The 72,089-nt window shown below is 44.5% G+C and overlaps 1 protein-coding gene and 1 long non-coding RNA gene across 3 annotated transcripts; one reads left to right on the top strand and one right to left on the bottom strand.

Annotated features, from left to right (window-relative positions):
* Positions 1-28,859: 28,859 nt before the first annotated feature.
* RAB12 (RAB12, member RAS oncogene family) lies at positions 28,860-54,234 on the bottom strand. Its single transcript, XM_082699332.1, has 6 exons — positions 53,696-54,234; positions 39,756-39,816; positions 32,861-32,999; positions 31,798-31,887; positions 31,060-31,164; positions 28,860-30,082 (listed from the first exon to the last, which is right to left on the bottom strand). The coding sequence occupies exons 1-6, from the start codon at positions 54,213-54,215 to the stop codon at positions 29,969-29,971; spliced, it is 1,029 nt and encodes a 342-aa protein (XP_082555458.1). The 5' UTR covers positions 54,216-54,234; the 3' UTR covers positions 28,860-29,968.
* On the top strand, positions 31,171-47,968 carry LOC309848139. 2 transcript variants are annotated; one of them, XR_014302851.1, is made up of 3 exons: positions 31,171-31,345; positions 38,020-38,165; positions 44,540-47,968. It is a non-coding gene; the product is annotated as an uncharacterized lncRNA (long non-coding RNA). The 2 variants fall into 2 exon arrangements; XR_014302852.1 differs by lacking the exon at positions 31,171-31,345 and adding an exon at positions 31,832-31,920.
* Positions 54,235-72,089: the final 17,855 nt, after the last annotated feature.

Raw genomic sequence — 72,089 nt, 5'->3', positions numbered from 1 at the left:
GTTCTACATTGGGCTACCTGCTTGTTCTGCCTGCTTCCCCCTCTGCCTGTGCTTTCTCTCTCTCTGACTTACAAATAAGTAAATAAAATCTTTTTTAAAAAGTTTTCAAAACAAGGAACAGATAACCAAAAATGGCTTTATTAGTCTGATTAGACCAAAAACCAATCATAATTTATTTTTAAATTTAAAATCGAGAACAAGGGGCACCTGGGTGGCTCAGTGGGTTAAGGCCTCTGCCTTCGGCTCAGGTCATGATCTCAGGGTCCTGGGATCGAGCCCCGCATTGGGCTCTCTGCTCAGCCCGTTTCCTCCTCTCTCTCTGCCTGCCTCTCTGTCTACTTGTGATCTCTATCAAATAAATAAATAAATAAATAAATAAATAAATAAATAAATAATAAAATAAAATAGAGAACAAAAATTCTCTACAGAGATTTGCTCACATTTCAAGATAATGACAAAAAAGGCTCTTTCTCTGGAAAGGTCAAGGGTTCTTCTGCTGTGAAGTGGTGCCCTGTGTGTTCTGCCTCACTTAGCCCCATGCTTAGCTCTCACGGGACTTGGAAGATAAGAGAACGGTTCCAACAAGAAGCTCAGGCTCTGTGCTGTGCCTGGAAAAATACGCTGTCTAAATCCATGAAACGGTTGCCTGCCTTTTGGCCAGGACCACGAAAGGGTGACAAGTGTCCATGCTCCTGCATCCCACTGTTTCTCGGAAATCCATGCCTGCTCATCATCCGTCCTGAAATCCCTCTTTTATTTATTTTGCCAACTTTCTGCATTTTCTGTTTGTTGCAATTCTTTCCATACAGTGCATGCAAGACCTCTGTCGTCTAAACGTTACGCCCTACGGTTGTATTTGCAGATATAGAAGCAGAAATATTTTTTTTTTAGAGTATAGTATTTAGAGATAAAAGCACACAAATCATAAGTGGACATCTTGACGAATTATCACGGAGTGAATACACCCAACGACCATCCGGGAACTAGACGGATCCTAGCAGCCCAGAAGCCACTCCAGCACGTGCTACACACAGCTGGCCCCTCGCCAGACTCCCAATGCCAGAGTTCAGTGGACCTATTTCGAATTTTACAGACATGGAGCCCTTTGGTGTGTTTCCTTTTGTATCCTGTTTCTTTTGTTCTTGTTAATGTTTACGAGTTAATGTTAATGAAATATATATAAATGAGTTTATGAGTCTGTATTCCATAGAATACCTCGTTCTATGAAACTCTATTTCATTCTCTTTCCTTGCTCCATAGAATTCCATTTTAGGACATCCACGATCTATTTATTTATTCTGCTATTTGCAGTCACTTCAATGGTTTATGTTTGGGACTATTAAGAACAACACTGTTAGGAACATTCTTTGTTGCGCATGTGTCATGCAGTTTTGCTGGCTGTTATTTTAGGAGATTGTGCAGAATTGGTTCTGCAACGGCCAAACCGAATCATACTCCCACCAAATGGTACGAGTGTTTCTGCCCCTCCGGCCCATGGCATTGTTCTGGCTATTTAAATTTTAAAAAGCAACCTGAGTTCCAATAAGCACCCACAGGTCCGCACAGCATTCACATAGCACTTAAAGTTGGCTTTGAACTTACTGCTCTCTTCTTTCCCTCTCTGTAGGGCCAATAGAACCAGGACATGTTTTAAAAAGATGTTTAGGGTTAGGATGTTGGGAGATGGAGAGAAGGGAGTTGGGGGAAATCGGAGGGGGAGACAAACCATGAGAGACTGTGGACTCAGAAACAAACTGAGGGTTTTGGAGGGGAGGCGGGTGGAAGGTTGGGTGAGCCTGGTGGTGGGTATTTAGGAGGGCACGTATTGCATGGAGCACTGGGTAGGATGCATAAACAATGAATCTTGGAACACTGAAAAAAATTTTTTTAATTTAAAAAATAACAGAAAGATATTTAGGGGCGCCTGGGTGGCTCAGTGGTTAAGCCTCTGCCTTCGGCTCAGGTCATGATCCCAGGGTCCTAGGAACTAGCCCCGCATTGGGCTCCCTGCTCAGTGGGGAGCCTCTTTCTCCTTCTCCCTCTCTGGTTCTCTCTCTCTGTCAAATAAATAAAATCTTAAAAAAAAAAAAAAAAAGAGAGAGAGAGAGAGATTTGAATTCCTAGGTTTGGAAGGACAGATGTCATTGAAATGTGCTATTCTGTAGGGTCGTTGTTTTAAATTATGAGGTCATGGACTCCTTTGAGAATAAAACCTAAGTCCTTCCCCTCTCTAAAATGCATTTATGCACAAATGCCCAGAAAATTCTGCCTGACCTTCTGAGGAGACTCACAACTGCCGGCAGCCCTTTCGTCCCTGACTTCCAGATCAAGGCCTCCCTCACACAGCGCTGACTTGAGCGGAGTAACTGTTCGCACGAGATCTTCCAGTTCTTATTCCAGCCTTGTCGTTCTCTCCCCGCCCCTCCCTTATTTCCTGCAGAGAAAAGTTCCAACTTCCTACTTTGAAGAAGTCCCACCTTGATTCAAAGAGACCAGGGCCTGTCCCCTGCGTGCACACTTGCCTCGGGAAAGCTGCGTTTCTTCTCCCTCGTGGGCAATCTCTTCATCACCCTGCTGCCCGAGCTCTTTCAGACTGTGGGGCCCATGATGCCAACTCACACACACACACACTTTGTGCCCCAGCCTGACTCCCCGCACCTTCCACCAAGCCGCCGGCTCTCTCTCTCTCCTCCTCACCTCCAGTTTCCAAGATGGAAACATTATTCCTTCATATCCACATTTCCGGGAGAAAAACATGGCAAAAATGCCACATAGTCCTGAGACCCCAGCATTCCTGCTTCCTGAGAATCATCCAGATATATATATTTATATATATATATATATATATATAGATAGATAGATAGATATAGATATCTTTATATATATGTATCTTTATGTGAGGTATATATATATATTTTTATTGAACTCTAATTCACATATGAAGAATTTGTCCATGTAAAGTATACAATTCAGTGTCTTTGAGTGTATCATAGAATTGTGCAACCATCACCATAACCTTACGTTTAGAACACTTTCATCACCACCCAGGGAAATCTCATACAGCCAGCAGTCATTCCCTATCCTCCACCCTCAATCCCAGCCTCTGGCAACTACGGATCTACTTTCTGTCTCTATGGATTTGCCTAATGTGGACATTTCATATGAATGGGATAACATAGTATGTAGATCTTTGGGGGCTGGCTTCTTTCACTTAGTGTAATGTTTTCTAGGCTTATCCATGTTGCTGCATATATTTCTTTTATGGTTGATAATGTTCTTTTTTTTTTTAAGATTTTATTTATTTATTTGTCAGAGAGAGAGAGAGAGAGAGAGACAGTGAGAGAGTGAATACAAGCACGGGGAGTGAGAGAGGGAGAAGCAGGCTTCCTTCTCAGCAGGAGCAGAGAGCCTGATGCAGAGCTCCGTCCCAGGATCCTGGGATCATGAACTGAGCCACCCAGGTGCGCCTGTTGATTATGCTTTTGCTGCCATATCTGAAGCCATTACTACCAAAGGTCATGAAGATTTACTCCTAAGTCGTATTTTAAGAGTTTTGTAGTTTCAGTTCTTAGATTTAGGTCTGTGGTCCATTTTAAGTTCATTTTTGTGCCTGGTGTGAGGTAAGGGGTCCCAAACCTTCTGGATATTCCGTCTTAATCAAGAATTGAAGTTTCTGGGCTCCTGGGTGGCTCAGTGGGTTGGGCCGCTGCCTTCGGCTCAGGTCATGATCTCGGGGTCCTGGGATCGAGTCCCGCGTCGGGCTCTCTGCTCGGCGGGGAGCCTGCTTCCTCCTCTCTCTCTCTGCCTGCCTCTCTGCCTACTTGTGATCTCTCTCTGTCAAATAAATAAAATAAAATAAAAAAAGAATTGGAGTTTCTATTACCAAATGAAAAACGTTTTAGATTTTGGACTACCATACTTAGATTTCAGTGTGGCAACTTGGGCTCATTATCCTTGAGAGAAGTAACGAAAAATAACAAATGACTGCCTTTTGTGGCAAAGACAAAATAAAACGCTGATCTCTTAATTTGCTAAATGTTTGCTTCTCTTCCCATCTTTAGTTCTCTCTTTCAAAATCCTTACCTTTTGTTTATTCCCCTTTTCTCCCCCAGTCATTTGCTGTGTTGTAATATTACAAGTACATTCAAATATTAGGAAAAAAACCACACACACACACACACACACACCCCTTGTATAAAAGGGACTGTGTAAGATCAATCACAGATATGAGAATGATTTTGTAAGTTCAGTACAAATTCAAATACTGTACTCTCCAAATCACTCATATTTGATTTACCCCCCACCCCCACCCCCTTAGCAATGCCCAGCCCATGGGAACAGTGGATGAACACTCACTGTCCTCATAGTGGCTCCAGTTCAAGCAGCAACTGGGGTAGAGGAGACCCCTGATGGCTGGATGGGTGTGGGGAAGGTCCTGTCTCTGAGCTGGCACATGAGTGGGCATAGCAGGCTGACACAGATAAGGTCTTGACCTCTAGGAAGCACCGTTGTTTTCATCCACTGCTTTGTGTCCACAACGTTTATGCATAATCTCATCTCATCCATACCACACGCTGCGCTGCGCAGTAGGTCCTTCACCAGCCCAGTTGTCTTTCTGACTCTCCGGTGAACAAATGGGGCTACAAGGAAGGCGGATCCGTCTCCCAGGCTTTCGGGTCCTTGCGTGGCCATTCGCCTGCCCCTTGCCTCTGTCCTTTGCTGGCCCAGCTCCTCTGGGTTGTTCCTGCTCCAAAGTGCATCCCAGCACCTGTCCCCAGAGCTGGTCTCTCAGCAACCCCTCCTTTGCCATCAGTCCTTTTCCGATGAAGACCTTGGCTTTTCCTCATGCCTCTTGGTACCTCCTTGGTCTGCACACTGCTTTCGGAAGACCGGCCTGTGAGGCATGGACCCTCCACTGCCTCCACAGAGCCTCACCCACTCCCCACTTCCCAGCCCATATCTGGGCACTGGCAGGTGCTCACAGAAGTGCTGTTTAAGATCATTAACTAGTTAGTTGCTTTCTTGGGTATAAGACATACATATATAGAGCTATACATATATATAACTAACATTAACTAGTTAGTTGCTTTCCTGGTTATAAGACATACATATGTATAGCCTCTCTTTGGACAAGTATGAAGCAGCTTCTTCCTAGGATTCCAACTGTCCCTTAGGGAGCCTTGGGCATGGGTGTGGCCCCTGGTGTTGAAACCAGGCTGTGCTCAGGAGGGGACAATTCAGGACAAGGAGCCAAGGAACCACAGATGGGGAGGGCGTGGCAGTCCTTCATCCAGGAGACAGAGAGGGAACGGGTGTTGGGTAACAGCTAGCCTGGCAGACCTTAGTGTAGGCTCCTGAACCTCGCACTCCTGTCCACGTCTCAGACAGAACCTCTCACACCGCTGCAAGTGTGTGGGATTTGGGGGGCAGAGGGTCGAGGGTCTTGAAGCCAGATCATGTCCTAGCCCAGCCACCCCTGGCCCTGGGGCTGGACAAACCCCAAGATCTGTGTGTCCGTGGGTCCCCAGATCTAATCAGAATACGAAAGTGCCCATCTTGAAGGCTGTTGTAGGAATTAAGTCATTTCATACAAGCGATGTGCTTAGGATAGCACCTAGTAGCTTACCATGTCAGTGAAGTGTTAGTACACTAAGGGGAGCAGGAGGAAGGCGGGGGAGCCCAGTGACAGAGAATGCGTGCAGCTGCTGGGCTCTACTGTGCCTACCCTGGGACCCCGCGCTTTGCATACAGCTGGAGCACAGACTCTCCCGACATAAGTCCCTGAGCCAACTGGCACACCACTGGGGCGGAGAAAGGAGCCGCCGTCGCCAAACCCACAGAATGAAGATTTAGCCTGCTGACAGGAGCCCTGGGATTCCTTTTGTCCTGGCACACTCTCCCCCACTCCCTTTTAAATTAACATGACTAAACTGGGAATCCAAGGCCTTTGTCCTCTCAATCCGTCTCAAGTTCAATGCTCACCTGCAGGCTCTTTGGGAAGTTGGTGAAAAGAAAGGTGGTCAGAGCAAAGCAACCACCCAGCCTTGCAGAGGTACAATTCAGTTATTATTATTTTAAATCCTGTTCCAAACAAAAACATTTTGCAGCCTCCTGCTTAAGGAAAAGGTTGTGTTTAACAGCTTAAACAGGCTCCCAAGGGCTCAGTCCTCAGGATGTCAGGTGGGTGGTACGGGCCCGGCACCTTCATTCTCCCTCAACGGATTAGCTTTCCGTCCCCGGGGCAAGCTCACCCAGAGCCCAGCTGCAAATGCAAATTTATAATGAGAAAGGGTGCTGCCTTCAATCTCTCTCTGCCAGCGGGAGCCAGTTTCCTAGGTGACAGGCGGTGCTGTTTTCCTGGGTAAATTCACAGGGATGGGAAGGAGGTAAAAAATTAGTAAAAAAAATGAACCTGAGCAATGAACTAACCCTTTTCATTCATAAAGGCTGACCTCCAGCAATCACTGGGAATTGTGGACTGTATTTTAACACAGTCTACCTCCCTAATCCTTCTTTCCACCAATACCATCAATTGCAGGTTTGATTGTTCACTAATTTATTATTCAATTTGTAGTCATAGGTTAAAAAAAAAAAAAGCACAACTGCACTTTGTGTTTTCACAAATGAGTTACATTTGCTTTCTGTGTAACAATTAATGCTAAACTCTCAAGTTACGATAGGACAATGAGGCTTGCCTGAGCGTAAAGACTTCTCTTTCCTTGCCTTAGAATTACAGAGAATTCTTTCCTTCTCCTTCCTCTCTCCTTTTCTTGCCAGATATATTATTATCTACATACATTCTTCGAATGTTTGCTTTGGCTGAGACACTCATTTTACAAAGACTGACATGTCCCCTGCCTTCCTTCATCACCTAGTTGGGGACACAGGCACAAAAAGTAATTACAACCCCCATGTCAAGCAGTTTTCACCAGCCGGTGGAGTCAAGAAGGTCACCTTAAGGCTATCCCCAATTCCTGTCCTGGCCCCCCCCCCCCGCCCCACGCAGAGCCTGGCACCCCACGGCGTTTCCTCCTCTCCCCTGTGGCCGGAAGCTAAAGCGGGAGAAAAGAATATATCGCTGAGTGAATGAAAACATAAATGCGGTCCAATCAAGTATTCTTTTTTTAAAAAAGATTTTATGGGGTGCGTGGGTGGCTCAGTGGGTTAAAGCCTCTGCCTTTGGCTCAGGTCATGATCCCAGGGTCCTGTAATCGAGTCCCACATCAGGCTCTCTGCTCAGCAGGGAGCCTGCTTCCCTTTCTCTCTGCCTGCCTCTCTGCCTACTTGTGATCTCTGTCTGTCAAATAAATAAATAAAATCTTTGGAAAAAAATAAAAAAGATTTTATTTGACACAGAAAGAGAGCACAAGAAGGGGAGCAGCAGGCAAAGGGAGAGGGAGAAGCAGGCTCCCCGCTGAGCAGGGAGCCTGATGTGGGACTCTATCTTAGGACCCCAGGATCACGACTCAATCCAAGGCAGATGCTTAAAAACACCCAGGCGCCCCAGGTATGTCTTGATATAGGCATGAATGTGTTCCTGCAAACTGGTTCCATTTATTTTGAGAGTGCATGCTTGAAAATTCAGAGAGTGAGCTTTCTATTTAAAGGAGTCTACAATAAATAAATAAATAAATAAATAAATAAAGCAATCTGACAGTGACTCATTTGGCAAAGCAAGGAAATTACCAACATTTTGTAATGACCCTGATTAACCAACTTGATTTCATTTGCACTTTCACATCCAGATTTTTCTAGAGTGCACTGTTCTCAGGATAGCCCCGAAAATGCTCCAGGAAGCCGTGAGGATCTGACACAGTGGGAGCCCAAGGAGGCCCCGGGAATCTGCCCTGGCTGCTCCCTCCACAGGCTGGTATAGCCTGCACCCTGCAGAGGGTCAGGAGGAGCTCTTGGGAGCACTCACAGGTGGGAGAGCTTGAGGCTCTGGGTCTGGTTCCCACAAAATCACCCTTAGGCCTCCTTGGATGCTTTACAGTAATCTTTGACAAGCCTCCAAATAGCCCTTTAGAAATCCGTGGAAGCCAAGGGCCTGCTTCAGTTTCCCGGGGAGGAGAGGCTGCTGGGCCCCCGGAGGGTGGGACAGAAGCAGAGACGGGGTGGGGGGGGGAGCCACTGAGGTTTTGTGGGGGCTCTGGATTGGCAGGAATGGTACCAGCCTCCCTGCCGCTGGACCTGGCTTCCAGGTTCTCTGTGGCGCTAAATGGGCAAAATTGGTTTGGTTTTGTTTTTAAAGATTTTACTTATTTATTTGAGAGAGAGAGAGAATGAGAGCGAGCGAGCGAGCCCAGGAGAGGGGTGAGTCAGAGGGAGAAGCAGACTCCCCCACAGAGCAGGGAGCCCTGGCAGGACTCGATCCTGGGACATGACCTGAGCCAAAGGCAGTGGCTCAACTGACTGAGCCACCCAGTGCCGGAGATGGTGGGAAATGTGAACACGCCCAGCCAGCATCTGTCCCCGGAAGTCCACACAGAAGCTGTGTCCTCCTCATAATCTCATTTTCTCAATGGCTGGAGACAGAGGCTGGAGGAAGTTCAGGGTGTCTTCCAAACCCATGGTCAGGGAAGTGGGAAACTTAGAGCTAAAATCAAAATCCATTCAAACTCAGGAGGGTCCTTTCTGAGGGACAGTCAGTGGATGTTATGAGCTGAGCTGGCTTTTTGGTGTCCCCAGACAGGCGAGCTGCATCACCGCCAGCCACCCTGTCTCCAGTCGCAGCGGCTTTTATTTACAGGCTGTGAGGAAAGGGCCTCTGGGTCTGAACATGGCTATTAATATCAGCATCATTAGCAGCTCAGTCACAGGGGGCAAAGAAGAAGGTCTTTTTTACTTCATGATCTAGAAGTGCCCAGACAACCGTCAGATCAATAGCGATTTTTATCTTCAGGTCAGACTGGCGGCAGCTGAGGCCACGCAGGCCCAGCTCTGGGGCAGCTGCTCCCTCCCCAGCTCCCTCTCTGGGACTTGTCCTGGTGACATTGACATCTTTTGTTACAAAGTGGTTTATAAAGGATTGTGGAGCCCTCCCTGTCGTTTTCCAGCTACTTCGCAAAGAAGCACTGGAGAGAGAAAATTCCACGGGGCTCATGGGAACCCTTCCCTGGGAAGACGGAGCTCTTCGTGTCATTTGAGAGCAGCAAGATGCTGAAAAGACAATAAAAACTGCCCATGAGAGAACATCTGCATGGATTTCACCCCTCCCATTTCTTCTTCTGAAGATTTTCTTTATTTAACACAGAGAGAGATCACAAGTAGGCAGGGAGAAAGGGGAAAGCAGGATGCAGGGCTCGATCCCAAGGCCCTGAGATCATGACCTGAGCAGAAGGCAGAGCTTTAAAGGGCAAAGCCTTAACCCAATGAGCCACCCAGATGCCCCTACCCCTCCCGCTTCTTAGGAGTTCTTCTCTTCTCCCTGCTCCCAGCCAAATTCCGTCAGAGGACACGAAGACCAGGTGGAAACCATTCTTTCAGCTTAAGGCAGTCGGTCCGGGCTTTTGGATAAACCTCCTGGGAGGACAGAATGGGGGCTAATTTCCCCGTAAGGAAAAGAGCTAGAGCGGCCGCTGGCCCCTCACTGGTCGGGAGCTTCATCGCAGGAGCAATTGCCAAGACAAGCGAGCGCAGAGAGCCGACCGGATCCTGCTGGGACTTGTAGTGCGGAGGGAGGGTCTGCGGACCCCGCCCGCGCCCCAGGCCCCAGCGAAGCACGCCTGGAACTAGCTGACTCTGCAGGTGGCTCGTTACCATGGCAACTTGACCCCTTCCCCCGCCCCTGCCCGGGAGACGCGGGTGGTGTCCTGCAAGGAGGTGGGCCAGGCAGCTGCAGGGCTTGCGCGGCGGTAGGGGGAGGGTGGCGCGTTGGGCTGCGCTGTTCTGGAAAGAGCTTCGAGTATAGGTAGGACATAACAGCGTTTTTTCCTAATAGGAAAAATTATAAAACGTTGATGAAGAAAGTTACAGCAACGGCAGAGAAAAGCCCCAGAACGCCTGAAAGGGACCAGCTGCTGGGCATTCAAAGGGGAGACGTAGCAGAGTGAGAAAGCACGGGCACGGTGGAGATTAAAATCTACCCAAGGACAAAAGGCAGAGAAAATAGGGAGCAACCTAGATCTTTTGAACCGAGGGAGAAAGTCAATGAAACTGTCCGAGGCAGCTTCCCTCAGCCTGCAGCCTGGGGCGGTGAGTGACAGGGAGGGGCTGGGAGTGACCTTGGCAATGACAAAGCCCGGCTTGTGCTAGAAATGGAGTAGCGAAGTAGCAGCAGCCGCCCTCAGCCAGGAGCACACCCAGACTTTTCCATCAGGGCCGGCAGATGGCTGGAGAATGTGCACGGCCTTGAATTTTTAAATATTTCTTCCTAGGAAATCAGATCTTTCTTGTAATGTGAAATGGATTTAATTGAAGTGGCAGTTTCAAGTAGTCCTCACAATTGCTGCTAGGCACAAAAAAGCACCAGAGTCAGGACGGTTGTGAGCAGGCTTGCTTTATTCTTAGGTGAGGTCCAACCAGCAGGTGTTCCTGGTTTCTGTCAAATCTGTTCTCCGAATGACCAGTCTTATGCACCTGGTGAGATCCAAATGGTGAGCCATTTGAAGTGGGGGGTGGGGAGGAGTTGGGGTGAATGATTGGGTCTCAGTGTTGAAGAGAGAGGACTCAAGGGGCCACCTGCCAGGAGTAGCAGACCTGGGATTAAAACCCCAGTCAGGGTCACCACAGAGAAAGTCTCTGGCTTTCCTGACTGTCTCAATGGACCAACCTGAAAAGCCCCAACTCTTGAGCGACAGTGGCTAGTTTTTGCTTTATAAATTCATCTGAATGAACCTAAGTGTTACTGTTTCCAAAACAGGGAAACAATGCGACCACCCTGGTTAGTGCCCGGCTGGGGTCATAGTAAAGGGGGTCATTAGCCATAGATGAAACTTCCTTGCTTTGCCAGCACATCATGAGGACCACAGTTGGAAGGAATGGTTCATTCCAGAACTTGCTCTCAAACATTTGGTGACTTTCTTTGGAAGACGGGACAAAAAAGTTGTCCAGTAAAACACAAAGTTACCTATCCTTTAGATTGAGGTTGACTTATGCCCTTGTTTTGTGGAACTGATCCAAGCAAGGTTGTGTGGGCATCTGCTGCTCTCTGAACCATGATCCCGGGGAGCCTCCTGCTACCAAGTGAGGGCTCGCCATTTTGGATTTTCTCCCTGAGGCTGTTAGTTCAGAGACCTTGGGTCCTTCGTTGTCATGAGTCAGCATTCATATTAATGTAAGAATATTTTAGGGGAGTATCCAGTAAATATAAAGAGCTTCTACAAATCTATACATAAAATGCAGACAATGCAATAGGAAAAATGAACAAAAGAGGAGGGGAAAACATTAAAACCACAATGAAATACCATTATATACCCATCAGAATGGAGAAGATGAAAAAAATAGGCAATGTCAAGTTACTGAGAAGTTATATTAATATAATTAGTAGTTATATTTGATGATTTGAATAATTATAATATTTTATTATAAGATAATAAAATTGGTATTATTTTAGTAATATTAAATACCAGCAGCTTAATTGTAGAGCTGCTGATAAACACACGCACTGTAAATTGGTAGCAATACTGTGGGGAAATTCTTTGCCAGTATCAGTTAAAGCTGGACATACATACCCCGTGACCCAGTAATTCTACTCCCAGGTACACCCATCTGAAATGCATACCTGTGTTCACCAAAACAACAAACAGGAATATTCACATCAGCCCTATTTTTATTTTTTTAAGACTCTATTTATTTGTCAGAGAGAGAGCACGTGTGAACAAGCAGAGAGAGAAGCAGGCTTCCTGGCAAGCAAGAAGCCCAATGTGGGACTCGATCCCAGGACCCTGGGATCATGACCTGAGCTGAAGGCAGATGCTTAATTGGCTGAGCCACCCAGGTGTCCCCAGCCCTATTTTTCATAACTGCAAGCTATCCAAATGTCCATCTACACAGGGTAGATTAATCACAGTTGAGTCCTACAATGGATTACTGGACACGATGAGGATGGACACGCCATGACTTGCTGTACCAACACAGATAGATAAAGCTCACTCACATAATGTGGAGCAGAGGAAGTAGCATGAAAGAGCGATTGAATTATGAAGAATTCATTAACTGAAAGTTCAACACCCAGCAAACCAGTGTCTGGAGCGAGAAGTTGAGATCGTGTTTAAGAGGGTTCTTTGGAGGCCTTGCCATTAACCTTTCTTGCTCACTGCAAGAGGAGTCTACCAGCTATGCAACTCGTGATTTATGTACGTTATCCTGAAGTGAAGATCACAGAGACGGGGGCATCTGGGTGGTGCAGTCCGGTAAGCATCCAGCTCTTGGTTTCAGCTCAGGTCCTGTTCTCAGGGCCATGAGATCGAGCCCTGCGTGGGGCTCCTGGCTCAGCAGGGAGTCTGCTGAAGGCTCTCTTTCTCTCTCCACTCCTTCCCTCCTCACTCTCTCTCTATATAAGTAAATAAATCTTAAAAAAAAAAAAAAAAAGGATGATGAAGTCAGAATAGAGCCAAACTAAAACTAAAAGCCTCTGGGAGAGCCTGCTCCTGAGAAGTGTTGTTTGGTCTTCCAGAACAGAGCAGAAGTGTTCCCCGTCTCCCAGGACCATCATCCCCCTGGGAGCTACTAGTGGCCACCTTCTGATGACTCCCTAACTTCTGAGAGGCCCAGGGAGAACTACCTTTCTCTGCTCAACTCCTGTTTAACCTCACAACGGCCTCACCAAGAACTCTCTCTGCCTGACCCCTATTGCCAAGGAGAAACCAGGGGAAACTTAGTATCTTTTTCTTACATCCTAAACCTAATCATTACCTAAAGCCATCATGTAGCAAGAGAAATCGTGCTTTATTCCCAGGTGGTATAAGCTAGATCATAACTCTTCAAGGTACCGCTGCCAAGGTTCTTAGAATATTCATGATAGTATCCGCTCAGATCCTCCCTCTCTTTTTCTCCTTCTCAGAGGAGTGTGTATATTTCCAGTCCCCCTGTTCCTCACCCTGTACCTGACCTTGTGGTGTCCTCTCTAAAGTTCTTTCCCATCAGCAGAGGCTGTGCTACCCTGTGGAAACCAATCCTCTGGCTATCCCCTTCATGCTGCTTGAATTCCTTAACCATCACCCCCTGGCTGTGTCCCCTCCCTTTTTCTCACCTGCTCCTGCCACATATGCCCACAGCCAGGAGTCCCGATCTGGTCCGGGGCCACAATTTACGAAGCAAATTGCCAAATCAGTTTAGAGAATAAAATAGGTTTTTTCTTTGGGTGTTTTTTTTTTTTTTTTTTTTTTGGTCTTCCTTGAGTGACACCTAGATAAAAGCCAAACAATAGACTCTATGGAAAGAATTATCTTTAAAACTACCATTATACTTTGTCCACTTCTGACACTTCTTTATGCATAAAAATCTTCAGTTTTGGATTTAAGAAAATTCCCCTGAGTTCAAATTGAATTAGGTCTTCTCAAATTACAGCTAAAATGTAGGGCATAATCTTAAAATTTAACTTCCCTTTTCTAAGCTATACCATCTATTCAAATGATGCCTTTTATATGTGGTATAAAACATTAAAATAACTAAGACTCCAATTTAGAAATAATGGTGCTATTTGTAAATGTTGTTTTAACCTTCAGGGAGTGTTCTTTTGCTCTATCATTGGTGCTCTGGCTCCCCCTCATGGAAAATTTGCACTATTGCAAAAGCACTTCAGAGGTTTTTTATTCCAGGACCCTTAAGATATTTCATTGTTTATAGTCCAAGTAGTTTCCCTAGGGGTTTGAGGTGACTTAATTAATATACACACTATGATATAGTGGGGGGAAAAAGAAATTCAGGCTTTAGAATGTCTTCAACAACATCCCTTCACTAAAGGTAATAATGGATTCCACAAGAGGTTTCCTACGTTAGTTGAAGGCATGACTTCCAAGCACAGTGAAGACAATTGCAGGGGTCAAGACGATGAGTTTCTTTCCTTCTTTAAAAATATTTGTCTTATGGGCGCCTGGGTGGCTCAGTGGGTTAAGCCGCTGCCTTCGGCTCAGGTCATGATCTCAGAGTCCTGGGATCTAGTCCCGCATCGGGCTCACTGCTCAGCAGAGAGCCTGCTTCCCTCTCTCTCTCTCTCTGCCTGCCTCTCCATCTACTTGTGATTTCTCTCTGTCAAATAAATAAATAAAATCTTTAAAAAAAAATATTTGTCTTATTTATTTATTATATATATAGAGAGAGAGAGCATGAGAGGAGAGAGGTCAGCAAGAGAAGCAGACTCCCTGCTGCACAGGGTGCCCGGTGTGGGATTTGATCCCAGGACTCTAGGATCATGACCTGAGCTGAAGGCAGTTGCCCAAACAACTGGCACCCAAGACAATGAGTTTCTTTACCCAGCTCTCCTATGAGCTGTCTCGACCTGGGGAGTAATACAAAAGAAAGGAAGAGAGAGTCTGACTTTCGAACTCTGAGTCTCAGGATTTTTGATAGAGTCCAGCAGCAGATATTTGAAGCTTGTGCTCAATTTCAACAGCTTTGAGTGTGGGTAATTTGTGGAGCTGATTAAGAGCAATCCATATGTTTTTAAATCACTAGCAGATGGAAGGGCTGCCTTCATTTCTGGTGGAAAATAAAAAGCCTAATGAAAATACTAGACCGAATGGATACCATACACCATCATTCTTTGTATTCTATTTATGGACAATAACTAAATACTTTGACTGGCTCTTCTCATATAGGCTGTGGTAAGGTATTTTCAGATCCGTCATGGGGGAGAAGGAGAAGGAAGTGACTTTTCCTCTTCTGTTTTCTTCTAGAATATTTGTAGTTCCAAGTGTCACATTTAGGTCTGTGATCCTTTCCCCCCACCCCACCCTCTGTGATCCTTTTTGAGTTAGTTTTTGTGTAAGGTGAAAGGAATAGATTGAGGTTCATTTTTTGCATGGGGATATTTAATTGTTCCAGTACTATTAATTGGGAGCAAACCCCCTATCTTTTCTCCATTGAATTACCTCTTTCTACATTTGTTGAAAATCAATTCATCATATATGTGTTGGTCTATTTCTTGACTTAATTCTGTTCCACTGACCTATATGTTTTTTTCCACCATGTCTTGATGACTGTATAGTTAAGTCTTAAAATCAAGTAGTGTGAGCCTTCTAATTTCATTCTTCTTCTAAATTGCTTTGACAACTCCAGTTCATTTGTTTTTACATATGTTTAGAATACATAGTTTAGAATTAGCTTGTTGATTTCTACGAAAATTCCTTTAGGGATTTTTATTAGATTGGCATCAACTGTATAGATATGTCTAGGGAGAGTGGACATCTTAATAAGATTGAGACTTCTAATCCATAAAAACAGTAATCTCTCCATTTATTTAGATCTTTTTTCTTTGATTGAGAGTTATAATTTTTGCATACAGATCTCACATATATGTTTTTAGATTTGTATCTAAGAATTTCATGGCTTTTTGGGGGAGGGGTGCTATTTAAATAATATCATAAAATTCAATCTCAAAATCTTTATTGCTAGTAAATAAAAATACAGTTGATTTTTTAAAAAAATTTATTTATTTATTTGATAGAGAGGTCACAAGTAGGCAGACAGAGACAGAGAGGGGAAGAAGTCTCCCTGCTAAGCAGAGAGCCTGATGTGGGGTTCAATCCCAGGACCCTGAGATCATGACCTGAGTGGAAGGCAGAGGCTTTTTTTTTTTTTTAAGATTTTATTTATTTATTTGACAGACAGAGGTCACAAGTAGGCAGAGAGGCAGGCAAAGAGAGGGGAGGAAGCAGGCTCCCTGCTGAGCAGAGAGCCCAATGTGGGGCTCAATCCCAGGACCCTGGGATCATGACCTGAGCCAAAGGCAGAGGCTTTAACCCACTGAGCCACCCAGGCGCCCCGGAAGGCAGAGGCTTAACCCCCTGAGCTACCCAGGTGCCTATAGTTGATTTTTGTATATTGACTTTGTATCTTGTGACCTAGCTAAAGTCTATTATTAGTTCTAATAACTTTATTATAAATTCTCTGTGAATTTCTATGTCGACAATCATGCCATATGTGAATAGAGATAATTTTATTTGTATTTATTTCCTTTTATTCCTTTTCTTGCTTTATTTCAGGCTGGAACATATAGTATGATACTAATTGCAGAACAAACATCCTTGGCTTGTCCCTAATTTTAGAGAGAACACAATCAATATTTCACCATTGAGTATGAAATTCTATGTTGGTTTTTTATAGGTGAGCTATAGCAAGGTCACCTATAAATTTCTTTTGAATGAGTTTTTAAATTTAATTTAATTTAATTTTTTTAAGATTTTATTTATTTATTTGACAAAGAGAGATCACAAGTAGGCAGAGATGCAGGCAGAGAGAGAGAGGAGGAGGAAGCAGGCTCCCTGCTGAGCAGAGAGCCCGATGCGGGGCTCGATCCTGAGACCCTGAGATCATGACCTGAGCTGAAGGCAGAGGCTTTTACCCACTGAGCCACCCAGGTGCCCTTGAATGAGTTTTGAATTTCTTTCGAATGAGTTTTGGCAGTTTGTGTTTTCAAGAAATTCATTCCTTCTAATTTAACTTGTTTCATTTATAGGCATAGAATAGTTCACCGTGTTTCATTTTCATTCTTTTTTTTTTTTAAGATTTTATTTCTTTATTTGACAAGGAGAGATAAATCACAAGTAGGCAGAGAGGCAGCCAGAGAGAGGGGAAGCAGGCTTCCCGCCTATCGCCTTCGCCCCGCAAGGACGACAAGAACCCTGGTTCTGATGCATCTTCTCTCTCTTTATTTCCGCAAGTCTACACACTTATATACGCTTACATGACCAATCAGCGAGCAGGGTACAGGAGGGAGCGAATCAGGCTGTGCACCTAAACGAACAACTTCGCTAGCAACCAATGCTGTTTACTTCCTCTTTGGGCGTTCCGCTTAGTCTCACGAGGCAATCCTAACCTGGCAACTAGCCAGGCACCATCTTTTAATGGCAGAGGCCGCCCTGGCCAGGGGCCTGCCTCGGACACCCGCCAAGCAGAGAGCCCAATATGGGGCTCGATCCCAGGACCCTGAGATCATGACCTGAGCCGAAGGCAGCGGCTTAACCCACTGAGCCACCCAGGCGCCCTCATTTTTATTCTTTAAATATCTTTACTGTCTGTAATGACGTCTCCTCTTGCAGTACAGGTATGGATAACTCGTGTCTTTTCTCTCTATTTCTTGGTCAATTTGGCTAGAGGTTTATCAATTTGTTGATCTTTTCAAAAATAATTTATCCCCCCATTTCATTAAAATTTTTATTATGATAAAATATATAAAACATAAATTTACCATTTTAACTATTTTTTAAAAGATTTATTTATTTATTTTAGAGAGAGAACACGCAGGAGTGGGGAAGGGCAGAGGGACAGAGAGAGAATCCCAGGCAGACTCTGTGCTTAGCATGCACCCCATGGGAGAATCAGTCCCATGACCTTGAGATCGCCACCTGAGCCAAAATCAAGAGTCAGATGCTTAGCCAACTGAGTCCCCTGAGCGCCTCCCATTATAACTGTAAGGACCTATTTAGCCAGGGTGACTCCATCTTGGTTAAAAAGCTATTTTGTTGGGCGCCTGGGTGGCTCAGTGGTTAGGCCGCTGCCTTCGGCTCAGGTCATGATCTCGGGGTCCTGGGATCGAGTCCCGCATTGGGCTCTCTGCTCAGCGGGGAGCCTGCTTCCTCCTCTCTCTCTCTCTGCCTGCCTCTCTGCCTACTTGTGATTTCTCTCTGTCAAATAAATAAATAAAATCTTAAAAAAAAAAAAAAAAGCTATTTTGTTGTTTGTGCAGTAAAACTCAAACTAACCCTGCACCCCCCGCCCCCGAAAAACTGACTTAGAAGCAAGTCTGGGAAACCAGTAAAATATGGTCGGCCAGTTCCTGATAATAGAGCCCAGAATACAAGGACAAATCAGGCCAGGTGGAGACTTCCAATCAGTAAAACACACATACTGTCTCCTGAGCCACCAAAGAATGTAAACCCCGCCTTTTGGGTGCCATACTTGAGCGACAGTCCTGACCAGAGTAATAGGTTAGTTCAAACAGCTACTAAAGGGTAAACTATAATTCAGTTGGCCACCTGTGTGTGGCCTAACATGACTATGCAATGTTATAATCTCATTGGTCACCTATGTGTGGCCAGGCTTTTGCTCTATAAAAGTTAGTCTGTGAGGCTGGGAGGGGTCGCTGTCTTCGGAGGCAGCCCTGGCCGGTCAGTCTAACTTCTAATGCTTGGCATAGAATAAAACTTTGCATAACTTTAACTTTGTTTCAGTCTCATTCCCCTGGCAAATCAGTCTGACTTCTAATACTTGACATAAAATAAAGCTTTAAATAACTTTCACTTTGTCTTAGTCTCGTTTCATTTAATAATGGACCTAACAGTAACTGTCATTAAATGTACAGTTCAGTGGCATCAAATACATTCACACTCTTGTGCAGCCGTCACCTCCATCCAATTCCAGAACTTTTCCATCCTCCACAACTGAAACTCTGTACTGGCTGAACATTCACTCCCTGTCCCCCCTCCCCCAGACCCTGGTAACTCTCATTCTACTTTCTGTCTCTATGAATTTGACTACTCTAGGGACTCCATATGAATGGAATAATTTATATGTCAGTATTTGTCCTTTGTGACCGGCTTATTTCACTTAGCATAATGTCTTCAAGTTTCCTCTATGTTGTAACATGTGTCAGAATCTCCCTCTTTTTTAAGGCTGAATAATATTTCATTTTATGTATATACCACATACCACATTTTGTTTATTCATTCATCCAACAGTGGGCGCTGGGTGGGTTACTTCAACCTTTTGACTATTTTCAATAATACTGCTATAAACATGGATATACAAATTATCTGTTTCAGTCCCTGCTTTCACTTCTTGGGTCATAAACCCAAATGTAGAATTGTTGGATCATATGGTAATTTTATATTTAGTATTTTGAGGAATCCCCATACCCTTTTCCACAGAGGCTGTACCATTTTACATTCCTACTAGCAGTGCATAAAACATATTTCTCCATATCCTAGCCAACATCTGTTATTTTGGTTTTTCCATAACAGTCATTTACATGGGTGTGAAGCGGTATCTTATTGTGGTTTTGTGTTGCTTTTCCCTAATGACTATTTTTTGTCCATTTTTAAATTGGGTTGTCTGTTTTGCGTTGTTGTTGAGTTGTATGAATACAGTTTTGGGTTTATTGATTTTTTTCCTATTATTTTTATGTTCTTGATTGCATTGATTTATGCCTCATCTTTTTTTTTTTTAAGATTTTTTTTATTTATTTGACAGAGATGACAAGCAGGCAGAGAGGCAGGCGGGGGGGGGGGGGAGCAGGCTCCTCGCTGAGCAGAGAGCCCGATGTGGGCTCCATCCCAGGATCCTGGGATCGTGACCTGAGCTGAAAGCAGAGGGTTTAACCTCGAGCCACCCAGGCGCGCCTGATTTATGCCTCAACTTTATCACTTGTTTCCTCTTCTCGCATTGAGTTTAACTTGCTTTTCCCCCCACACCTAGTTTCTTAAAGTGAGAACTTTGATCAGTTACCTAAGACCTCCTTTCTTTTCTAATATAAGCCCTTCATGCTTTAAATTTTCTTCTGTATACTGCTTTAGCTACCTTCCCCAAGTTTTGATATGTTGTATTTGCATTTTCATTCATTTCAAAATGTTTTTTTTAATTTTTAAAAAAGATTTTATTTATTTATTTGACAGAGAGAGAGAGAACACAAGCAGGCAGAGACAGGCAGAGAGAGAAGGGGAAGCAGGCTCTCCGCTGAGCAGAGAGCCCAATGCGAGGCTCAATCCCAGGACCCTGAGATCATGACCCGAGTCGAAGGCAGAGGCTTAACTCACTGAGCCATCCAGGTGCCCCAATTTAAAACGCTTTTAAATTTAATTTTTTATTTCTTTTTGACACATGGGTTGTTTAAAAGTGTATTGTTTATTTTCCAACGATTTAGAGATTTTACAGATATTTTCTGTTATTGTTTTAGTTTAATTCAGTTATGATCAGAGAACATACTGTATGTGATTTACTTCTTTTTTTAAAAAAAGATTTTATTTATTTGACAGATGGAGATCACAAATAGGCAGAGAGGCAGGCGGAGGGCAGTCTCCACTGATGAGTGGAGAGCCTGATGGAGAGCCTCTATCCCAGGACCCTGAGATCATGACCTGAGCCAAAGGCAGAGGCTTAACCCACTGAGCCACCCAGATGCCCCTATGATTTACTTCTTTAAAAAAAGTTTAAAGTTTGGGGTGCCTAGCTGGCTCAGTTGGTGGAGCATGCCACTCTTGATCTTAGGGTTGTACGTTCAAGCCCCAGTTTTGGGTATAGAGATTATTTAAACAAAATCTCATTGAAAAAAAAATTTGGGGGGGGGGGGTGCCTGGGTGGCTCAGTGGGTTAAGCCGCTGCCTTCGGCTCAGGTCATGATCTCAGGGTCCTGGGATCAAGTCCCACATCGGGCTCTCTGCTCAGCGGGGAGCCTGCTTCCCTCTCTCTCTCTGCCTGCCTCTCTGCCTACTTGTCATCTCTTTCTGTCAAATAAATAAATAAAATCTTAAAAAAAAAATTTTTTTAAGTTTTTTTGTTTGTTAATTGAACCTCTACACCCCACATGGAGCTTAAACTTGTGATCTCAAGATAAAGAGATACATTCTCTTGTAACTGAGTCAGCCAGGTGCCCCGATTTCCTTTCTTTTGAATTTATTAAAGTTTGTTTTATGGCCCAGATCATATGATCTATGTTGGTAAATGTTTCATATGCATTTGAAAAGAATATATGTTCTGTTCTTGGATGGAGTTCAGTTTGGTCAAGCTGTTGTTCAGGTCTTTGATAATCTCACTGATTTTCTTGTCTGCTTGTCCTATTGATCATTGAAATGTAACCACAATTGTGGATCTGTTTTGTTTTTTTTTTTTCCTCCTTTCAGTTTTACCAATTTTTGCCTTATGTATTTTGAAACTCTGTTGTTAGGTGCATGCAGGTTGAAGATTGTTGCCTTCTAGGTGAATACATTCCTTTATCATTATATAATGCTCCTCTTTTTTTCCAGATGATGTTTCTAATTCTGAAATCAACTTTTTCTGATATTAATATAACCAATCCAACTTCTTTCGGTTAGTGTTTTCTTGACATAACTTTTTAATCTTTTGATTTTTTACTTGTCTTTATCATATTTAAAAATGTGTTTGTTGGGGCGCCTGGGTGGCTCAGTGGGTTAAGCCGCTGCCTTCGGCTCAGGTCATGATCTCAGGGTCCTGGGATCGAGTCCCGCATCGGGCTCTCTGCTCAGCAGGGAGCCTGCTTCCTCCTCTCTCTCTCTGCCTGCCTCTCTGCCTACTTGTGATCTCTCTGTCAAATAAATAAATAAAATCTTTAAAAAAAAAATGTGTTTGTTGTAGACAGCATTTAGTTAGGTCTTGCTTTTTTATATGACAATCTCTATCTTTTAATTTGTAGGTTTAGGCTGTTTATATTAATATGATTATTATTTGGTTGGAAAAAATTTCACCATCTTAATAGTTGTTTTCTATTTGCTTGTTTTTGTTTATTTATTTATTTAAAAAAGATTTTATTTATTTATTTGACCGATGGATATCACAAGTAGGCAGAGAGGCAGGCAGAGAGATGGGGGGAAGCAGGCTCCCCGCTGAACAGAGAGCCTGATGTGGGGCTCGGTCCCAAGATCCTGAGATCATTACCTAAGCCGAAGACAGAGGCTTTAACCCACTGAACCACCCAGGTGCCCCTATTTGCTTGTTTTTAAAAGATATTTAAAGGCAGGGTTTGTTCTAGAATCACATTGGTGATCTTTAGAAAACTATAATGACTCTAAGAACCAAGCTTTTTGGGCCATCTTCCCCGTGAAATGTCAGGAAGTAAATTGCCCATTGAGTGGTTAATACAAATAGACAAGGAACATGTTACTATATATTTAACCCAAAGTGTTACTAAATCTTTTCAAAGACTGTGAGAGAAGGCTGCAAGGAGTCTAAAGACTTGGGGCTTGGTCTTAGCTCTACCTCCTGCTAACTCTGCAGATCTGGACAAGTTCCAAATCTCCTTGAGGCTCAAATGGATGAAATAATACAGCAAATGATGGAAGGAGCTATCTCTGAATCTTGGATAGAGCTGGGGAGAAAAATCCCTCCACTTGGGGAAAATATTCTAGACAAGATGGGATTTCTGAATGTGTTCGGAATTTAATAAATTAAAAAGGAATTAATAAATAGTCATATTCGACTTGAGAGGTTTCTTTTTTCTTTTGAGACAAGAAGAATAATTATTAGGGTGTATGTACAAACCAATGACTCTTGTAAGAATGCAAGCAAGGAACCATGAGACTTCAGATCATTCAGACTAGAGAGAAGACTCTGTCCAATAGGGCGTGAAGACCAACTGGAAACGGAAGATAGAAAAGGGAGAGGTCTAGAGCCAACTGCGAGTTTCAGACCTGGGAAATGGGGTAGATAGTGGTTCTTTCACTGAGATACAGAATACGGGACAGGTTAGAGGGGCTGGTTTAGGAATAGGTGATATTGGTTTCAAATGAATGTCAGTTGAGTTTGAGGTGTCTGTGGCCAGCCAGGGTGGAAGTGTCAGGAGATAGCCTGATCTATGCATTTGCAGCACATGAGGGGTCTGGGCTAGAGACTTGGAAGCCATCGGTATCCAGGTGATGGTTGGAGCCTTCAGCACGGGTGACTGCATACACTGGAAACTGGGCTGAGTACCGACCGTTGGGGTGTTAGTGAGGACACTTTCAGCTGTTAGTAAGGAACATTGCAACTAAAAGTGGTGTAAACTGCTATCATCTTACATAGCAATATGACTCCGTTAACTCAGTGGCTCTGAAACTAAAGGGCCTGTATTCTTTTTTTTTTAAATTTAATTTTTAATTTATTTTCAGCATAACAGTATTCATTGCTTTTGCACCACACCCAGTGCTCCATGCAATCCGTGTCCTCTATAATACCCACCACCTGGTACCCTGACTTCCCACCCCCCACCCCTTCAAAACCCTCAGATTGTTTTTTAAAGATTTTATGTATTTATTTGACAGACATCACAAGTAGGCAGAGAGGCAGGCAGAGAGAGAGAGAGAGAGAGAGAGAGAGAGAGAAGTAGGCTCCCCGCTGAGCAGAGAGCCTGATGTGGGGCTCGATCCTAGGACCCTGACAGATGTGGGAGCTCCAGCTGGAGACAGAGGAGCATCTGCCCAAAGGGGAGATCGGAGCTAATTTTGGTCCAGGGGCCAAGCCAGCTGCAGCGAGAACGGGAACTCACAGGAAAGAGGGATGCTTGCTGATTCATCCTGGGCCTTGGGGTTCTGTGTGGGAGGAGGCTGCGAGGCACCTCTGTCCCAACCTGGCAGAAGCCACGCAGGGAAATGCAAACTTGGTCCCGTTGTCTCTGCTCTCCTTTTCTTTTCTTTTTTTTAGATTTTATTTATTTATTTGTCAGAGAGAGAGCGTGAGCGAAAGCGAGCACAGGCAGACAGAGTGGAAGGCAGAGTCAGAGGGAGAAGCAGGCTCCCTGCGGAGCAAGGAGCCCGATGTGGGACTCGATCCCAGGACGCTGGGATCATGACCTGAGCCGAAGGCAGCTGCTTAACCCACTGAGCCACCCAGGCGTCCCTCTGCTCTCCTTTTCTTTCTGACTTTCAGGTGCCGGGTGCCATCCCCCTCCAGCTGTCACCAGGTCTTTCTACTTGTTGGATGATGGATTACGCTTTGATGGGAATCCAAACTAACAGGCTTCATATATTAAAACTTCCTGCTTTGAAGCTTGAACAATTGCTTTTCCGAGTTTAGGGCATTCCAACAAATTAGGGCAGAGGTCCTTTAATGGGTTGAGGGGCCCGAGGCAAACCTAGACTTCACTTGCTGACCCAGAGGGTAAAGCTGAGGAGGCCCGAGGGCCGAGACATACTGGGACCAGTGTCTTCCTGGGAGCGCTTCAGGACTGCCATCCCTGATTGGACTCAACCCCGCGTTCTTCTCCAATATAAGGGAATGTAACCTATTTTAATCACAAGCATTTATTGAACATATCTGGACTAGCATCAGAAAGGTCTGTGATTTCTTTAAAGAAAGAAATCTAGTAAAATCTAGGGATTCTGTTGTTAAGCGTGGTCCACCGAGATCTAAACACCCAGCCCCCGGCAGTGGGTCAGTGGCCGTGACAAAACTCTCACAGCTTTGGGACCGCCTGTTGTTTTCGCTGGGTGTGCATGGTGAGGAACTTTCCTTCCTACTGGACATGTGCGGTGAGTTGTTGTCATCAATAGCAGATGAATTGGGGCTGTTTACCCTCTCGGTTTGTCACAGGGTTGATTTAAGCCGTAGGAACAGGGCTGGCTGGTCTACAAATAGATCAGACGCATCAGCTTCCCCTTGCTAAAAATATGAGGCAGATTTTTCAGAACTCTTTTCAGTAACCATTGCAAATGTATTGGAATGAGACACGCTTTCCTTTTTTTTTTTTTTTGTATGCATGCAGACAGTTCCACTGTATTTCCAGTAATTATGTTCTATCATGAAAACGGTCTTCACCAAACATTTACAAGAAGCAGCCAAGTGTTTAGGAAGCTACTGGAATGGCTAACAGTGCATGTTTTACTACATAGTCTTTTTCCAGAGGTTTCCCCGGCTCTTTGGATACACTATCTGGCCAACAGTCAGTCCATAGCAAATCATTCTTTTTTTTTTTAGATTTTATTTATTTGACTGAGAGAGACATAGCAGGAGAGGGAACACAAGCAGGGGGAGTGGGAGAGGGAGAAGCAGGCTTCCTGTCAAGCAGGGAGTGCAATGCAGGACCCGGCGATCACAACCTGAGCTGAAGGCAGATGTTTAACAACTGAGCCACCCAGGTGCCCTCAGAGTCAACTCATTCTTGAGGGTGAGGGGGAAAGTGTCCCCCCACCTCCCCACCTCCCCACCTTCTCCCATCCTGGCCTTGGCTTCTCCCTCCTCTGCTTTCCCCGGGAGTCTCTTCGTTGTTTAACGGTGTCCCTGTCTCTTGTATTTGGACTCAAGGGCGGGGACTGTCTGATTTCTCTGGCGTACCCCCTGGAGCACCCAGGCACAGTGTTGGGCATACAGCCACCACCCAACACATTTCAACTCGGCCAACTACAGTACTGCAGCTAAGTAACGGGCTGCGAACCACGTCCTGACCACACTGACCTGCAATCTGTGGGCCCAGTTATACCATCAAGGTGATCCATACAAGTACTTTCTCTCTCCCCTGAGAGTTGCTCCTGAAAAAAAAAAAAAAAAACGAGCAAACAACAAAAAACAAACAAACAAAACCAACAACCAGTGTTAGGTATTTTGTTTACAACCTGGCCTAAAAGCTCAAGTTTTATTGTGGCATCCACTAATACCAACCCTCCGTTTTAATATTCAAATCTGAACCATTAAAAAAAACCACTTGCCAAACTTGAAATAAGCACCAGGACGGAGGAGGCAGAAGTGAGGAGGGTTTTCACACACAGAAGCACCGCGACCTTCCCCGCCTGCATTCGAAGTAATTCATTCACTGCTGACTCTCCGCGAAGCAGGTGAATCCAACCTCGTTTACTGTCTACTCCACAGACCAGTGATAGGATTTTGTGGTCTTAACAACGTCTATAGATCTTGGGGCGATAGGTGATTCTTATTTGTACTTTCTCGGACTTTGTTCTTCTCTGCCTATGCAGACAACTAAAAATTAATTTTACACCGGTCTCTCTACTCATCTCAGTTTCCGAGAATCAAATGGGCACTCATCTAGGACAATGAGCCGCAAAAACATAATGGCGTTGTTTACAGCTGTTTTTCAAAAGGAGAGAGACCTTTTTAAAAACCAAGAGGACATTGAGTTTCCGCTTCTTACATGATGGACCATCGCTGTGGGCAAGACGGGCCGTGAGTCAAGAAAACTGCTCACAAAGTTGATATTGAATCACCTGCCGCTAAAGGACTGTGGAGGACTGTAGTATCCTACTGATCAGAGAAAAACCCTAAAAGCATACTGGAAAACGAGAGCCGGAAAAGTTGGAAGAGCGTACTGAACACTCAGGAAAGCCAAGAGCTGTGAACCGCACAGAGACATCTTGCAAAGTCCTACCTTTAACCCCCAAACTACCCCACTGAACAAGGGTGCTTCTGTTGATACTATAGCAGACAGGCACAGACGCAAGAGTGAAGATTTAGTTGTTCATATAAAGGCCACAGATCACTGAAGTAGCCGCAAATGCCTAGGGCAAACAAACGTTTTCTTAAACACATCTTTGAGCCTGTTGCCTGAGGCCACACCCAATACCGCGCCCTCTGGCGATCAGGAAAACAGACAGAAATCAGGTATTTTTATTTATTTTTTAATTTTAAAGATAAATAAACTTATTTATTTATTTATAAAGATTATTTATAAATTTATTCATTTGACAGAGATCACAAGTAGGCAGATAGGCAGGCAGAGAGAGAGAGAGAGAAGGAAGCAGGCTCCCCGCTGAGCAGAGAGCCGGATGTGGGATTCAACCCCAGGACCCTGGGATCATGACCTGAGCTGAAGGCAGAGACTTTAACCTACTGAGCCACCCAGGTGCCCCCCAAATTTATTTTTTAAAAAAAGATATTTAGTTATCTGTCAGAGAGAGAGGGAGGGAGGAAGTGGGGGAGAAAGAGCCCACAAGCAGGGGGAGCAGCAGGTAGAGGGAGAAGCAGGCTCCCTGATGGGCAAGGAGCCCAGTGTGGGACTGGATCCCAGGACCCTGATATGACGTGAGCCGAAGGCAGACACTAGACTGAGCCACCCAGACGTCCCCATGCATTTTTAAACCGGGATTCACTACAGGAAAAGAGCCACATCATTTTTTTCTTTCACACTTAAAAACAATTTAATTTAATGGTGCTTTTTAAAATTTAAATTCATTCAATTAATACATAGTATATTCTTAGTTTCAGAGGTAGTTTAGTGAGTCATCAGTTGTAATAACACCCAGTGCTTATTCCATCAAGGGCCCTTTTTAGTGCCCATCACCCTGCTACCCCATCCTCCCACCCCCCTCCCCTCCATGAATGGATGAAGATGTAGTAATACACACACACACACACACACACACACACACACACACACACACACAGAATATTACTCAGCCATGAAAAATTCTTACCATTTGCAACGGCGTGGATGGAACTAGAGGGTATTATGCTAAGTGAAATAAGTCAGTCAGAGAAAGACAGTTATCCTGTGATTTCACTGATATGTAATGTGTAATTTAAGAAATAAAACAGAGTAACTAGGGGAAGGGAGGGGAAAAATAAAATAAGACAAAATCAGAGAGGGAGACAAATTGTTAAGACTAACTACAGTAGCCACACCATTGTTCAAATGCTAACCCAACAGAGGGAACCCGAGGTAATCCCATGACAGCTGAAGGAAGCACTAGTGATGTCAGCTCGGGGGGGAAGTGAAAAGGAAGAGGTGGTGTCGCCCAAACTCTGGAGCTCAGAGAAAGGACCCCTACCGGCCTGGCCTGAGCTTCTGAGGGCGCTGCCACCCTGGCAGGTGCTGATGCTGAGCAGGGGCGGGAACCACTGGGCAGACGGGCATCTGAGGAGGGGGTCAGCAGGGGCTGTGATGGTCAGGCCGGGGCCCAGGAGGCAGGAAGCCTACCTATCCCAGCCCCAGCGTGCTGTGCGGGGAGCGGGGAGCACTGGTTGCTGGAAGCCCAGCATGGGTTATTCCTGCAGGGGCTGATGGGAACAGGAAAGTGACAAGCAAATCCCTCCTCCTTCCAAGTCCCTCAAGTCTCTCCCATCAGCTGGCTTAAGAGGAAGAGGAGGGTCTGGTGAACCCAGTCCCACCCCTGCATCAGAGCGGAGCCATGAGGGAAGGTGTGACAGTAACACCTAATTAATCCACGGAACCCATGACTGATCGTTGGCCTGGAAAAGGTCACGTTAACATTTTCTTGAGGACAGTATATATAAGTAAATATGTATTTAGCTGTTGTAAAGCATACAACACTTGAATGGCACTAAGCATAGTCACATCACATACAACCACCACCACCAACCATTGCCAGAACTTTTTTCATCTTCCCAAACTTTAAGATTGTCGCTATTTCCTCTGCTGTTGGTTCAGGTCATGGTCCCAGGGTCCTGGGATTGAGCCCCGTGTCGGGCTCTCTGCAGAGAGCCTGCTTCTCTGCCTACTTGTGACCTGTCAAATAAGTAAAATCTTAAAAAAAAAATGTCCCTATTAAACACTAACTCCTCATTCCCCCCTACTCTCAGCCCTTGGCAACCACCATTCCACTTTGTCTATGAATTGGACTCGTCTAGGTCCCTCATATCATTGGAATCCTGTCATTCTGTGCCTGGCTTACTGCACTGAGCAGAATGTCCTCAAGGTTCGTCCATGTTGTGGTGTGGGGTGAGAATTTCCTTTAAGGTTGAACAATATTCTGTTCCATGTAGAGATCACTTAGGTTTACCCACTGATCTGTTGATGACATGTGGTGTGTTTCCCCCTTCTGGCTATTGTGAATAATGCTATGAACACTGTTCTATAAGTCTGAGTTTGGGTCCCTGCCTTCTATTTTTATTTTGGTATGTACCTAGAGGTGGAATTTCTGGGTCATAGTTCTTCTATGTTTAACCTTTTAAGAAGCAGTCTGGCTGTTTTCCATAGTGGAGGATGCTGTATTCTTCTCATCTAAAATGCTCAAAAGATGTGAAGTTTTGGAAAATACAGTCAGATGTATAGTTTGTAATTACACAAAGGAATGTGGCCACTCAACTGTCATTCATAAATACAAAATTTTATTTGCACTTCATTAGTGTAGAAAGACCACAATGCTTTTCATATCACAACACTCAAGACACGCCAAGTTATTCAAATACATAATTACTTATTTACTTTGACTAAACAAAACAGTGCAGTTTAATAAAAGATATACCAAAGATAGAGTTCACAAATTCATTATCAGACCAAAAAAAAAAAAAAAAAAAAAAAAAAAAAGAACACAGTCTAGGCTTAATAGGAATAAGCTTCACCATAAAGGGGAGAAGTTTTATCATTACAAAGGTATAGAATGTTTAGGTAAATACATGTATGTTCTTTGATATAGTAAAATGTATCTCTTTAAAATTCCTTTAAACAGGATTTGTTTAGGACAGCAGCGTTGTTTTAAAATCTTCTATAGTTTCAAAAACACTTCTTTCTTTATTGAATCTTTGTAGTTCTTAAAAGCACAGGGTATGTCCATTAGGAAACCATAAGAGATTCTGCGGCCTCAGGACCAAGTCAAACCCCTACTCTCTAACTAGTAGTACTCTACCATAACATAACATTAATAAATACCCTTCAAAGACGGCTATGAATGGAGCTTTGCTTTGTGGCAGAAATACTCCCATACTTCAGAGATGCTACAGCTGGGGTAAATGTCTTGTAGATAAAGAAAAAGCACTTATGATAGCTTTATTTTTTTCCCAAAAAGTCTTTAGTTTTACAAATTTTCTTTAAAACAGTAAGCAAAGCACCACTTTCTTTCTTCTTATCAGAATATCTTCTGTCCTCATAATATAATTAATGAGGACAATTATATTATTTATTTCAAGAAACATTATACCTTTCATTTCTCCCATTCTTCATATTAGAAGTACTATGTTTCCCAGTGTATGTCCACTAGATGCTGGGATAATGAATGAAATATAATAATTTGGAGGGAAATATGTAATTCATAACCCAAACTTACCCAGGATTGCATATTTGCATATTTACAAGTTAGTGTATAGCTGTGACTTGGATTACAAAGTGCGAAAGGAAATTGTCAAAATGATTGTAGTGCAGAATAGAACATTCTCCCCTTTCCAGGAATCATTTCCACTTTGTCTCCAAAGTAGGAAATCAACAGCATCGAACGTGTGGTCTCGGTGGAGGCAGTTCTGGTGGGATCTCAGGTTCTGGTTGTAACGAGAGGATGCTATTGGACAACTCATTCCTTAAAATATCCAGAGGCATCTTAAGGATAAAGGAAAAAAGACAATGTATCTGGAAGTTCTGCAGATGACACGATTCTATATGAGCAAAGTATTTCTACTAAAGGTTTCTAATCATCATCATTTAATTAGATGTTCAGGTATGAAGCCAAACAATGAGGACCAGGTTCAGGGTGTTCTCTGCCACACACAAATCCTGGCCAGTCTCAATCATACCCTATGACCAAGGAAAGGAAACCAGATGGATTTCTCTCAACAACATGTATTTTCACAGAACCTAGTAATAATGGAAATTTAATGCATTAATTCAGGGGAAAAAATGGTTCTGCATTCTTAGGGGTTATTACCATCACTAAGGGAAGAACTAACTTCTCTTAGCAATTATATAAACAATCGTTTTATTAGAAGCTACTGAATTGTTTGAATTAGCAGATTATATGTAGTAATAACATAAACTAAGTTCTTATAAAAAAATCTCTGAATTTAAGCCTAAAGATGCTTGAAGAAACTGTTCAGCAAAGCTGTCCAGCAATTTTCCTGCAGCTTAGTGTCACAGAAAGGCCTAGGCAAGGGAACTGGGCCCCGCGGGGAGCACAGCATGGAGGGCGAGGTAGGACCCAGGGGCTCCCTCCTGAGACACCTGCACGCTCCAGGAGGTCCCCACTGCCTGTGTCTTAATTTTTGTGGGAAAATGGGGAAAGAACAAAAGGAAATGTTAAATAAACATGGCACACTGTTATACCTGCTCCAGTCACTTCACCAAACCATCTTCAGGGCTCAGCACACCTACGAGATGCCAACACTGGACTCGGTGGGGCCCCCCACGGACATGGCGGCTGCCACAACTGGAGGCCTCCAGCCAAGGCAACCACCTCACCTGGTTCTTCACCTCTGAGTAAGTTCCCTGTCTCCCTTTCTAAGTCAAACATTCTCAACCGAGACATTGTAAAGGGAACAACAGGTCTCACACGAGATAGCTACCTGGTATCATTATTTTACCTTTTTCAGAATGTCATCAACAAGCTTCAGAAATATCTCGTCCACATTGAAGTTGTCCTTGGCACTTGCCTCACAGAACCGCATTCCGGTTATCTGCTGTGCGAACTAAGAACACAGGGTCATGATTTCTTTTGGGGGGGGTGCCACACAATGGAGTAGGTGGCCAGGGGGCCTGTAACTGGGGCAACCAAAGCGTGGGCTCCTGCTTGAAGGGAGGGATGGGCCAGGTCTGCCGAGCCCCATCTAGGCTCCAACAGAGTTCGCGTGTGCGACACCCTCGAGGTGGGTAAGTAGGCACATGGGGCAAACCCCGCCAGGGTGAGTGAGGAACGACGTGGAACAAAATCCCTGAGGTGACGTGGGGACATTCAAGTTCCAGAGCGCTGATGCACCTGACATTTACAATGGGAATATCACTGGTTCTCCACGGAAGGTTACAATACCCCAGGGCAAATCATGAAAGCAATTTTACGGCTTAAAAAACGTTTCTCTGTAGGAGATGGTGGGTTAGAGAACAATGCCACATATACTGATGTGGACACTCCACTCCCCCCCCACCCCCGCTCCATTTTGAAACAATTTTTAAAACTTCCTGCTCCTTTAAGTCCAAACAAAGGAGATGGACGTGATTGTATAATTATTTCATCATTTAAAAAAATCTCCTTAAAAAAGTCTCCCAACGGCAGACGGCACAGCAGTGTGGACAGCGACGTCCCCTCTACTCCCCATTCCTCTCACCTTTTCACCTTGCTGCCTGGTGATTTCTCGGTCAGTTTCACAGTCCAACTTATTTCCAACTAAGAGAAGTTCTGCATCTTCTGAAGCATACTGTGGAGTTTTAGAAGAAGCTGCATTTCAAAGGTGGGCACTGTCGTATCCTGACAGGTAACGTACACCACTCTGCTGATTGCTATCATTGTGTTCATCCACACCCCCATCCCGCCCCGCCCCCACACCCCACCCCCCACCCCGCCCCTGGCAGGACTGACGCAGGCGGGGTCTGACACAGTCCACACGGGGCTTTGGAGCGTAATGCAGTAACAGGTATTCTGAGCTTCTGACCAGTAATTTCTAAGGATCTATCCTAAGCAAATGATTTACATCGCAGGCAAAGCCCTATACTTACAATGACCATCAACTGAAGAAAGTCCAACAAAATAGATGGAGAATGAAATAAGTTAAGGTACATAAAAAGAATGCAGCCATTAAAAAAAAAAAAAAAACACCCAAATCATGCATACTTTGGAAGAAATTTCAAAGACACAGGAAAGCTGGCATGACAGAACATTCAGTGAACTAAGTAGGCTTTAAAACCACATGGAATATGGATTCAGTTTGATTTTTCAGAACAGCAAAAGTATACATTTTTTATTTACTTCTGTGCTTGATTTTCCAAATTTTCTATCGTGACAAGGTATCATTAATCTTACATTCAGGAAAAAAGTTAAGCTACATTTCTAAGTTAAAAAAATAAAATAAAATAAAGCCCCTGAATGGTGTGACCTTGGCCGAGTCACTCAAGGTCTCGGTCTCCGTCTCTGTGTGGAGTACGGGAGCAGAACAGCGCCCATCTAGTGAGGCTGCTGCGGCACAAGCATGGGAAGTACTCGAGAGTACTCGAGAAACAAGAGCACTTGTTCACAAAAAGGCAAAAAGCAAAAGTATAATAGGGGGCAGAGCGTTATATTTCGACCTCAGCAGATCCACAAACTGAGCACCTCACGGGGCCTTGAGGCTTGAGGCCATGGCTTTTCGGTCTATGGGATTAATACAGGTTCTCACAGGAAAATGCAACACCTACCTTATCAATCATCTTCATCCATTTTGGCAAATCATCAAAAGTCTCCTTCTTCGTGATATCATATACTAGTATGATCCCCTTGGCACTTCTGTAATAAGCTGAGGTAATGCTGTTGAATCTCTCCTGACCTGCTGTGTCCCTATGAAACAGCAGCAACAGTCAGCTCCCACACAGTGACCAGAGGGAGCAGCTCCACCTTCCAACACGGATGCCCCACCCCCTGCATGCTGCTTCTAGTCCTGTCCATCCATAAGCATCAGTATTAGTGGGGGGTAGGGGGTGAGAGGTAGTTTTTCTGAGTTAGTTACATTCAGACAAAGACAGTCCCAATTTCTCTCAAACCAAGATTTTGAAAATAAGAAAACAATGTAAAATGATGGAAAGTGTAACCCGTACACACTTTTTTTTTTTTAAATAAACTCATCTCTGTGTTCCACGTGGGACTTGAACGCACAACCCTGAGATCAAGAGTCACATGTTCTACCAATGGAGCCAGCCAGGTGCCATCCCCCCACCCCCAACTCTCGCTTAACCAACATCAACGGTTATATCTGACTTTGTTGAGAAGATGACCAAGAGTTGCTCGCTAAGGAAAAGTACTAAAAAATCAGTCTTGTTACTGTCTTAATCCTTCTAAGATAAAAAAGGGGCCAAAGGGGGCAGGGAATAGGTTTTCAAATATGGTAAAGTTCATTACTGTCTGACTGCTACTTTAAAAGCCAGAAGTTGTATTTATTCTCCAGGCTGAAGTCGATCATTTCAACATGAAGAATGATGTAAACTCATGAACAGTGTACAGCAGCTGGCTGAGACATTATTTTCTCCATCTAATAAGCCAAGAAACTGCTGAAAACCATCATGTATTTATGAATGAGCTCAACGGAGCAGGACTTCTGATCTGGAGACAAATTTCTCTAAAGATAATGTAATTTAGCTCTTCCCAAAGACCCTGAACTCACAGCACACTCCCGGGGGCGCATATGAGACCGGTGGGTCCTGCAGTAACACTACTGGGGGCCAAGGCACTGAAAATAGGATTCTTCACTGCAAGGCCATTCAAGGCCTCCCAAAATGACAGTGTGTGGGTTTCCGAGAGGTAGAACGCACAGCTTTTCCCAGATGCATCTGATCAAACACTACTTTCCTTGAGCTGCGCTTTGTGGGACTGTTTCCCTAAAGTACCCTTCCCTTTGGCAACTGTGTTGTAATTTACAGCTTTATTCACACTGGTCTTGCCCCCAAATTAATTCACATTAGTGATGGCATTGTTATGCCAAAGACACAAAAAAGCTTGTTACCAAATTCATTTTCACATAAAGCAAAGCCATTTGCTTTGTTCCAGAGGATATAAGAATCCCCAGTTGCCTCTGACCGGAAGGTCCAAGAGGGCCAAGGCTGGTCTGTTTCTGTCCACCAGGGTCTGGCAGGGTGCCTGGCCCGTAGCAGGCTGTCAGTAAGCAGGTGCTGAATGAAGTTTACATGTTCAAAACGGGGGAGCTGATGCCACTTCAAGACAAAATAACTTAAAATGCCCCAAACCTGGAAAACTGAATAGGATGGATGGGGACTGAATTCTTCAAGATTCCTAAAAAACTTTTAAAGACCACACTAATGGGCACTGCACCTTCAAGGTTAGTAAGAAGGAACTGATTCAGGTACCATTGCATTTACACAAGGAATCAATGATTAAAATTATTTCTGGAATCCTAGGGAGACAAGGATATAATATACATATTTTAGGGGTGCTTGGGTGGCCCAGTCATTAAGCGTCTACCTTCGGCTCTGGTCATGATCCCAGGGTCCTGGAATCGAGCCCTGAATCAGGCTCCCTGCTTAGAGGGAAGACTGCTTCTCCCTCTCCCACTCCCCCTGCTTGTGTTTCCTTTCTTGTTGTGTCTCTATTGATTAAATAAATGAAATCTTTAAAAAAAAAAAAAAACCAACACTTTTATTTAGAAGGGGATGGGGCAGAGGGAGAGGGCAACAGGGAATCTTAAGCACGCTCCATGTCCAGTGTGAAGCTCGACGCTGGGCTCGATGCCAGAACCCTGAGATCATGATCTGAGCTAAAATCAAGAGTTGGATGCTTAAGTGACTGAGCCACCCAGGCGCCCCCTATAATTAATACTTTTGAATCAATAAGGAATTAAATCTTTGAGAGCATGGTTTCCCAGTCTATCACAAGTTATGGTTTGATCAAATTAGGATCTGATCAAATATTTTTAATACTTTAAAAAAAATATGCTGTGCTGTTCGGATACTGTTAAGAAACAGTATCTCATTTCTTTAAAAAGTCAAAAAAAACTATACCTTTTTCTACTTTAAAATTTTTGGTTAGCATAGTACTTTAATAATTTAATAGAATAAACCTTTATTCTAAGCAACTTTAATCTGGCTGTTTAGTGCAATTCAACTGACATGAATTTCTGCACACATTCAAAGAATCAGAATCTAGACACTGGGGGCTCAAAAACAGTGAAATTAGAGGTAATGAATGGGTTTTTGTTGTTGTTGTTCTTAAAAGATTTTATTTATTTATTTGACAGAGAGAGATCACAAATAAGCAGAGAGATAGGCAGAGAGAGAGGGGGAAGCAGGCTCCTTGCTGAGCAGAGCCTGATGTTGGGATCAATTCTAGGACCCTGAGATCACAACTGGAGCTGAAAGCAGAGGCTTAATCCACTGAGCCACCCAGGTGCCCTGAAGTAATGGTTTTTTAATTTAACCATTTTAAAAAAAAATTTTTATTTGACACAGAGAGAGAGCCCAAGTAGGCAGAACAGCAGGCAGGGGAGAGGAAGAAGCAGGTTCCTCACTGAGCAAGGAATCCAGTGCGGAACTTGATCCCAGGACCCTGAATCCGAGCTGAAGGTAGCCGCTTAACCAAGTGAGCCACCCAGGTGCCCCTAATTTTAAATGCTTTTATTTATTGTGGTAAGATGACCTGACATAAAACCTACTATCCTTTAACTCCTTTATTTGTGTGTAAAATATTGTTATGTATAGGCATGAAGTTGTACAGCAGATTTCTAGAATAAAAAATAAATAATAAAAAAGCCAACAGCTGAATGATAGGGAGAATAAAGGGCATTTCTCATAAAGTTAAAAACACCTGTCGCCTGGGTGAGGCAGTCAGGAATCTCAGAAACATTAAGAAATTAGCGATCTTTGTTGGTTTTCATTCAGACACAGAGAAGAGGGCAAACCTCAAAATGCAAAATCAGAGGCAATCATTCTAACACAAATAACTGAGCCAGTAAGTACAGTTTACAAAAACCCCAAAGAGGAACCGTTAATCAATTTGCCACTCCCATTTAAGGTCATTCCTTAAATTCCGTCTACTTGTTTCCAGCTCTGAATGCTTGAGGTAGAAAAGCATCTTCCTTTGAGAGACTGTCCTCTATTTCCAAAATATGTGGGTCATTTCATGCAAATTTTTGTCTTCTATTCCTCTGAAGCTCTTCTGCTTAACTTATTTCCCCTACTAAATTATCTGCTATCACATACGGTCAAAGAGCAGGGAAATGAAATGCAGACACAGCTCAGCGAGTACTGATTACAGATCTCCTATGCGCCAGTACCACTGAAGTCGCAAGCACCCGAGTTCCTACTTCTCAAAAATTAGCTGCTAAGGCCCCAATGCAGTGATCATACTTCTGTCTTTCTGTGAAGATGCAGAATCCTAGTATTTCCTCTTTATCTCCATAAACCCGAGTTTTCACTGTCGTGATAGAGGATTTCTTGAGATTTGCAGTGTACTAATGTCAGCTAAATTGTCATCTGCTGCTGTTGGAATATGCGGTGATTATTTCTCTCTCTGCTTTTTGGTGCAAACTGAAGAACTCCTGCAATTCTATTTCCCCAGTTTTGTAATAAGACCATGCTTTGAAAACTTAGAGATTCTTACTTGTATTTAATACATCCACTTATAGACGTAATTATTAATTTGCAGGGCAGAAATCAATTTCTGCACACGAAATGTCCTCACTTCTTTCAAGCAGAGAACGAAAAGCAAGCCTTGATGTCGACATAAGAAAGTTGGCTAAAACCAAAGTCCCCCACAGGGAAGACTGAGACGTGCTGTACAGGTCGGTGGGGCCCTTATATGATGCATGTTAATTCCCGGTGTTTAATCTTCAGGATGGCATCTGAATGTCGATTCATGAAGCAGTCTTCTAGCTAACACACACTGTTTTAGCTACACTTACACAAAAAAGCACTTTTAAGCACAGAGATGAGAAAACAGTCTTTTTTTCTGGCCACAGATAATCAAGGGACTGAAAATATGGCAATGATATAAAATGTCACGTAAAAGTGTGACAATGCCATCTGGAGCTTTCGGTATCTTAAACTTTTGGGAACCTCTGGTTAGTATTTCCTCAGCTCGGCTATATCCAGAAATCATCAAGAAAAAAAATGCATTTCTTCTAATCAGATCTCTGTGAAAACCAACTGGGAATGTCCATGGACTATCATTCTAGAAAATCAGAGCACAGCTATTCTTAGCAGAGCAAGGCTACTGAGGCTCTTTGAAGAGCCCTCCTGGCCCCTCCTGGGTCATCAACTGCGACAGCAAAGTGCGGGCTTGCAACAAAGCAGACTATGACAGCAACGGTGCGAGCGCGGCTTCTCTGAAATGAGTCCTGTGTTCCTTTAAGCAGTGAGCCTCAACCCCCATACTTGCATTCTATCTACTCCGTTAACAATAATGAAGGAAATGTTTAAACCTCTACACAAAATGCTTCAGATGACAACAATCTGGCTTTGAGTTTTGTGTGATTAACAAGTGGCGGGCATTTTGTGGATGTGTTATTCACTGCTGAAAACCCCTTTGGGAAAACGTATGTCCTCCTCCTTCACTGAATCACTGGAATGTTCCTGGTGGAAAACGTGTAATCAACCTTTCCTTCTTTCTTTTCTTTTGATTTTATTTATTTGCAAGAGAGAGAGACAGAGAGACAGAGTGAGAGAGCATGAGAAGGGAGGTCAGAGGGAGAAGCAGACTCCCTGTGGAGCTGGGAGCCTGATGTGTGACTCGATCCCAGGACTCCAGGATCATGACCTGAGCTGAACGCAGTCACTTAACCAACTCAGGTTGCCCCAGGTGCCCCGTAATCAACTTTTCAATACAGTCACTAAATCTCGATTTCTTTCCTCAGTTGTATTCTTCAGTAGAGTCACGGAGAAGCAGAGCAGTTTTGCGGGGGAATGCATTTACTTCCCAGAGAAATAATGGTTTTCGGAGTGTCCTGTGCCTTTCCTAGAACTGTCCCAGCATGCTTTTCCCCACAGGTGGGAGTCACAAGTGAGGCCCTCTTAGAGATATTCAGAGGCACTGTCCCGAGATTCCAGAAGGAGCCAATGTCATGGGCACAGACAGTCTTTGTGGGCTGAATTCCAGGGAGCCACAGGACATTTGAACATACTTTTTATAGGTCAGATTACTACTGCCTGAGATGAAAACTGAAGTATGAATTCAGTAATTAAGGTACATCTGCTTAGCCAGGCCATGATGTCATCACCTAGGCACTGCCGTCACTCATGAAACAAGCTCCACAGATGGCCTAATATTCGCTTCATCACCCTCTGTTCAGTAATGCCCTTCAGATAGGATCTCATCCACAGGTGCTAGGCAGAGATGAACCACCGGAGTAGTCCTTTGAGAGGTGGTCTTTACCTGAGAGAGCTTACAATCAGAAACAACAGCTCATGGGGAAGATACTTTGTTGTCCCTTCCAGAGCTTAAAAATTGGGCAGCAGATTTTTCAAAAAAAGGGCTACTAAAGTAAGAAATACCCATTTGTTTGGTCATTAAGTATTTAGGCAAGAGTGTTAATGTTTCATAGCCAAACCAAAGCCCAAACCCCCAAGCCCCCACACTCCCACACCCAAACAGTCCTTATGGTGGGTCACACAGCGGCAGGAGACCAAACAAAGACATTACCTCAGACCCCTCTGGTGGGCAGCAGTGCCCACCCAGGGGCGCGGGCGGAGAATGAAGGCATGGCATTAACATTCAAGCGTTAGGTGACCGATGATGCCACAGATGAGGAGCAAGGAACGCAGATGAAAGCAAACACACACATGGTGGACAAACATTCAGAGCTGAGGTGGACCTGCAGAGGAGTTAGTAGGCTGAGTACACGGCAGCATATGTGACCAACACAAGGGCATCCCAGAGCCCCTCGGCGGCGCCACGCTGAAGCCAGCATCAGAGGGGCTCTGCGGCCCGCGGGTGGGCTTCTAGGGCCGCCTGTGGGCTGCTGGGTGCCCACAGCCAGTTCCTAGTGCCCCGCAGGTCCCCTACGGCGACCTTAGCTGCTCACCCGTGACACTGTGAGAAGGGGCTTCTCTTGGGGGCTCTGGATGCATTCCCAGCTGGCACAGGCGGGGCTCATGTCATGCGGTATGAGCCACGCGGCCAGCGGGAGCATGTGTGTCCCACCGCGGTGCTCACACGGCGCCACCCCGGGCAGCCCCCGAACCATCTATGGGTGGTCCGCTTTGAAACCGCACAGATTGGGTCAGCAACGGGCTGCAATTTTTTTTTTTTTGCATACTATCAAACAAAATCACTTTAAAAATGTGAAGACAATCATTGGGGCAATCACCTTGGGGATGACAAATTGGCTATGAATACAAATGATTGGGAAAGAGGCACTGAGTCCCCAGTTAGCTATTATTAAGGTAACATTCTTTTTTCACCATTCCCCAGGTGCAAATGAAGGATGAAATAAGTAGTCTTTTCTAAATTTTCTCACTGTTCATTTTATTTAAAGATGAGCAAGAGAGGAAAAGTAGGAGAGGCAAGCCAGCTTGGACAGTTAATTTTATTAGACAGGCGTACAGACTGTGAACACACATGGTGGTTACTGGGGGTGGATCCCCCACTTACCAGATCTGTAATCTGATTTTCTTTCCTCTTAGCTCTACAGTTTTGATTTTAAAGTCAACACCTGCAAATAAAACAAATGACAGTGAAGCAAAAAATAAAGATCAATTTTCCATAAAAAAGAATCCTATTTGTACCTTTTGTATCATTATCAGTAAAACAAAAAACCTGTCACTAAATCCTAAAAGGAAAACAGAAGTCCACCAATGCATTTGGCGCCGAGTCTAGGCTTCCACAGGCAACTGAATGAATCAACCTACGCCATGTTTTACCAAGAACTACCTATGTAGCATTTGTTAAACGTAGTATGATTTATCACTACTACAAGTTCAGCATAAAAGCCACTAAAAAATGCATTTGGTAATTACATTAACAATTGAATGGTTTAAAAAGAATGATACACTGGGGGAAATTCTTATAGGAAATGGAGGGAACAACCTTTTTTTTTTTTTTTTAAAGATTTTATTTATTTATTTGACAGAGAGAGAGATCACAAATAGGCAGAGAGACAGACAGAGAGAGAGATGAGGAGAAGCAGGCTCCCTGCTGAGCAGAGAGCCCAATGCGGGACTCGATCCCAGGCCCCTGGGATCATGACCTGAGCCGAAGGCAGAGGCTTAACCCTCTGAGCCACCCAGGCACCCCTGGAGGGAACAACCTTAATTTCAAACAGTCTCAGCCTGAATTTAGAAATTATCTTACCAAATTCTGTAGCATTCACAACAAATTTAGTTAATATATAAACAGGACTTCTTTATTACATTGTCAACAGCTACAATAGGAATTATTTTTAAAAGACTTACTTATACAGGCTAACATACCCAATTTTAATTTTTATTCACGGGTGAGGACCTCAGATTTTAACACTGAACAAAACATCATGTATCACTCACTGTCCTTTCCTAATTAAGCTCTTAAAGCTTCAGTAACTTTTTAAACCAAATTTTCATTTGTATATGTTACCTGATACAGGTCTCAATTATAGAAAACTTGTAGATTTATTTTTTTTTAATTTTTAATTTTTAAAAAAAGATTTTTATTTATTTGACAAACAGAGATCACAAGTAGGCGGAGAGGCAGGCAGATAGAGGGGGAAGCAGGCTCCCTACCGAGCAGAGAGCTCCAATGTGGGGCTTGATCCCAGGACCCTGGGATCATGACCTGAGCCAAAGGCAGAGGCTTTAACTCACTGAGCCACCCAGGCGCCCTGAAAACTTGTAGATTTCAAAACAATGTTTTTTTACACCATTTTCTCAACTAACAAAAACAAACCAAAGGGATGCCAATGGAATCTGAGAGTTAGAAACACTCCCTCCAGGAACCACTTCCTGCCTGTTTCTTGGGATCCAGGGTCGCTGTGCTGCCAGGCCTCTTAACGGGCAGGGGCCCGCAGCTGCCAGTGAGGGCTCAGCAGCCACCCAGTGGGTGAGGACCCCCTCTTGGGCTCTCCATCTCAAGGCTGTTGCAGCACTGCAAAGTCAGATGATGTTCTTGAGGTGAAGCGAAAGACATGTGACTGACTTTTATATTTAGTAACACACTGCAGATACCATTGCAATACAGAAAGACATGTTTACAACCCGGGGTTGGGGAGGGCAGCTCTCGGTCTGTACAATGAAGAGAAATGGCAGGAATATAAACTGTCACAAGAGAACAGAGCTAGGGAAAATGTTTTAATTCTGAATCTCTTAGACCAGCCATCATATCAAATGCCACGGAGTGAAAGCTGGTTAGTTCCATCTCACTTTCAGTTCTAGAACCGATTTGCTCTTCAAACTCAAACGACACTCGAAACCAGCCTTGAAACAGGAAGCGTGTTTGTGGACTACCAGTATCCTCAGAGTTCCTGAATGACTCAACCATAGGGAAGAACGTCACTAAAGTGATATTCTTCTGCAAGGCACAAGAAACAGCCTGGAGATATTTGTTATGTTCTGATTTTAAACACACACACACACACACACACACACACACACACACACAGTTACGTTCTGATTTTAAATACACACACACACACACACACACACAGCTTAAGGACAAAACAGCCACTCCAGTGAGGGCCTCATCGTGTTACTCTGTGATAGCAAACTACAAATCAAATTCCTATTTTTGTCATGACCACTATTTTATTTTATTTTGTTTCCAGATACCTTGTGGGTTTTTGGATTTGTTTCGTTTTTTTAAGTTTCAGCTAAGGGGGCTGTAACTTCGGTAAAACTTGTTACAGAGGCTGCTACTTTGTTAAAAGAATTGGCAGATGATTCCTCTTTGGTGAGCTCTGCTTCAGGTCAGTTGAAAGAAGCCCTCAAGACAGCCAGCACCAGTAATTTTTGTTTTGATTAGGCTGTTTCCTCTCAAGAATCACTCTCAGCCTGAATATGTCAGACACTCTTTTTCAACCTACTTGAAAAACTTAGGCAATTTTTACGAACAATCCTTTGTAACCACAAAGTCTAATGAATAAAGGTAAAAGCTAAGGCTGTCAGTGTTCAGAATCAGGAAATAAGCGGTAATGTTATCACCATGTGGCAGTAAGTACATTACTAATTTAATAGGAAAACAAAACGAATATGAATCGACAGTGAACAGGATTAAGAATCTGCTGAGCCAAATTGAAGACTGTCTAGTCTCAGTGAGATTAATGACAACTTCACAAAAAAACCAGAAAAATAGCCCTTGGCTAAATCTAAAACCCCATAAAAGAAAAGAGCCCATTAAAAGAACACTCTCTCTCGAATGCCATATCCTTTACCACATTTAACCACCATTCAGTAGCCTGTAACAACTGGAAACTTACTCCAGCTTATGGCTTTTAACAACTAAATGTTTCTAAAAACCATCTTACATGAAGAAAAAAATCTCAGAGTTGCCTATTTTAAGATTTGCATGTCAGAGAAGTTATAATAATCCTTCATAGAAGGTAGTAAGTCTTCCACAGCCTCAAATATTCAGCGGATTCATTTCAGGAACGGTCAGCACAGAGCTGGCCCAAGGAGCTGCTAGGACCGATGTTTAGGAACAGGCAAGGGGCAAAAAGAGTGGCATCTCCATCTGTGGCCCTTGTTGAAAACCCTGTTTCCTACAGGTAGCCCAATGACCAGGGAAAGCCATCAGCCCTACCATCAATTGATGGGGACAGTCCCTGCCCTCAAAGGGCTTAGTCATACTGACCTAAATGACCAGCCCACGCAGTTGGCAAAGAAGTGCCTTTCTTTGCTGTTCTCTCTTCTTAGAGCACCTCCTTGTTTGTCCAGAAACCTTTCTGGTCCCAGGTGATTCCCCATCTGAACCCTTCTGCCTGCCCCCAAGACCCAAGTGTGCACTCTGTTCTTGGACCTGAACTGTCCTATCCCTTCTTTGTTGTGTTGTGCCTCCCCAAGGATACAGTCGTCTCTGACTCCCTGCAGTCTAGGATACAACCTGGTACACACAACAGCAACTCCATCAATCTGATCAATGAAATCTGATCGATGAAAGCCACTCCTTCTCTACCAAACATTGGACACATAAGGAGAAATGCTGACTCTTCTTGGAAAGCTTAAGGAAATTCAGGACTGATCAGTACAAACAAAACAATACAATAAAACTCAAAAAACTCTTTTTCCTTCTTAGTAAGAAGGAAAAAGACAGATGTCCTGAGGGTCTGGTGACACATAAAGTCACCTAGAAACAAGAGTGTTTCATTTCTCCTACAATTCCAATTGTTGATGGTAAGTCCTTAAAGGACGGGGCAGTCCTAATAAGCTCATACTCTCTCCCTCCATGCCCTCACCGCAGGGGATTATTATGGTAATCGTTGATTCAGTCACTTATATGGGAAGTGGTCCAATAAGTGAATTATTCTAGCAACAGGAGATACCTTTAAGCTTACTAATGCTATAAAAGTCTTTGTAAAAATATTTTCATCAGAAAGGACACAATTCACAGAGCTATAATTCCTGTATCAATGGGCACAGATGGTTCTATCTGAGTCACCATGTCTTCTTGATCTTACTTTTCTTCAGCAACAATGATAGTGGACATCTGTCAGACCCTCTGTGCTGACACGGGATCCTGTGGCGGCCCAATGAAGTGGGCATTATTATCCTCATTTAACAGAGGGAGACACCAGTGTGGAGAGAGGTCAAGGTGCTTTGCTTTAAGGTCATCTCACATGCTAGCTGAGTGGCAGGATCTAGATTCAAATTTATAACACTGCCCACAATGAAAACTTGTTATAATGAATGTCATATGCATGCATAAAAAGGGAAGGTGTGAAATGTTCTGTAAATGACCCAGAACCACCCTAACTGAGCTGTAAAAGAACAAAGCTTAACTTTGCACTTGGCCTTCTTTGTATTTGTCTTTCATAAACCTTAGCAATAGCATAAAGAATTGGCATATTTACTGCTGATAAGATTTCTAAGTTCCCCTTCAGGCAAAACATTTCTAAAACATTACCATAGTTCTCTCTGTCAGGCTATAAGAAGTTACAAAAAATGAAAATGGCAAAAATAAACAGAAGCCTCTTTCTTCACATTCCTTTCCAGCAAAAAGCTAAACACATAAAAGCAAAAATAACGCCAGGATCCACCTATGAGGACAGCTGAATGGACTTCTCCCCTTTTACTTCTTTGCCCATCTCCCCTATAACCCCAAGATCTGAGTTTATTTTACTTAACACTTTCAAGAGGTTGAAATATTTCATAGACTTTGAAATTAAATTTGTCTCCATTCAAACAGTGGTTATGATGTTACTGCCACTTTAAAATAACGGTCTTAAGTTTACACAGTGGCTTTTCTTCCAGGGATACAGATTTTATAAGGTGTCCTTCGATCTCGGACATGATATTTCTACTAAGGGAGAGGATTTCCAGCGTCTTCATGGAGTAGAGAGTGGGAAAATAAATTAAGAAAGGAGTCAAAGTCACACAGAGAGAGGTCAATTTAACATTGGAAAACAAGTCGCCAGCGCGTGGGGCCAGTCTTCTGCCCAAATACCACCTACCAGAGGAGAGTACAACCTAAGTCCCCAGAGGAAAGCACCATGTAAAGAAAAAAAGGATTCAATGACGATTCAACGCAAGAGAAACCAAGTGCTACGACTGTAAAATACCCAGCAGAAGGTACTAGTATTAAAATGGAAAAATGATGGTATGACATTAAAAATGCTCACTGGGCCAAGGACATGAAGGCTCTATCCTATCAGTTAAGAGTTATCCTATCATTCCAAGTTGGACGCGCCAGCCAGTTGTCTCCCTGTCCTTGACACACGCAGTGCAAAGAGGGAGCCGTGCACTTGACTGGACCAACAAAGGGGTACCACGAGGTGCATGAGTCAGGGATGATCTGAAGGGTTCGATGTCAAAGGAGAGGCAGGGAGGGAGGCAAGTGTGTGCACCCACAAAGCCCGTGAGAACAGGTAAGCATTTTCACGAAGCATATACACGTAGGAAAGACCTTCACAGGAGGGAGTTTGTTCCCTTCCTAATACAAATATTAAGAACTCTTCTATGTTGTTTACTGTGCTTCGGTACTATTATAAGGGTTTTATGTTCATTAATTCACTGCAGTATATCCTCTTAACAATTTTATGGGGCAGGTATTATTGTCCCCATTCTACAGATGAAGACACTGATGTCAGAGGGGCTAGCAGCAGCCCAGTCGCCAAGCAGGTAAGTATAAAGGGCACTGATCTGAACCTGGTGGATGGCTCCAAGCTACACTCCTCCCACCTCACTGTGCAGCCTCACAGACGGGACAGCTGGAAGGTATAAACGTATCTTTAGATTATATTAGTTTTGCATTGCTAGGGAAATATTTTTAAAAAGAAGAGTGAGGCTTGCTGGCTGCCTTGGACAACAGTTCCTGCACCAGCAAGGCTTCCTCTACTCCCGGTTACAGACAGACCCCTCTGAAAAGGCAAAGTTAACTTGCCTTTGGTCTTAAGAGGAACAGAATATAGAGGGAGGGGAGGAGAATCTGGGGAAAAAACCCCAAGCCCCAGAAGATCAACAGTGGACCAGTAATACTTTCGTCATATGCACAAAACATTAACTTACTCTATTACTCAGATTAGGTCCATAAAAATGCAGACTGTCAAATGCATTTTGCACTTCACCTGGGTCATGTGTTTACATTTATTTCTTAAAGATCTGTTTATTTATTTTAGAGAGAGAGCATGTGTAGGAAGCAGGCAGCGGCAGAGGGAGAAGGAGAGAACCTTTAGCAGGCTCCATACAAAGCATGGAGCCCCACACGGGGCTCGATCCCAAAACCCTGAGATCATGACGTGAGCCAAAATCAAGAATCAGATGCTCAACCGACTGAGCCACCCAGATACCCCTACATTTTGATTTTCGCATTCACCTATATATTTCAGTATGTCTCTCTAAAGGATAAAGATTCATTTGTAGAGTGTTTCAGAGGTTTTGCATCTATGGCATAAATTAGGAGAAGGGAATATAATCGATCCTTATAATGGTCTCTTTCAGGCCAGGTACCCAAGATATTACACTCCCATTTATTCCTGTACCAGGAATAAGAAAAGCATGTAAGTCCTCCTTATTTCTTTCCAAGAATGAGGAAACTGAACTTAAGTCGCTCACTTAAAGACACACGACTGCTCGTGTGAGAGAGGGGCCTCCCACCCGGGACCCTGCGTCCACCTCTCAGACCCACTCCTTCCACTTATCACACTGAGGGGACTGGGGACGGAGGGGCCTCTCTAGAAGGAGTAGTGGCCAAGGAGAAGGTGGAGAGGTTTTCTTTAGAAGTTGAAAATTCAAAGTGAAAGACGGTAGGTGTGATTGGTTAACAGTCACCCAGGCCCGAGGTTCTGGTGCAGGCTTCTGAGGACGAGAGAAGGCCTGGGCACACCCCTTCACCTGGGGCCTGGCTCAGTCTCAGGGGGTCCTGAATCCTAAAGGAAGGTGGGAAAATGAGAATTTTATTCATCAGCTACTTCTACCACAGGCCTGCCTGAGATGGAGTTGTGGGCTATTGTTCAGTTTTGCAAACTAAGAAGACATTATTATGTAAGCCCCAGAAACCAAACAGTGGTGGCTGCCAGATTTTGGGTGGGGGGGTGGGGTGGAGGAGAGGGAGGAGAAGGTTTTCCATGGAATACAGTGTTCTGTTAAGCTGGTGCTGTGTTTTCTGGTTTTAACGGATAAGGAGTTTCTGAAAAACATAATCACATTCAATCAAGGGCACTATTTTTTAGATCTGTAGTTTTGGTTTTTCAAATGTCAAAGCTGTACAATCAAAGGACAAAAGGAGAATAATCAATTTCTTCCTCTGTTCAAGTACAGCAACATAGCATTTTATCTCTTTCCCAACGTTTTATTGTGGCTGCTGCCACGACTCTGTTTCTTGCCCTTCTAAAAAGGACAAGCCGGGTAAGGAAGCACTAGCTTTGTGCCCTACAAAATGGCTAGCGGAGCGTTGTCTCACATAAATAAATACAAACAGCCTCTCTGCTAATACCTACTGACTGACTGCATTACACAAAGCTACATTTACTTTACACATTCCAACAAATGCTTAATTAGAACAATGTACCTGGAACTCAAGGCTGGAGAATACTTTGGACTTAACAGTTCTCAGAGGAGCCTACTCTGCCTTCTGAAGCCAGTTCTAAGATCTGCTAGCAGATGGCTCCCGGCCATTCTACGTGGCTGGAGGGAGAGAAGCAATCTTCAAGAATCTCGATCTCTAGCATGCATAATGAAACCTTTCTTCTTCCGTGTGGCATAGGGAGAGAAAGGCTGAATGCACTTAAGTCAGGCCTTTAAACAGATTTTTATTCAACTTCAACAACCAGAAGGCAACCAAATTTCCATACTTTCTTTGAAAGCGAACTATTCCACAAGAAGGGACACGCTCTCCGTTTGCACCCAGTTCATTAAATAAATCAAGCTAATGACAATGCATAGCATCTGCTGGTATAAAAACGAAACGTTAACCATCCGCATCTGTTCCTTTCACACTCACATCTCCCTGAGTCATCGTGTTACATCATTTTGGCAGGGCAGTGAGACAGCACTGAAGAGGCTCTCGGTCTTGGGCTCTTGGGGTGGGAATTCTGGACCATGCTCCCTAATTCTCTTTTAAGTGAAAACACTTAGGCAGATCAGCCATGGCATGGAAGACTGTGGAAGACTGCATAAGAGCAAACAGGAGCAAAATAAAATACACGATTTAGAATTTCAATCCAGTAGTAGATGCTCATTCTGGGTTTTCCGGCAAAAAAGTCTGATCTGTTTCCAGAATGAAGCACAAGCAGTCAGCTTCCCCTGACGGTGCTTTCACTGCTATGAGGTAAAGCTGACCAGACCCTCGTGGGCTGCATTTCACTCAGCGCGTCCCCTAACACTCGAGGCCAGAACCACAGAAAGCCATTTCCGCAGGGGCTTAGTGTTCACCTGTTTCCTGCTAAAATACTCTCCCCTACCTGTACCACCAAGTTTCCTGCCCATGAAGCAGGGTCCCCAGAGCACCTTCGGCTTAACTCTGGACTGACAGAAGCACCATTACCTAGGAGCACTTACTCCTGGGGCCAGCCAGGTTGGCGGGGTGTCGGCGGGGGTGGGGTGGGGGGGGAGGGGTGTGTCTACTGCACTGCTGCACAGCGAGGAAAATGCAGAGTGTTAAGGTCCTTGCAACTGAAGTCAGAGAACTTTTAATTCTGAGAGTATGTCTCTCCTAATTATTTTTTTGTCTACTTTACCTTTTTTTCTTATTCCTTTATTTTTTGAAAAGTTGGTAACAGCAGAGTTTCAAAAATGTCTTTAGTTGCCAAAATAGAACAACTGGCAGCCCCAGGCTTCCACTGCCGGGGGGATACCTAACCGCCCGAGAAAATTGGAATTCTGGTCTAGACTGCCTTACTCCTACTTTCCCTCTATTCGTACATATAAAATTTTGGAAAATTTTAATAAATATGTAAAACGTTGAAGATGTTTGAATGTCTGAATAGTTAGGTAAGAAATATAATTCTTAGGGCATATTTTAAAATCCAGAATGCAAGTGATGGGTGATGATAGCGGCATAGTTAAAGAAAGTTAATTTCAGTGATACCATAGGTCAACGATCTTGCCATCTTCCCAGGCCTGCAGGGGGACCAGATTCCATTAAGTCTTGAAGGACTCTGTGATGTCTGATTGTGAGTCACAGAATTTTCACAGAGCAAAGTAACTTTAAACCTTAGAGTAAGCTAAGGAACAAACAGAAAGAACTCACTTATAGTCCTGGTCCTGACCAGCTATGCCACAGAGGGTAAGGTGCTTACCTCTCTGAAACTTTGCTTCCTCATCTATAAAATGGGAATAAATTGCAGGATGGCTGTGAGGATCAGACAGTGTCCCTTTTGCTGGGATATAGTAAGTGCTCAATAAACAGTAACTACTGCGAAAAGAATGTTATATTTTGTATGCAGAGACAAGGAAAGTACGTATCCAAAGTCACAAGCTAGTTAGTGACAGAGCCTTAAATCAAAAGCCCAGGTTCTTCATTCTTACTCCAGTGTTTTTTTCTAGAATGCAATGCTGCTGGCGCAGGGGTGAAGGTGGATGCTACCTGGTAAAACCATTTTAATTCAAACAAAGTTAATAGCTAGCTTCCAACAAGTACTCAGAAATAAAACAAAGTCCAAGAAATACAAAATTTTAAAGGGCTTTCTTGCATGTCAGATAGTTGTAAATTTCTACAACAGAACCAATTTGTTTTCACTTCCTAAACTTCGAAACAATGCTCCTGTATTTTTTTTTAAAGTTTATTTATTTAAGTAATCTATACACCCAATGTGGGGCTCAAACTTAGGACCCTGAGAGCAAGAGTCACACAGCTGTCTTCCAACTGAGCCAGCCAGGCACGCCTGCCTTGTACTTTTTAAAGGACTTGTCAAATTATGCTAGTTATATCAGGCTAATTCAATTCTGTGGACACAAAATCCCACTTGAAAATAATACTCCACCTAGGCAATTTCCATTAAACAGGTCAATTACTAAATAGTCTTTCAAAAGTTTTTACTTAAATATCTTTAAGTAAATATAGTCTTTTTAGCCTTTCATGGCCTGGCGGATTTTGTGTGTGTTTTAAACCAAATGAACTTCGGATTTGATAAACAATACAAACAAAAACAAAAAACAAAAACCAACATTTTACTCATTTTACAAATTAAGTTCTTTCTCTCAAATCCCTTGGGATTTCCACTACACTCTTTTACACAAAGCTCAAGTGAATCTGAGTCTCTGTAACCAGGCACTTATTGGAGCCACTCTCCTCTCTGAGCTAGATGAGGCCGTCACTTGAGTGACCCACGGGGTGGGCGGGCGGGCGCATGCTCAGAGACTTCCTGGCCCTGGTGTGGGGCCCGGGGTCTCTTCCACACTCTGCTGTCACAAGCAGCACACATCTGCAAGCCGGACAGGGAAAGTTCACTGAGGAAGAGAATCTTCCTCTACGTGGATCCAAACTTGCTACTAAAACTCTTGGAAAACTGCCTCAGGACGACAACTGGCCATGACCTAAATTGCTCAGCCGGGAGGCATTCAGGTGAGGCGACCACAGTTCACCACACCCAACACTACATTTAAATAGCATTCTTCTAAAGGAACTTGGGGAATGAATTCATCTTTACAGCATGTAGACAACAAACCCTCTTCCTGCTGCCCGTATGAGAGGGGCTTGCAGTGCGTTCCTCGAATCTTCTGCACACGTCTCCATCACCACTCTTACCAACATGGGTCATCCTGTTCCCCACAGGCTCTGAGCCACTTCTGGAGACCACGTCCCCTTTAGCAGTGGAACTCCAGTCAGTAGCATAGTACCTCACGCCCAGTAGATGCTCCGTAAATGATCTGATTGCAAGAAGGAACAAACATCTCAGAGGCAGAGACTGAAGGGGGGGCTAGTTGGCATTCTTGAAGTATCTTCGTACTCTGAATTAGACCAGAGGTTATCAACTTTCTCTGAACTTCCCACAATTAATCAACAGTTAGCGAGCCAAGAACTATGGGCTATGTTTGGAAGAAACAAAAATGAGCAAGACAAAAACCCAACCACATAAGGAACCCCACAATGGTAGCAGCGTGGGAGATATGTGAAATGTATATATTTATGTTTGCCAGGAGGAAAGAGAACCAAACTGCCTGGTGTCCTTGCCTCCTGTTTCTTCATCATTCCCAAATAAATATCCTATGCAATCTTGCCAAATTAAGTTTCACTGTCTCCATGCCAATGCTATATTCAGAGGCCTTTCCAGCTCCAGTTGCTATGGGATAAGGTCCATGCTCCTTAGCATGGCAGTCAAGGTCTTGAAGCCTTATTCCTAAGGTCTACTAATGAGTCTTTCCCAGAATGTGGCCGTGAGACTGTGATTTATACTAGGAAATATATTTGGCCTTTGTCCACATTCCAGTCAGAGCTCCTAGAACCCTTGGAATTTTCTAGGGAGCAAATTATAAAGGTGTCTTTTGGTATGTTAATGAGGTGACTTGTGGAATGCCCCCTAGGTCACGAAAAGATGGGGGCTGGTCAGCAGAACCAACTAAGTGATTAGATGATCTGATTTTTTTTTTTTAAGATTTTATTTATTTATTTGACAGACAGATCACAAGTAGGCAGAGAGGCAGGCAGAGAGAGAGAGGAGGAAGCAGGCTCCTTGCTGAGCAGAGAGCCCGATGTGGGGCTCGATCCCAGGACCCTGGGATTATGACCTGAGCTGAAGGCAGAGGTTTTAACCCACTGCGCCACCCAGGTGCCCCAGAGGGCCTGAATTTTTGATCCCCGCTCCAAGGAGGGTAAAGGGGATGGAGACTGAGCCCAATCATGAATGGTTAGTGATTTAACCATGCCTATGTAATGAAGTCTCCATAAAACCCAAAAGCGCAGGTTCCGAGCTTGAGGGCTGGGGAACACATGGTATATGAGGAGAAAGTCATCCCCAGGGACCACCACAACACTTCCTGCATCACCTCCTTTTACAATTACCTGGTCATCTACAAAGGAGAAGGTTTCTCTGGGTTCTGTGAGCTGCTCCAGCAAATTAATCAGACCTAAGGAGGTGGTTGTGGGAACCTCTGATATCTATGGCTGGTCCATCAGAAGTACAAGTGAAAGCCTGTACTTGCAGTTGGCGGTGAAGGGGGCGGGGTGGTTTTGCACGACTGACTGCTTAGCCTGCTCAGAAAACTCTTCTTCACCTCTTCTCTTTCCCACTCTAAAGCACATCTTCGCCCATCTCCTATCCACACCCCACCCCTCCAACCTCTCATTTATCCCCACCTATCAGTGCCTGGGCTGATTTCTCTTTACCACACAGTGCAGTCATATTATCCCTTATTTTTATATATTTTGAAGTATGCAGTCATCAAACACTGTTACTTCTACTAAACTGCCTTTACCTCTATTTACACCAGGTACTAAAATAACAATGTAAACCTCATTTGATCGTTCAGTAACTCCCTATCCTCTATATGGTCCAACTGGATATTTAAAACAGGTACAATAATGCTACTCAGTTTTATCACGGTCCCAGGAGTTATCATTTTAAAAACAATGGGTACGGAGAGCCCAAGTATTTCCCAAATAGTCCATTCTAAAAAAGGACCAAGAAAAACACTTCTCAAAGGAGAAACAAAAAAGACAGTATGAAATCTGGGGGGTTTATTTCCCAATTAGACATTGAAAATGTTCTAATGTACAGTTCTGTTACATTTAAAAACCATTCTTCCCCAAATTGTACTGCCTTGGCTACCCCTGGTTACAAGGCCACGTATGTGGACAGGAACACAGGAACACGGAAGATATGTTTAATTCTGTACTTCAAATTTAATACTACACAATGTTTCTTGGACCTCCTTGCGGGAGATCCTTTGCTGCCTATCACTGAAGGTGACTGCCCTTTCTTTCTAAGTCTTAGCTCATCTATGTGGTTGCTCTAGGTTTGACAGCTTTAACGGGTTTTCCATAGGAAAAAACTACTACCCATACCAACCTGACGAACTTCCATACCAAGTCTCCTACATCTGACTTCATTAAACAACTTCCCCTCTGCAGTTTCCATTTTAGATGCTGCGGGTGAAATACTTTCTGACCTGGAGTTACCTCACGTATTTACTTCACTGCTGCACTTCACCCACTTAGGTGATTTTGGAAGACTCCTCCCCATTTCAGCAAGTCCCAGGGTTATTTGAGGTCACCGACAAGTACAGCTGAAGTCCCTCTGACCCGCATTGACAGTTAAAACGAGAAACTTGGTGTAGTTTTAGTCTTAATATTCTCCACAGAGCCTCCGCAGGGAATTTCAAACTTCATTATGTCGGCGCATTGGAAAAGTGAGTTCAAAATTAGCAAATAAGCCCTGATTCTCACAAGGCGAGCCTAAGCACCGGGATTCGCTATAGATGACCCACTTTGGCCATTTCGCCAGGCGCAGAGCTTCAACTTCACTACGCTGCCCGCCTGCTTCCCACCTCGCAGCACCCTTTTTCTTGGGTGAGTAATGGAAGGGCCAAGAGTTTCCGTGGAGAGATTCTCACCCTGTCCCTGAAAACTCAACGGGACCAATGCATCACCCCGGTCTCATGACCGGCCCTTGGAGGGTGCGAGAGGGGACGCTGGTTCAAAAACCAGCTGGGATCAGGCCGTGGGAGGGGCGTGAGGGGTTTGCGTCGTGGGAGGATGCACGGCCCGGAGGCCCCAAGGACAAGTCTGCGTGGAGACTACCACGAAAATCTCGGTCTGGCTTTAGAACAGGATCGAGGGACTTCCATTTGGAGCCGCCCCTCCCCCTAAATTTCACCGAGGCCCATCCACCAAATACAAGGCCACCCAGCTGGAGGGGGAGAGGCTCACAGACGCAAAGAAAACGCGGCCGGTAGGGCGCTGGGCACCGCGGAAGGGCAGCGCTGGCGACGGAGGGGCCCAGCCGGGGTCCGGCCCAGCCCCGGCGCCCTTACCCACGGTGGACTTGCAGGCCTCGCAGAAGGTATCGTCGGTGAAGCGCTCCATCAGGCTGGTCTTGCCCACGCCGCGGGAGCCGATGATGATGACCTGCAGCTTGAAGTCGGCCGGCCTGGGGGGCTGCTTCCTCCGGCGAGCCTGACCGCCCGACAGCGCCGGGGAGCCCGCGCCCAGGCCGCCGCCGCCCCCGGCCCGCCTCTGCAGCGCGGCGCCCGGATCCATGCACGCATACGGCTCCCGCTCGGCCCGCCGCCCGCCGCCGCCCGCTCCCGGGCCCCGCGCCCCGGGCCCCGGCGCCCCCTCGGCCTCCGCCGCGCGCCGGGGGTCGGCCCCGGGCTGGGTGTCCGTCCGCTCGAGCGGCCCCGGCGGCCCGTGGGCTCCGCGCTGCAGCTGCGCCGCCGGCGGGCTCCCCGCGCCCGCGTCCACACCACCACCGCCGCCGCCGCCGCCGCCGCCGCCGCTGCCGCCGGGAGAGGAGGAAGGGAAGCAGCTACTCCGCAGCAGCGGCAGCAGCATCCCGGACGAGGAGGGGCAGGAAGCGCAGGCGCGGAGCGGGCGGGGCGGGGCGGGGCCGCGGGACCTGCGCGGGGCGGGCGGCCCGGCGCTCGCGCGTCCCCTATCGGCCGGAGGACCGCTCGCCTAGCGCGGCTCGTTCACCCCGGCCGGCTTCACTTTTCGTCCTCCTAGTCCTTGCTCTCCCGCACTCTGCTGCTCCGTTTCCCGTGCCCTTTCTTCCCTGTCTTTTCTTTCTGTCGGCTCTTGTAACGTCTCTTTCTTCTTCATCCTTCCCCCTTCTCCTTTTTCACTCCTCCTTTCCCGTCTTTCACTAAACACAGTCCCCAAGCACGACTGCAGTTCATTAGCCATCTCTCCCCCAAACCTGCTACGTTCTCAAGATAACATCCCCCAAATCACTGTTGCAAACTCAAAAGAGTTGCTGGGACGCTCGCAAGTCCCCGAGCCAGGCCTTCTCGGTTACACCCTGCCAACTGCGGGCTCCCGTGCAGACCCAGTCAAGCTAAGGCCCCACCCTCTCCCCGTGGGAAGCAGGTCTCTTCGTCTTGCCGGGTCCTGTCTGCCTTTCATAGGAAGAAATGCCATGTCTTTTCCATAGGAAACACACGAAATCCGTTATTTTTAGCCCTGGTTGCTGCCTTATTCAGAGTTCAGCAGTTTTTATTCCGTTTCACTTTTAATATAAATATACGGCATGCTCCTTTGGGGGAGCGAGTGAGTTAAACATCGAACAGTGCTAAGAAAGGCCAAGATTGACACTCCACAAGTTTAGGAATTACAGACTCGGGCAGGGTGTTCTGGCACTTCTAGTTGAAAGGACTTAAGGATACAGAAAATCGCTGCTGTGATTCCTTGCCAGGGATTTGTTTAGCAAATTCCTCACTGTGAATTTGAGCACCTCGGAACACAGGGTTCTAAATATGATAGGAGCTGGCACATTTGCTGAGAATGATCACGTAACCCACCGAATTTCAGCTTTATTTAGAACTGGGTTTGGTAATGTGTAGTACATGTGGATATTACTCTACAGACCGGATTTGTAAAACTCTTGCATTGCCCATAAATTAATGGGAAGTTCTCATTTGTAGGAGAGTCCTTAGCTTTCCAAGAGCAGTCATGATAGTTTTTTCCTTTGTTTGCTAGTTCTTACGATATTTAAAATATGATTGGATCTCTGTAATTTTAAACACAGCTCCATCATTTACAGTCAAGGAACCACTCTCAGCTGTGGATTTCTCTCCTCTGCTGTAGGAAGGAGAGCAGTGACCCCACTTACTGATTAGCAATGTCAGGAAGCAAGTACTTGCCTCTTGGTGAATGCATGACCTCATCAGTCTTGACATCCCTACCAAGCTTTGATGGGAGTCCATCCTGTTCTCTGGTGTGTACCTGACAGACATGTTGGTCACTGATTATGATGCACACCTGCTATTTTTGTAGTGATCTGTGCGCTGAAGAGTGAGCTGTGAAGTTTGTGCTCTATGCAATTACTCATAGTTAATATACTGTGGTAACGGAAATTTGAGCCATTGGGAAAATGGTGTTATTTAACTAAACTGCGGTAACTGAAATTTCTGCTTATCCGAGCCTGCAAAGAGAGTACTGTCTGTACCCAAAAGCATTCATTATCATGAGGGTGGGAATCAGATTGCATCGTTCGTCTTTGTTAAAAAAGCTCTTGAGCTTTGTCCAGACTCTCACACTGCTCTGTGAAGTCACGTGCTTCAGGTAAAGCTTGCCCAAGCATCAGGACCAGTGGGGGGAATGTTGTTTTGTCTCAATTAGTTACTCAGATTCTATTCTCCTTGCCAGTAAGTGGCTCAGAAAAGGGCATATGATCAAAATCTGGTCAATGAGAAATGCAGGAAAATCTTTGGGAGGACAGAGCTTCTGGTAAAAGGTTTTGTAGCTCTTCAAAAGAGACCCAAGGTGGGGGGCGGAACAAAACCAAAACAAAACAAAAAACAAAACCAAAAAAGGCCCCAGGAAGAGATAGTACCTCTTTTGCCTTTGACCTTTTGTGTGAAAGGTGTAATGCTTATAGGAGTTTCTGCCATCTTGCTGTCTTGAGGACAGCTAGCTCACAGGTTGTAGATGGTAGAGTGGACAGATGAAAAAAACCTGGGACTTAGATGTGGTTGTGAAGGCCCTGAATTTACTAATCATGGCGACAGCCCCGGCCTGCTCCCACACCGCCTAGGGACATCTTACTATGTGAGAGAATAAATTCCCCTGTTATTTAAGTCTTCTGAAGTAGGTTTTCATATATGGAGCTGAAGGAATCCTAGCAAATATTGGGAGTGCATGCTTACAAATACGACATTAGAGAGGTAAGCTTGAAAACCCTTATCTTTTTTAAAGAATGTACTTTATCAGTAACAAATTACTTGTGATGTGGACAACTGATCACAACTGATCACAAAATCTGTGGTCCTGCCATTCAGAACTGGGCTGTGTACTAGCTAGGAAGGGAAGGCAACAGATGGGAGGAGCTAGAGAAGAATACCAAATTCAATATATTTCCCCAAGTTAGAAGTCAAAGTAACATTCTATTGGACCTGGAAACTGCTATAAAAAAGCATCATCTAAAAACTCAGAGTAGATCCAGGTTTTGCGGGGCTTGACATTTTGGGGGTCACTCTTAAAATTACAAATGCAAAATTACAAATTACAAATGCAAAACTTTTGAGAAATTGAGAGCAGGGTCTGAGATGTTACATAACTTGCAAGCTAACAAATTAGCTCAACACAGTTCCATGGGTGAGAAGACAGAAGACTCCTGGGTCAGAGGCATGGACACATGGAGAGGCAAGCAAGTCTCAGTCTCCTTATTGCCAAGACACACTCCCCACCCCCAACCCTGAAGTTTTACTATGTAACTGACATATAACATTGTCTTAGTCCAAAGTGTCAAATGTAATTATTGGATATTTATATATGTTGCAAAATGATCAACACAACAAGGTCAGTTAACACCCATCAACTCACATAGTTATAATTTTTTGTGTCTGATGAGACTTTTTTTTTAAATAAAAATTTTTAAAATAAATTGTTTATTTATTTGACAGACAGAGATCACAAGTAGGCAGAGAGGCAGGCAGAGAGAGAGGAAGAGGAAGCAGGATCCCCGCTGAGCATAGAGCCCAAGGTGGGGCTTGATCACAGGGCCCTGGGATCGTGATCAGAGCCGAAAGCAGAGGCTTTAACCCACTGAGCCACCCAGGTGCCCCCCTCTTCTTTTTTTAACTCTTCTAGCAACTTTCAAATATACGCCACAGTACTGTTAACTATAGTTTCCATGCTGTACATAACCACCATGACTTATATATCTTCTAACTGGAAGTTTCTACTCTTTGACCCTGTTCACCCATTTCACCTATGCGTACCTCCCCACCTCTGGCAACCACCAATCTATTTTTTGTATCTTTGACTTCGCTTTTTTTAGGTTCCACATAAATATAAGATCACAGAGTATTTGTCTTTCTATGACTTATTTCACGTAGTATGACATCATCAAGCTCCATCCTTGTTGTTGCAAATGGCAGGATTTTCTTCTTTTCAAAGACTGAATTGTGTGAATGTAACAAATTTCTTATCCATCCATCCATCCATTGATGTACACCTTGCTTGTTTCCATGTCTTGGCTATTGTAAACGATGCCTCAGTGAACATAGGGCATATACATCTTTTTGGGTTAGAGCTTTTCTTTTTTGGGGTAAAGTCCCAGAGTGGAATTGCTAGTGAATTGTAGTGCCATTTTCAGTGTTTTGAGGAACATCCATACTGTTTTCCAGAGTGGCCACACCCATTTACATTCCCACCAAGAGAAGGACACCTGTTACTTGTTAACCTTAGCACTTTAATACTCCCAACACAGTGGACAACATGAGCATCATATTCACCCCAGTTCCTTTGTCCTCAAGTGCCACAGCTATTGTGGGACTGGGTCCAAGTGGATGGTGTGCAGAGTGGGGCTTGCATGGTAGGTGACGAGCCTCAGGCTTGGGAACCCCAGTCTTTAAAGGGGCTGCAAACCAACATCCCCAACGTTGGCCAGGAGGGAGTCATTGTCTCTATTATACTGGTCAGCAGTTAAATCTTCCCTCTGTCTTGAAGGGAGCCAGGATTTCATTCTTCCAAGGTCATTTGCTATACAAACATCCTGAAAAGATTGTTGGGAACAAAAGTTGTCAGTGCCCTTGCTTATAAGATATGTAGAAGCATAAGAGACCCATGGACAGTTATCTCCCAACAAAAATTAGATAAAAAGTAAATATTTTTTCCAAATGATAAAATAAACCATACTTCACAAATTTAAAAGAGCTGATAAGTGTTCTAAACAAAATCTTAAAACTTAGTATTTTTATTATTGAATTGCCCAAATCATGTCTGTAATTTTTTTTTACTACATGTGTTGGCTGCGTGCATTTGATTATATTAAATGATTTTGTAATATCTTTTACAGTGAGACTTGAAATGCAGTCTTTCCTCTAGCATGGTGGATTTGAATTTTTAACTTTTTGTTACTGATGGTTGGAACACGTAAAACTCATGTGACTTCATATCCAGACATATTCTCTGTTCATAGTTCTGCCCTAGGTTTTTGTCCTACAAACATAGGACTTCTGATCAACAGCATTTTCATTCAAAGAGAAAACAAAATGTATCATGTGTTTATAATGGTTTATACTTCACTACTTAAAAAAAGAGATTTACCCATTTATTTTGGGGGACGGTAGGGGAGGAGCAGATGGAGAGGGACAGAGAGAATCCCAAGCAGACTCCCTACTAAGCACGGAGTGGGGCTTGATCCTACCACCAAGAGCTCATGACCTCAATCCAAATCAAGAATTGGTTGCTTAACCGACTGAACCACCCAGATGCCCCATCTACACTTCACTACTAAGTGCATCCTTTACTGGAAAGAGTTTCACTTTGCTTGGGCACTGATGAGGACTAAATTTTCTACTTACAATTTTGTGCTCTGATTACTGGAAGGACACTCCTTGGGTGCCTTCTGACTACACCTGCCATTTCCTCTCCAGTGTCCATGTATATTTGGTGCCAGCTAGTAGGACATGTTCTAATTGCAATATGACTTCTGAATCATTGTGTCATAACCCATAATCATTGTTGGTTGGCACAATGGTCAGAATAATTCCTACTTGGAATTATTAGCAGTAATTTGATTGTACATATAAGTAACTGCGAGCAACACAGTATATCCCATTAAACCTAAACTAAAATATATGCCCAGTTCAATGTTCCCATAGGCAAGGCCACTCAAATTCCCTGATAGGAGAGAAGGCTTGGGCAGAGGCAGCAACCTTAACAAATTGCACTAAAGTTAATTTTCCTCTAAACTTTACAGACACATAGTTATGAGAACACAATGCTGGGACCCCTCCCAGGCCTCTGCAAACAAAGGGTCCTGAAGCTTCAGTTTCATTCCTTATGATAAATCTGCAGCTGTGTAAGTCCCAACTCCATACTTATATATTAACCAAAATCAAAATAATCTTTTCCTCCTTGTTACTCAATTAGGATGAATAAATGTCTCAAATACGAATGTATAAAATATACTTACACTTGAAAAAGAACATCTGCTTCATATTTGGGGATTCTGTGTAAGAATTTGTTGACAAGAGGGGCGCCTGGGTGGCTCAGTGGGTTAAGCCTCTGCCTTTGGCTCACGTCATGATCTCAGGGTCCTGGAATCGAGTCCGGCATTGGGCTCTCTGCTCAGCAGGGAGCCTGCTTCCCTTCCACTCTCTCTGCCTGCCTCTCTGCCTACTTGTGATCTCTGTCAAATAAATAAATAAAATCTTTTGAAAAAAAAGAATTTGTTGACAAGAAAGGGTTTAAAATTTAATGTGGGAATAATTGATAGAGTCAGCCCTTGAGGAAATGGGAAACTGAGCACTGCTGCCCCTTTCTTCAGAGAGGGGTTTGGTACATGGTGACAAATGCTTTTGCAAGAATAGGGAAGAAAAGCATGTCAAGGAAGCTCAGGGCCTCTCAGCCATCATTATGTTTTTACCTCTGTGAAGTCCAAGGCCAGATGAGAACTTCAGAAGCCTTAAGCTCTGAAGAGTGTGTATATGCCATCCACCAGGGCCTTCCTTGTATGTACTGCCAAAGACAAAGCAGAAGAAATGTAATATAAATTTAAGAAAGGTGTTAGGGGTTGAAATGTGTGCTCCAAAATGTTATGTTGAAATCCCAACTTCCAGTACCCCCAAATGTAACCTTATTTGAAAATAGGGTTGTTGCAGATGTAATTAGTTGAATTAAGATAAGGTCATACTGGAATAGGGTGGGATCTGATCCCACATGGCTGGTGTCTTCATACCAAAAAGAGAAGAGGCACAGACACAAGAGGGGGGATGTCACATGATGACAGAAGCAGAGATCCAAGAGCTAAAGCTGCAAACCAAGGAAGAGCAAAGATTGCTGGCAAGGCACCAAAAGCTGGGAGATGCAGAGAAGGATTCCCCCCGCTTCAGGTTTCAGAGTGGGCTTGGCCCCGCCTGATTTCTCACTTCTCATCTCCAGAACTGGGAGAGAATATATTTCAATTTTTCTAAACCACCCATTTTGTAGTCTTTTGCTGCAGGAGCCCTAGCAAACCAGAGTTGACCCTTGAACAATGTGGGGGAAGGGGTGCCGATGCCTTTCCCACGCAGTTGAAAATCCAGGTACCCAAAATCCTTTTGACTCCCCCAGGAGTCACTCTTAACTACTGCTAGGTCACTCTTGACTGGAAGACTTACTGAGAACATAAGAAGTTGATTAACATATATTTTGCAATGTTATATGTATTACCTATTGTTTTCTTATGATAAAATAAGCTATGAAAAGGAAACGTTATTAAGAAAATCATAAGGAAGAGAGGATGTATTTACAGTACTGAACTGTATCAGAAAAAACCCATGTTATACCTGCAATATGTATATGTGTGTATGTTCAGTTTAAACCTATGTTGTTCAAAGGTTACCTGTTATACAAAGGGCCAAGGAATTCTGATTTTTTTGGTTATGATTCATTATTTCAATGCCTGTTTGTTTCTTTTAGAAAGTATGAAATTCTTTCTTAAAATTCTCTTCCTTGGCCATCTTTTTGGATATCTCTGGTTTCCTGATGCTCTAGGTACAAACTTGGTCTGCCCTTTGTGTTAGCCAGAACTGAAGTTCTTTTCTCTGCCTTCGTAAGATTTTCCGTGATAGACTGTTGTCATCCAGAACACTAGTGCATGCTCTACTTTTTGGACTCAGTTCTTGGGTAGAGCCACTTACCACGTTGGAATCATGGGAAGCAATCTGGCTGAACCCCTGTCTGGCCCTAGATGACAGCAGTGTCCTCAAGACCAGGAAGCCTGTGCTGGCGGACACAGTAGGTCCAGGGTAGAGACTGATGGTAGTAAGTCGAGGTAAGTTCACAGCCAAGGCAATTTGTTGAGGATCGGTGACTGGCCCCACCCCATACTTGATTGCCTACCACCTCTCTACCGTTTTGACAAATGCTTATTGGACATTTTCTCAATGTTATGTCAAGGGCTATGCAAATGCAGCTGGAAGACAAGTCCCCTCATGACCTCTTCCAACCACGTCCTTTTCATGCTGAGATCCAGTGTTTCCTCTAGAAAGAACTTTTAGAATTGGGGAAGACTGTCCAAATCTTTCATTGGCCAGAATGAGGTCAGATGCTTTGAAGCCAGTTGCTGGCCAAGGTAATGGGTCTGTCTTCAAGGGTTACTTCTGATCCTGGGGCTATGGTCAGTCTTCATGACTTACTGGGTGAGGTCTGGGCATTCGAGTGAACTCAGCACTTGACTGGCAAAGAAACAGGTGGGAATGGATGTTGGGTAGGTATCCAATGGTTTCTGCTGTAAGTGTTAGCAGATAACAGCTTACTGGCTGCTCTCCTTCCATGCTTAGGAGCCCATCTGTCTATGACTCCACCCCAGCCAGCTGGTCCTAGTAAGAAGACCCCGCCTGCATGACTGTCCCATCTTTCTTCTGCTCTGGCTTCCACTCTGCCAATCCTCGGTTTCTGGCTGACACAGCCCTACTGGTCAGGTGAGGAAAAGCAAAGAACAGTCTGAGCTGGATAATACAGCCTAGACAAAGATAGAGAGATGCCAATGCTTCCACATGCTCTGGGACCAATTAAGGGTCAGGAATTTTGGAAGAAGAGACACACCATCAGAGCAAATTAATGAACTCATTTATTCAGCATGCTTAAATCGATCGCCTGCTATGTGCTAGGCCCTGAGGGTCTAATCCTGGACAAGAGGACACAGTCTTGGTGCTGGACATTCCCAGGGCCACTCTCCAACATCCTCCCTCAGTTCTGAGCCCAAGAGGTGACCTGTCTTGGCTGCCAGGACAGGCTTCTCCCACTCTGGCTACCAGCTGAATTCGGCCCATTAGAGGCAACAGTAGGAGATGAGGAGTGCTCATATAGTGAGGGTGAGGTTTGATTCTTCAAGTTGCGTCCTGCTGGACTACTGCAGGTCAACCACATCTCTCTTAATGACATGCCATCTGCTCAGTTTATTACACTTTATCAGTGAGTTAATTTCTCCCGCACGAAAATTTCCAGGTGAAATTTTTAGATCCTGTCCTTCATTTGAACTGAATACTTTTATCTGCATGAAATGGCTCAAGGGGAGGAACAGGCTTGTCTCCATTTTATCACTTAATAATATAACATATTATTGCAATTTATGTTGATTAATAAAGTGATCTTTAGAATATGTGTGTGTGCGGGTGGTGTCGATAAGATGTGGAATCGAATCATCCTGGTGGTCACTTCTATAACATGGTCTACATCAAAATCTTGCACTCTTGAGTTGTCAAAAAATATATACATGCATGTCTACATATGATGCTTAAAAAAAAGTAGGTACTTTCAAAGGCAACCATCTTTCTTTCAGTCTAGATGTTTTAAATGTGAGCTTCTTTCTTCAACGGAAATGAATAGGGATGATATTCAAGTTGGTGGTCTAATGCTGGTCACTCCACCTAGGGAGTTTACTGAATTGGGATCATTCCTTTAATAATCAGAAATTCTGCAATGGTCTGTTGTTTTTCATGGATTAACGGCTTTTCTTTTTTTTTTTTTATTTTTTAAAAAAGATTTTACTTATTTATTTGTGTGTGTGAGAGAGAGAGCGAGCATGCAGGAACAGGGTGAGGGGCAGAGGGAGAGGGAGAAGCAGACTCCCCGCTGAGCAGGGAGCCCGACATGGGGCTGGATCTGGGGCTTCACCTGGGGACTCCAGGATCATGACCTGAGCCAAAGGCAGATGCTTAACCCACTGAGCTATGCAGGCGCCCCTTTGTCTTTTCTTTTTGAAAGAATGAGATGTAGGTGATGGGTCCACCTTCTGTTTCTTCTTCCCAGTGTCTCCTGCCTCCTTGCTATATAAATGAGCCGAACGTGGCCTTGATGTATCCGCCCCTATGTGGTTTATTTCTTCACACCAGGCAGAGACCCTTTAGCTCAAAATCTTGATAAGGCCAAGTAAATTTTTGTATATCCAGTTGATTTAAACATAGGCTCCATAAGCAGATTTTTAGCCATTTCGAGCCTGCCTGCTTTGTACAGCCTGAGAAAGTACGCCTGATTTCTGCTAACCATGGATCGGGTAAACTGGGGCTATGAAGACCCCAAGCTACTTTTCAAAGTGATCTGATCCTAGGGCTTTCTGTCCAGAGACATCAACTCGCATGGAAAGCCCTTCTCTGAACCTCTTCTCTGATTGCCTGGGTGTTCCCCTGTTGACCTGGGGTCCCTGGTACAGAAGCTTCTAGACAGTCTCCTGCCCTCAGGGACCCCCCACATGCGATCCCATCAAAGGGGTGCCTGATGAAGCTTGTGTGTCTTACTGTCCCTTTCTAGCCATGTCATTTTCTTTGCTCACCTCTGAAATCCCTCAAACCTCCATACTACTCTATTAAAAAATTACCCTGAATTATTTTATTTTTTTGTGTGTGTGGAAATCAAGTATCTACTCAGAACAGTACATGTAACATCACAAAATTCAGAAAGTGGGAACCACAGGGTGGCTCCGAAATGTCTATGTAGATGGCCTTAGTGATGACAGGAAAGGTGATGGCCACATTCTGGTTTTGGCATAATATGCGGAAGGCTGAATATGGATTTCAAATGGAAGGAGAGGAAGCAGCTTTAAGGAAGCTGAGTTCAGCTCAAAGCTTGGATGGTACCTAGAAATTGTTTCTTGCTTAAAATTCATGCAGAAACTCAGTAGTAACATTTCTGGTTCTCACAATTCTGGAAAATCACAGGGAAATTTTTGCTTTGTTTTTAAAAAATATTTATTTATTTATTTCAGAGAGAGGGGGGGAGGAGGGCAGAGGGAAAAGGAGAGCAGTAGGGAACCCCCCACCTGCTGCGGGCCTCAGTCTCGGACCCTGAGATCATGACCTGAGCCAAAAACAAGAGTTGGATGCTCAACCCACTAAGCCACCCAGGTGCCCCCGATTTTGGCTTTAGAGGAGTAATTGCCTTTATCAAGAAGTATTTGATGTAGAAATCTACTCAGATCATCACAAATCAAAAGTTGGAGTTTGTTTTCTTATATCCTCCTCCCAATGGGAAATATAACCAGGTGCCAGGCTGAGCTATATTTAGGAATATTGGAAGGGGAGACACAGGGCATCACGGGCTGAATCATGTCCCTCTCCAGATCCCACAAATTCATATGTTGAAGTCCTGACCCCCAGTATCTCAGAATGTCACTGTGTTTGGAGAGGAGGCCTTTCAAGAGGTGATTAAAGTAAAATAGTGTCATATGGGCAGGTCCTAACTTGATATGACCACTGTCCTCATAAGAAGAGATTAGGACCCAGACACAGAGAGGTAAGACCATGGGAGGACACAGGGAAGAGAAAGCCACCTACATACAGGCCACCAGAGAAGTCTCAGGAGGAACCAGTCCTGCCAATACCTTGCTTGAGGACTTCCAGCTCCAGAATGGTGAGATATGGGTGTGTGTGGTTAAGCCCTCCAGTCTCTGGGACTTTGCTAAGGCAGCCCTAGCAAACTCACATACGGATGTCACCAGATGATGAGTCCTCTTCTCAGCTCTTCTCAGCTCCATTGCCCCATTTATCTACATCTACAGATGGCTTTCTTGCAAGTGGTGCAGATCCGGTAAAGATGGTCTTGCCAGCCTTGATTCTAGATGATGGCTCTGAGCTCCAGCCTCAAATCATCTGCAGTCTCTGGGAGGGAGAACCCGACTGACCTCCTTGGGTCAAATGTCCATCCTGGTCTAACATGAACTATGGTTGTTGGGAGAGGAGAGTCACGTGTGCCAGCATGGAAACCTGGTCCTTCCAGTCCGCAGCAGATTGTCTGCTCCGAGTGACCTTCAGGTACAGAGGTTGGGCTGAGGCAGGTGTCCCAAGGACTGAACTACTGACCCCAAGCAAATCTTAGAGATGAAAGTAGAACTCTCGACAAAACCCAGCTCTCAGACAAACCAGCACAATATGGTCCATTGGGGTGGATCAAATATCTTGTATCCTCTTCCTCTAAACTGCCATTCAAAGTGGGCAGTGACATGTAATGAAGGGAGGACATGGCTCCAGCAGCTTCTTCCAAAATATATAAGAAGTCCATGAGGATTTTAATCATGAGCAGGGAAAGAGCAGGACTGAGTCTGTCTCTCAATCTCTCTCACTCTCTCTCTCTCTCACACGCACACAAAAATGCGCGCGCGCGCACACACACACACACACACACACACACTTATGCACTCCTCAGTTGTCTTTTTGTGATTTTCCTCCCCTCTTTAATATTGTTATTTTATTTTAAAATGGGGGCAGAGTGGAAACGAAACGTCTGGTGTGCGTTCTTGTGTGTCCTGTGAGAGCAGATGGAGACCCTACATCTAAATCAAGATAGTTCTGGGACCCTGGGAAATTTGAGCTAAGCAAGCTTACGCGCCTTTTCACAAAAACAGAAAATTAGAAAATGTCAAGATAGCAATGAATGTACAAGTTTTCAGATTACAGAAATTGAACAGTGACAAGCTTTAGCAAAAACGGGGAATTGATTTTTAGGCTCTAGGCATGGCACAGAGAGAAATGCACGGGGGGCCCCGGGACTGAAGGGGAGCAGGAGACTCCAGGCCCATCAGGTCTTTCTCTCACCTTTCATCTGTGCCTCTCAGGGGTGTCAGCTCCATCGGTTATCTCTCGTGATCCTCCTCCGCTTCCCAGTTGTAAAAAGAGGAAAAGGCTGTTATCTGCAGCTCCTGGAAAGAAAGAATATAAACTCCATCTCTTTTTCTTTTGTCAGACTCCTAGGGAAGGCCTCTGGCAGTCCTGGCTGGGGTCCGAGCTCCCCCTTTGGACCAGCCAAGATCGTCAGAGAACAAGACCGCTTGATGCGATCAGGTTCACAGGCAGGGGAGGCCAGTTCCAGAAAGGGCAGACGGTGGTGGAGCTAACGTGGGCTGTGAGCTGGGGAGACAAAATTGTAACTGTCTGCTTCTACGAACAGGCAAAAGAGGGGAGAAGATTTATAATCATACCATATCCCTTTGGGATATTTGAACACCATTTTTTTTTTCCCCACTGAGGAAGCACATTGTCTATCCACACTCTGAGATAGAAGCCGTGGTGGGCTTGTTGTGCATCTGCCCCTGTTCTTTTATATTCATTCAGTGGGACCAGTTTTTCTCCATACCTGGATGAAAACTCAGGACGCTTGATGGCTTTCAGGTCACTCTCAAGTGATACAAATTGTCTCAATACAGAAATGAGGATTTCCAGTCTCTGGCCATTTTCCAAGCTCGAAGTTGATTTGATTGAGGTGTCTCTTCACTATCAGGTGGGAGGCCTGTCACCGAGGAACATCCAAGGTTCTATATTTTCCCAAACCCCGTCCATTTGCTAACCATGACTTCCAGCACCTGTAGGTTTGGGGGTTACCTGGGGACAATGGCGAGGTGAGAAGGAATGGTCTGTGTTATGCTGAGACTGCCGTGACCTGGCTTCTTACTCTCCGCTGCTGGCAGAGTCTGTCTCCCGAGCCTTGGTGTGGAAGCCTCAGCGGCCTTCCTCCAGCCACCCACCCAAGCAGGTACCTCCTGTTTGCAGTTAGGGAATGATGATTTTCTCCTGGTCCATTGCCTGGAGTTAAACCTGCCCCTCCTTGCCCCTCCAGGGGGGCTCACCTGGACAAGACCTGGCCAGCAATGGCTTTCTCATAGGGAGAAGCATTCATGTCCATTTGCTATAGCATCTTGGGGTGCGGCCCTCCCACACAACCGCTGTCCCTCCCCTGGGCCATTGGCATCTCTCATTCTTTCCACTTCCCAAGTGGGAATCCGAGACCCATTTCTGGAGCCACCACTGCATGGAACACCAACCTGCTTTCCACAGGGTCCCCTTCATGCTCCTCTCTGCAGTCTGAGTTGAGACCGAGAGTCCTCCACTTCTCTCCCAGGGGCTGGGACTTCAAGCCCACCCACAGTTTTCTCTAGAAGTCCCCTGGACTAATTCCCCCCAGTCTCTCCACATTCTGGCCTTTGATGCAGGTCAGCCCCCAGGTCCTCACGACTTCCTTTAAAAGTTAACATCCTTATTTGGAAGCTCAGTTTGGCCTTTGATCTTCCTGGTGTCAGGTTCTCAGTCAAAAGTTGCATTTGTATACTCTTTTATACATGAAAAAATGCCCCTCTTCTTTATTTCAATTTTAAGTGAACAAAGGAATAAATGAGTAAGTGAGTAAATGAATTAAGTAAGTAAGTAAGAGATTCATTCTTGAAAGCTGTTTTTTGTTTGGAAAGTTTGAAAATGCAGCCATGCATTGTTGTCCCTGCGTCTGTTCCTAAACGTTACACATGTGAGGGGTTACATGGAGCTCTGCTTCAGCGTTAACACTGGAAATGATAACACTTTTCACTTATATAGCCTTTTAGAGTTGGAAAAAAGGGTGCTTCCAAATTGCTTGTTTCTGCATGCAATTGTTCAGAATTAAGAGACATAATAGAGCCATTAAAATACATGAATAATGTATTCTTTTGTGTCTACCTCAAGCCCGTAAATGAGAAAGTACATAAACAATTTTAAAAGTTTGGAAGATTGGCACCTCAATCAAGATGACCATTTTTTGAAAAAAAAAAAAAGGATTTTTTTTTACTTTTAAGTAATCTCTATACCCAACGTGGGGCTTGAACTCACAACTCCGAGATCAAGAGGAACATGCTCCAATGACTAAGCCAGCCAGGCACCCGGAGACTATAGTTTTTTGTATGTTTCCAATATTCTTCTGGGTTTACTCATTGATGATCATACTGTTAAAAAAAAATTGGATTTTTCTTGTTTTTCCTGGAGGCATTCATATTTGAAGGTTAAAATCAATGATGTAGTATTTTAATAACCGAGTATGTTCGATGGTATTAATGGTATGCTGGGGCTGCGCTCCAAGAGATGCTGTCTCTCAGGGAGGGTCTCAACCAAGCAAGGCTGTCCCACGCAGGCTGCTGTCGTGGAGGTCCGGAGCTGGGCCACTCTGTTAGGTGGACAATACACATTTTACTGCCTTTAATCACATTCCCGAAGTCCAAAATCACAGCTTCTCACTGGAACGGGCAGTCATTTTATTTGAAACAATGTTTCTCTCTCTCTTTTTTTTTTTCTTTAAAGATTTTGTTTATTTATTTGACAGAGAGAGACACAGCCAGAGAGGGAACACAAGCAAGGGAAGTGGGAGAGGGAGAAGCGAGCTTCCCGCTGAGCAGGGAGCAAGCTCGATGTGGGGCTTGATCCCAGGACCCTGGGATCATGACCTGAGCTGAAGGCAGACGCTTAATGACTGAGACACCCAGACATCCCTGGAATAATGTCTTCTTAACGGTGGAGCTGTGGCTTTCTGCCACAAAAAAATGCCAATTAAAAAAAGAAAAGAATCTCCCCTTCCCTTCCTCTCTTTTCCTTCTTCCTCCTCCTCTTCCTTCTCCTTTCCTACCCTCTGTCTCTCTCTTTCTATTTTGTTCTTTATGTAAACTACCCATTCCAACTTTAGTCCAACTGAAGGTGGGTATCTTAGCATTTGGCTGGTGACTGAGCCTGTATTTTTTTTCCCCATGGGTGGTGAGGAACTGAGGTCCCCCTCCTCTTCCAATGGGCCTTCCTACTGGTGCCTGGGCAGGACGCACAGAAAGTCCCCTGCAGTCCCACCCACACAGCCACCTGTGGCCCCTCACCACAGAAAGTCATGAGCTTCTTTGAGGAAGTAGGTTAACCTTGGCCTTTTTCTCCTGATGACTTCTTCAATTTCTTAGCTCGGACTACATATGTAAGCCATACAGTGCGAGACAATGGGTTTCTCTAGCAGTAATATGGGGCCTATAAAGACTCTTAGTTCTGGGAGCCAGGGGTCCCGGGGCTGCCCCGTCTTCTTTCGCCTGAGTCATGACAGATGCCACTGTGGCTATGACCTCCTTCTTCTGTGCCTAGGCACGCTCAAGGAAGCCTGACTTTACAGCAGCATCTTTTCTTTAAGGGCTGCCACACCTGTGAATCAGACCTGGATCTTCCCATCTGATGTTGTTTCATCATCCAATCAGCTTATTAGTTTATGCAACAAACAAGTGCAACTGAGTAGGTCGACCTGATGATCCCATGTTAGCTGATGAAGGGAGATCCAGAAAAGGCTTCCTGCCTTTAAAGAACTCACGATGCAGTAGAAAGAGGTGTCCCTTCTGTATCTGCCTACTACCCTAAGGACTCAGTGCCTCAAATGCCTCTGGAGTCCCTTCAAATCCTCCTGATCCCACAAGGTGTCCCAGTTACCCTGTAGCCACCGGCGCGGTACGGGCTCTGAACAGCTTTGTGAAGAGGCGACCTGACAGTGTCTTGCATCTTGACAGGTTCATGTCAACAGCCCCTCACTTCCTATAGCAGGACCCTCCATGAGCATCTGGAACATTCAGGTGCTAACCCCAGGGGAGCACCCTTGGGCAATGAGTGAAAGGAGCTTCTTCCTTTCATGGCTTGGCCAAGGTAGAAATCCAGAAGCAATACCACATCTTGGAAGATAGTGCCCCGATCAGCACTACCACCAAGAGCAGAAGATGTAGGGGTCTGAGCTCCAGCATATCCTGTTGCATCCCCTGTTTGGTTCCTGCGCAATCCAGCGGTGTCACGGAGGATGGAAGTGGGTTACCTCAAATTAAACAAATGGCAGCCAAAAGCAGTGACTCTAATAAATGAACAAATACCTTTATTGGAGCTGATTAGCTCCTTTTTTGGCACTTGGCATGCAGTTATTGATCTGGCAAGTGTATTTTTCTCAAAGAAGAATGAAGAACAGTTGACTTTCATAAGGAAGCTCACTGGTACTTTCCTGAGCCCCCCCCATTCTTTGTTGTCCAATGTTGTTGGGACATTGATTATCTTGACATTCCACAAACCACCATGCTGGTTCACTTTGTTGGTGATATGGTGCTAATTGTTCCTAGTGGGTATAAGCCAGAAGAACCCTTCACACCTTTGTAAAATAAGGTGTAGCTGACGGTTAGAGATTCGTGCCATCAAGATGCAAGAATCCACCACTTTGATAAAGATTTTAGGGATCTAATGGTTTGAGGAAAGTAGGGAAGTCCCCTCTAAGGAAAAGGGGAAGTGGTTGCCCCTTGCATCCTCAACCAGGACAACCCCCCCCCCAAACCAAAAAACCAAAAAGAAACCCCCAAACTAAAAAGACAAGGTGCTTGGTGACACTCTTTGGATTTTAGAGACATAGCACATAGCACACTTGGGAGTATGATTGTGACCCATTTATTATATGGCTCAGAAGGCTACTGGTTTCAAGTGGGGCTCAGAGCAGGCAGAGCTCTGCAGAAGGTCCAGGCTAGCCATCCACCAGGCCATTTTCCTGGCAGGTCAGATGCTATTAGAGGGATCCGTGGAAGGTAAGGAGGCTGGATGGTAAGTTCTTCCACTTCCTTTTTTTTTTTTTTTTTTTTAAGACTTGACAAAGAGAGAATGAGAGTACAGCCAGGAGCTGGAGGGAGAAGCAGGCTCCCCACTGAGCAGGGAACCTGATGCAGGGCTCCATCCCAGGACCCTGGGATCATGACCCGAGTCGAAGGCAGACGCTTAACCGACTGAGTCACCCAGGCATCCCAAGTACTTCTATCTCTGAAATGATGTCATTCTGCAGCAGAGAACCACTGGCCATTTGCAAATCAATTCCTGGTGTGCTACTGGTTCCTAGTGGAGACTGACTTGTTTGCTAACCAGATGTTCCAAGTGCCTGGACGACCAGAGCTGACCAGCATGAACTGGTATGATCAGATCTACCATGTTATGAGCTTAGGAGGTAATGTACATTCGAGATCAGTCCCGGCAGGCTCAGAAGGCCCAAGTCTTATGTAAGCTGGTGGTCCAGTATCTCAAGCTAACCATCTCAAACAATAATGCCCAATAATCCCCAACTGAAACCTATAACTTAACAGGGGTGGGGTGAGGTGAGAAGAAGGGTTTCCATCATTAGCTGGCAGAGGAAGAAAAAATTCAGGTCTGGCTGATAGAAGGATTTTTCTTTTTTAAAGATTTTATTTATTTATTCGACAGAGACAGAGTGAGAGTGAACACAAGCAGGGGGAGTGGGAGAGGGAGAAGCAGGCTTCCTGCTGAGCAGGGAGCCTGATGTGGGCCTGGATTCCAGGACCCTGGAATCATGACCCGAGCCGAAGGCAGACCCTTAATGACTGAGCCACCCAGGTGCCCCTGGTAGATGGGTTATTATGATACTTTGCTGCAGGTCTGTTCGGGAGTGACCTTCAGGATAAGTGGTGAAGAAATCCCACCAGTGGGCAGCGGTGCA

This window comes from Mustela nivalis (assembly GCF_964662115.1).
Source record: "Mustela nivalis genome assembly, chromosome: 14".
NCBI classification, from domain to species: Eukaryota; Metazoa; Chordata; class Mammalia; order Carnivora; family Mustelidae; genus Mustela; species Mustela nivalis.
This window is presented reverse-complemented; position numbering and strand designations above follow the sequence as displayed.

What these genes read in the sequence shown, in the direction of transcription:
- RAB12 (XM_082699332.1), bottom strand. Translation starts at nt 54,215, where the DNA reads ATGCTGCTGCCGCTGCTGCGGAGTAGCTGCTTCCCTTCCTCCTCTCCC. An exon ending in AAAATCAGATTACAGATCTG is followed by an intron (nt 33,000 to 39,755) that starts GTAAGTGGGGGA and finishes GCTGTTTCATAG; the next exon opens with GGACACAGCAGGTCAGGAGA. An exon ending in GGATGAAGATGATTGATAAG is followed by an intron (nt 31,888 to 32,860) that starts GTAGGTGTTGCA and finishes AAAACTCCACAG; the next exon opens with TATGCTTCAGAAGATGCAGA.